The 72,089-nt window shown below is 41.8% G+C and overlaps 1 protein-coding gene across 1 annotated transcript; it reads right to left on the bottom strand.

Annotated features, from left to right (window-relative positions):
- Positions 1-32,717: 32,717 nt before the first annotated feature.
- Positions 32,718-70,335, bottom strand: tent4a (terminal nucleotidyltransferase 4A). Its single transcript, XM_017711394.2, has 13 exons — positions 69,282-70,335; positions 56,242-56,365; positions 55,496-55,542; positions 54,334-54,454; positions 51,820-51,927; positions 44,402-44,530; positions 43,029-43,242; positions 41,889-42,015; positions 40,935-41,041; positions 36,988-37,160; positions 36,196-36,336; positions 34,870-34,923; positions 32,718-33,335 (listed from the first exon to the last, which is right to left on the bottom strand). The coding sequence occupies exons 1-13, from the start codon at positions 70,115-70,117 to the stop codon at positions 33,189-33,191; spliced, it is 2,328 nt and encodes a 775-aa protein (XP_017566883.2). The 5' UTR covers positions 70,118-70,335; the 3' UTR covers positions 32,718-33,188.
- Between the last annotated feature and the right edge of the window lie 1,754 nt (positions 70,336-72,089).

The raw sequence follows: 72,089 nt of genomic DNA, 5'->3' as shown, positions 1-72,089 counted from the left end.
GAAATATGGCAATATAAGTTACATCACATTACACTTTTCTGAGCATACTGTAGATCTTTTGGACATTAGTCCACAATTGTATTCAGAGAACTGTGGGCCAAAACGTCCCCTTTTGCATTCATCCTTTTTTGTTGGGTGACCCATCCACTCTGAAAGACACCTATCGACACTGAATTTGTTCAGACTGCTATTATGTTGGGCAGGACGCTGCTCATCCAGCAATGGAAGTCAGCTTACGCACCATCACTCTCAGACTGGCATAATCTGCTTGCTAAGGTGGCGGCATATAAACGGGTTTCCTTCCCTCTGCTGGGCAGGCTGGAACAGTGTATCAATGGCCCTTAAAAGATCAACTTATGGCTTAGCTGCCCTTTATATACATGCATACATATACACACACCACATGCTTGCCTTTTTCGCCCCATTACTACATAGTCCCTTTAAAAAAATGTGGTTCAATCAACTTTGGGCAAAAGTGAAGTGGGTGTGGAGGGGATTAGCCTTAAGCTGTATACACACCCAAGTGAAAGGACTGAGCTTCTGTTCTGAAGTTGTTTACAAATTCTGGAGGTTGAGATTTTAGTGTTTATCTTGTGCTGTCAGTGTACTTCAAATAGCAAAAAGAACTAAAGCAAATCAAGCTACTGACCACTCTGTCATAATTAAACTTAAAAAGAACTCTGCGTGCATCTGATCACTGCTAGATGCTTGCTTTGTGCAGTGGACCAGTTGCAGTCAGGAGGACGTTTTACATTGGACAAAGAGGTGATTAGGCCCAGTCAGAGGCCTCAGAACAAACAATGTGTTGATTAGGACTAATCACAGTCAGTTGCAGGTCTCAGAACAAATGACATGGTGATTAGGACCATTGACAGTTAGCGGGAGGTCTCAAAACTAACGACATGATGATTAGGACCAATCACAGTCAGGGGGAGGTCTTAAAATAAATGACATGATGAGTAGGACCATTGACAATTAGTGGGAGGTCTCAAAACTAACAACATAGTGATTGGGAACATTGACAGTTAGCGGGAGGTCTCAAAACTAATAACATAGTGACTGGGAACATTGACAGTTAGCGGGAGGTCTCAAAACTAATAACATTGTAATTATGACCAATCACAGTCAGTTGCAGGTCTCAAAACAAATGACATGGTGATTGGGACCACTGACAATTAGCAGGAGGTCTCAAAACTAATAACATTGTGATTAGGACCAATCACAGTCAGAGGGAGGACTCAAAACTAATGACATGGTGATTAGGACCAATCACAGTCAGGGGGAGGTCTTACAACAAATGACATGGTGAGTAGGACCATTGACAGTTAGTGGGAGGTCTCAAAACAAATGACATGGTGATTAGGACCATTGACAATTAGTGGGAGGACTCAAAACTAACAACATTGTGATTAGGACCAATCACAGTCAGGGAAAGGTCTCAAGACAAATGACATGGTGATTAGGACCGTAGTCAGAGAGAAATCTTAGAACATGAGACATGGTAATTAAGATCTTAGAACTCAGAGACATGGTGATCAATCACAGTAAAGGAAAGTTCTCAGCACAAGCGATTCAGTGATTAGGAGTTGTGTTTAGTAAGCTCCAAAGTGCTGTTGTTGTTTGAAGTATACAGTGCTGACTGTAAAGGGTCTGAGCAGCAGATGTGGACAATGGTGTTACAGAATCTGAGCCAAATCACTTTGTGAAACAGATAATTAGAGCTCTGTATTAAACATTTGCAGATATGAAGCATGTCATGAAAGTGTTTTGTAACTCACTCGCTCATGTTTAGCAGGCTGAAAATTCAAGGGGGTGCTATTAACAGTCAACCTGTGTGGCTCCATAATAGCAAAATCACATAAAGTGATGTATCCTTGTTAACACATAAATTATTGAAAATGAAGTTGAATTTTTTTTTGGTCTAAAATAATATGCTAAAGTGAGAATGTGAAGAAAGAAGTTCAGAAAATTAACCTCAAAAAGGAGCTTGCAACTAAATATGAAGCAATAAAATATTTATCATACAATGTACCCAACCTTTTAAAAAAGTACATAATATTACTAATCCAAGGGAGTAAACAAGTAGGTGGCAATTCATATTGTTATATAATGAATTGCTCTACATATAATTAGATGAAAATGAGTCTGCACTGTTATTGAGCAGCCCTCTCAGTCAGCCATTTACCTACTCTATCTCAGCAGCCAGTTTCAGCGCCAGGGTGTTAAACACTATCAGAGATGGACTCTGTTAATTAGGCAACAGTGAGCCTTCTTCAGGTTGATCAGAAGATATGCAGGTTCAGGAGTTGAGGAGGAGACACTGTGACTCCTTTTCATTATTTTTAGAGTCAGCATTGTTTTTGTGATATCACAAAAACTAATGCCAAAGTAACTAAGTTAAAGTCAGAATTTTAACTGCCCACCTGCTCTGTAGAGCAGTAACTCTGTAGAGCTGCCTGTTGTGTTAGCCAGTTCCAGATTCACACCATCGTACTGAATTTCATACAATAATCTCTCATGGTTGATATTAGGTTCTTACAATTTCTATTCCACCTTAAATAGTGCAGCAGTGCAGTTCCATCAGGGTGGAAAAGCTTACAAAACCATCTCTAATGAGTTTGGACTCCATCGATCCACAGTCAGACAAATTGTATACAAATAAAGGAAATTCAAGACCATTGTTAGGCTCCCCAGGAGTGGTCGACTAACAAAGATCACACCAAGAGCAAGGCGTGCAATAGTCAGCAAGGTAAAAAAGGAACCCAGGGTAACTTCTATGCAACTAAAGGCCAGTTTCACAGTGACTAATGGTAATGTTCACCAACAGGAGAACACTGAACATCAATGGTGTGTATGGCAGGGTTTCAAGGAGAAAGCTGCTGTTCTGTTTGCTGAAGATCCAGAAACCTATTGGAACAATGTTTTGTGGATGACCTAAATAGATCTTTTTGGTTAAAAAGAGAAGCAGTTTGTTTGGAGAAAGAAAAACACTGCATTCCAGCATAAAAACATCATCCCATCCGTGAAACATGGTGGTGGTAGTATCGTGGTTTGGGCCTGTTTTGCTGCATCTGGACCAGGACGGCTTGCCATCATTGATGGAACAATAAACTCTGAAGTATACCAGCAAATTCTAAAGTCTAAAATGTCACAACATCAGTCTGAGAGCTGAAACTCAGAAGAACATGGGTCATGCAGCAAGACAACAACCCTATGTACACAAAGAATGTCTAAAGATGAATAAAGTTAATGTTTTGGAATGGCCAAGTCAAAATCCTGACCTTAATTCTATAGAAATGTTGTGGAAGGACCTGAAGCAGCATTTCATGGGAGGAAACCCACCAACATAACAGAGTTGAAGCTGTTTTATATGGAGGAATGGGCTAAAAATCCACCAAACCAAAGTACAGGACTAATAAACAGTTACCAGCAACATTTAGTTGCAGTTATTGCTGCACTACACTACAATAAGATTCAGTTTGCAGTGACGTTAGAAAAACATTCACCAGTTAGCAAAAAAAAAAAAAACAGGGCAAAACTTGAAGAGTCTAAAGTTTCTCTGACCTTCAACATCCATTATTTTATAGACATTTTCTGAGTCTTTATACTTTAAACTCTCATTAAGATCATATGACCCGCGAAAAATATCCTAATTGGACTTAGGATGGAAAACTAAAGGTGGAAAACTAAAACAAGAAAAAATGTTGGACATGGGCATTTTTACAGAATCTAACACCTTGTATATCCTGAATAACTGTATTAATGACCTGTACACAGCTCTATCACAACTTCTGACTACATGAAAGTGGACGTCCTTTATTAATTCATGATAAGCATCTGATAATATGATGACAAGCATAAATGATTTTCAGGAAATGTCAGTGGCACTGCACTACAGTGTTTTACAAATTTTACTACCTTTTAGCATTTTCCACTGTAGCCATATTGAGAAATACAACCCGGTCTAAGCTAATCTGCATATTTCCTGGAAAGTTAATTCCATCTGCAATTAGAGAGGCTCTTTCAGTCCCCATGATAAGGCTTGATTCTATTTCCAATGTAAATGATGTTATCAGCTTTGTTGAGGCAGTGAATCGAGTGACTGTGTATCTGCTCCTTGGCCAGTGTGCCATTCATGCAAACAAGTGATGGTTATTGTGTCCAAGTGCTGTGGTTGATCTCTCAGGTAGAAGTGTGTTAAAACCAACAGTTCCATTCCTTTCACAGCTGCTTCATGCCTGTTTGCAATGTTAATGAAATCAGCCTGGCTTAGGAGGCTGTGGTCAACTTTGAGATTTAAGTGGCTATTTTCGTAAACAAACACAGGAAGACGGGCGTTAGCGGGAGCCCACTGGGGGGTTTGGTGAGGGGGGTCTCATTAGAGAAATCACACTTTTCTCTCTAGGCCTGAAGGTTTGACCAACAGAAATGTCAGTGCGCCTCTGCTGATGCAGATAAGGGGAGAGGGGTCAAGGGTCAAAGCTTCCGGGCCTGCAGAAGCACTAGATAACGGTCAGCAAAAATCAGGCTAAGCAATACCTAGGCTAATATCACAATGCCAATAGCTGTACCTTTCCAAGCCTTTTTGTGCACAGAAAAAGGGCAAATGATTGTGATTTTTCAACAACAGTGTCCTACACTCTTAGCAAAAATGGTTCTATATAGTACCAAAAAGGGTTCTTTAGCTTGTAATAAAAGTGGAATCCTTTTTGATGCCATATAGAACGCTTTTCAAAAAGATTCAATGTAGAACCGTTAACAGCACATTCTCTATCAACCCGAAGAGCCCTTTCATGATGCAAAGAACCATTTAATCATGCAAAGGGTAATTGGAGTGTTCATGGTTCTAGATAGAACCATTTTCTTTACTAAAGAGCCCTTGAGGAACCATCCTGTTTAAGAGTGTAGTTAATCTGATAACAGGTACAGAGTCAAAATACTTCATTTTAGTACAAAAAAAATATTTCTGGACAACATTCTCCATTTACTTACACTCAGGCTGTGATTAATCCAGGTTGAGACACTCAGGCTGTGATTAATCCAGGTTTAGATACTCAGGCTGTGATTAATCCAGGTTTAGATACTCAAACTGTGATTAATCCAGGTTTAGATACTCAGATTGTGATTAATCCAGGTTTAGATACTCGCACTGTGATTAATCCAGGTTGAGACACTCAGACTGTGATTAATCCAGGTTTAGATACTCAGACTGTGATTAATCCAGGTTTAGACACTCAGGCTGTGATTAATCCAGGTTTAGATACTCACACTGTGATTAATCCAGGTTGAGACACTCAGGCTGTGATTAATCCAGGTTGAGACACTCAGACTGTGATTAATCCAGGTTTAGATACTCAGACTGTGATTAATCCAGGTTTAGATACTCAGATTGTGATTAATCCAGGTTTAGATACTCAGACTGTGATTAATCCAGGTTTAGATACTCAGACTGTGATTAATCCAGGTTTAGATACTCAGATTGTGATTAATCCAGGTTTAGATACTCAGACTGTGATTAATCCAGGTTGAGACACTCAGACTGTGATTAATCCGGGTTTATATACTCAGATTGTGATTAATCCAGGTTTAGATACTCAGACTGTGATTAATCCAGGTTGAGACACTCAGGCTGTGATTAATCCAGGTTTAGATACTCAGACTGTGATTAATCCAGGTTGAGACACTCAGGCTGTGATTAATCCAGGTTGAGACACTCAGGCTGTGATTAATCCAGGTTTAGATACTCAGATTGTGATTAATCCAGGTTTATATACTCAGACTGTGATTAATACAGGTTTAGATACTCAGATTGTGATTAATCCAGGTTTAGATACTCAGACTGTGAATAATCCAGGTTTAGATACAGAAAATGAAAAACGAAATAAAAATCAAAACAACTGAAAATTTAGAAACTTTAATAACTCTGATATATACAAAAAGTAAAGCATTCATCCTGATACACATGCTGGGGACCCTCAAAATGTTGGAGCTTGCCCTGGAGCCGAAATCTCACCATCACACCATGAATGTGTTGAATGCGTGTGCGACCAACGTCTAAGACTGCACTTTGGAAGTGTGGAAAACCATCCCTGCAGATTTCTTTTAAAAGTGATTCTGCTGAAAAGAATAGAAACTGTGACAAAGGTAAGGGATGGACACACTAAATCAGGGGTGTCCAATCTTATCCGCAAAGGGCTGGCGTGGCTGCAGGTCTTCATTTCAGCAAAGCAGAGCTGTAAGTAACACTAAAATGAATCTGTTCAAATGACCTGTTAAAGAAAAGGCTCTGTATTGATGCTGTTTTGCCAGGGTCAGTTCTTAAAAGGAAATGTCAGCATCCGAAATATCAATATTTCAGTATTGATCCGACTATCCCCAGCAATCATATATATCATCTACATTTCAGGGTGATCTTACTAAGTGACCCCACCATAGACTACAGCACCAGTGATGTGATGGGCTCTGGCCACATGCACTTACAAATCACTTCAGAAATGCTGATGCGTGGAGTGAGACGGTAAAGACGTCCACATAGAAAAAATGGCCTTTCACACTTTAGCAAGCATACATAACACCTCAGCAGCAAAGATATGCATCTATTCTTTAAACAGGTATAATAAACACGTATATTGTGTAGCACATCGTTTTAAAAAGTGCGCTGGCTTCATTAATCCGTCTCCATTACAGCGGCCTGCTCTAATGGCTCAGACTGCGGCTCTCTCCCAGACCATGATCCCACTGAGTCTGCCCAGTGAAATGGCCTGATGATCTCATTAACTGTGTGGCTCTTTAGAGCTCCACACACACACAGATTCGCACACATCCACACACACTCACAAATGAGTGGCTGCAGCTAGCTGCTGTGTCCAGATGACCTTCATTTTATGTTGTATGAACCTAATCTAATTCAAGTGTTTTAGGTATTATTGTTACTTGGCCTCAGTGATGATGATGATGCGCTGTAGCTCATATACCTGTGTGGCCACAGCTCTGTATATCATAAAGCTGCCCCATGGATGAAACATGGCCTTCAGAGAGAGAGTTTTGCTCTCCAAGAGTTCACTTTCTTTTCTTGCGATCAAATTTCTTCTTTCTTATCTTACTCATTCTTACTAATTTACTGCCACTGCCGTTCTCACTGCAGGTTTGTTCTGGAGAGTTTTTCCTTTGCTTTATGCATGAGAGAGTGCTTAGAGACGGTTGCTAAGCAGTGATTATGATCATTATTTTGCAAACAGTCAATTACGACTTTACAAGTGGGAAGTAGGACCCTCAGTGAGCATTTGGAGGCTGATGTGCTGTTCCATATAGTATGCCAGCTGATTTGACCCTGGTCACATTTTAGCCCTTTTTCTCATATGGTTTGTAGACCTTAAGGCTTATATGGAGCATGTAGTATAATAAGCTAAACTTTAGATAGGCAACCTTTGGTTCCCATGCTAACGACAAACAGTTTGTGCAATGGGTGTAAGGGTAAAGTGCAGTTCCGAGGAACACCAAGAGTTCACTTTGTTATATTTTAGCTTAGAAAGACTTCAGTTGACCTTTGGATGTCTATTTTATCACTAGCTACAAATAAGGGGAGTCATGGGCTGGAGGTTAGGGATCCAGCCTCGTGACCGGAAGGTCGCCGGTTCGATCCCCAGAGCCAACAGCACATGACTGAGGTGTCCTTGAGCAAGACACCTAACCCCCAACTGCTCCCCAGGCACTGCGGATTGGGCTGTCCACTGCCCCCTAGTGTGTGTGTGTTCACTAGTGTGTATGTGGGGTTTAACTTCACGGATGGGTTAAATGCAGAGGTGAAATTTCCCTGTTGTGGGACTAATAAGGGTCACCTAATCTAATTGCACTGCCAGAATCACTTATATTTATAGTTGTTGCTGTTTTGTTTAGTAATAGCTTATCTTGCTGTCTAAAGAGAAACATGTATTTCCAACATGGTAAAATTATAGGAGGGCAAAAGTGTTCAAAGTTCATGGGAAGAGGTGTTGTGGCATTAGAAAACAATTTCATACAAGGCTTTGTTCTGACAGCAGCTATAAGTCCTCCATTTTTATTTTTCTACATTTCATGACGATTGTACCAAAAGTGTGTTTGCAGCATGTTTATGAGTTTGCAAAGTTTTTTTAAATGTACTATGCATACAGTCTTAGTGGCCACGGCATCAAAGAAACAGACTGGACTAGATTTGTGAGCTAGCTGATCAGCTGGCTTCAAGAAATGACTTTGGATAGTTTTTAAGAAATTAAGACAATTTTGCTTCGAAGAGTATGAAGTTCGACTTCTGTCGACTTAAATTTTTATAATAAGTAAAGTTTTCTTGAAATTTCCTCTCTTATAGTGAAGAGTCTCAAAACCTTTATGATGTAAATTGGCTCATTTGTCTATATAAGTAAGATAACTAGCTAAAAGCAAGCTGAGGAATCTCATACATACAATACAGACATACAAATCTAGTCTAGACTGTTAACCTGTGAATAAAAAAAACATGGTTTACTTTTCATTTTCAAGATGTTCATATTGTAGATACAAACTAACATCACTGTCATGTTTGTCATTTCTTCATTTTGTGAAAGTTTATTCTCACCACTTCTCCCTTCTCCTTATTGTCTCCCCCATTATCAGAAATACCTTTCCACCTTTTCTTATCTTAATCATTCTTTTTACTGCCACTGCTGTTCTGACTGCAGGTTTGTTGTGAAGACCTTTTCTTTTGCTTTATGGAAGAGAGTGCTTAGAGACGGTCGCTAAGCAGTGCTTATGATCATTATTTTGCAAACAGTCAATTACGACTTTACAAGTGGGAAGTCGGACCCTCCAATGAGCATGTAAAGAAGGTAACAGTCATAATCTTGGATCGAACACGTCCTCTTAATGTCAGTTTTCAGTCACTATATTGAGCATTAGCGAGATGAATCTGCATCAATATGAGAAGGTCAATGACACAAAATTAAATTTTTTGATTTTTTGCAAAGAATTATCGTCTCTATTTCCCATATGAAGGTCAAGAGCCTGATTCCACAATCACAGTTCAACTGTATTTAATCAAGTCAAGATGAGACTCAATCCTGCGGTGTCTACCAGGCCTGCACTAGAGAGGAAATTGCTCTTGAAGGTGACATGCAAATCCCACAATCCTCTCTTGCCTTTAATTTGCAGAGCTACTGGAGCGGCCTATGTGAAGCGTCTGAGCTCAGACAGGCTGGTCTCAGGCCGCTGCATCCGGAACTAATCCGCACAGAGCTGTCGCAGGGGACTGAGGGAGAAGTGGACATTCTGGCTCTGGCAGAGTTTTTAAGAAAGCACACGGAGGCGAGGACCTCCACTTCTCTGAAAGAAAGAGCTGACAAAGGAGTGTGAAAGGAGAGAATGACGACACAGAAAGAAGAGAAAGGATAAAGGAATGAAAGGCATGAGTTTGGCCGAGTTGGGGGAAAATGGATGGTCAGAAATTGTATTTTGGAGTAACCAAAGAAGGAGAAATTATACGGCGTGTATAAGATTGAGGACACCTTGGCTTCTATTGAAATTTGAATTTTCTGAATGGAACTTTTCAGCTAAAGGGACCTTCTGGCCTAGAATTAGCATTTAAGATGTTATTTGTCCTGCTGTATAATATTGTTGTATAATACTGCTGCCCTCAGCTGCTTTGGCTTGACTGAATTCATGATCTCCGTTTGCGCTGTTTTAAAATGTTCTTCTGTCTGTTCACTTTGTTGTAGAGCACTCTCCCTCATTTATCCTGTTCTAGAGTGTTTTTGTCCGTTCAATCTATTTTAGAGTGTTATGTGCTCATTAAAACTATTCTAGAATCCGCTCTTGCCATTCACAATGTTCTAGAATGCTGTCCCTCATTCACTCTATTCTAGGGTGTCCTACCTCATTCACACTGTTCTGGAATGTTCTCCATCAACTCACACTGTTCTAGAGTGTTTTGTGTCCATTCAAACTGTTTTAGAGTGTTATGTGCTCATTAAAACTATTCTAGAATGTTCTCCTTTCACTCACACTATTCTAGGATGTTCTCCCTCATTACGTTCTTCTAGTATGCTCTCTCTCCGTTCACAACGTTGTAAGGCATTCTCCCTCTTTAACGCATTCCTATAAATCTCTCTCTCCATTCACAATGTTCTAGAATGCTCTCCCTCATACATGATTCCAGGGTGTTCTCCCTCATTCATGTTCTAGAACATGAGAGATGTGCTCTCTGTCTGTTTACAAGAATTCAAGAATGTTCTCCAAGATTAACGCTAATGTTCTCTTTTTCCATTCATAATGTTCTAGAGCACCCCGCTTTATTGACACTGTTCTAGGGTGTTTGCCTTCATTCACAATGTTCTAGAACATTCTCTTTCCACTTATACTGTTCTAAGATGTTCTCCCTCATTCATACTGGTCTATTCAAAACATTCTAGGGAGTTCTCCCACATTACCACTACTCTAGAATGTTCTCTCATTATTCACATTGTTCTAGAATGCTTTCCCTCAGTCACATTGTTCTACAATGTTCTCCTTCGACTCACGCTGTTCCAGAATGCTCTCCCTCAATTGCATTGTTCTAGAATGTTCTCCTTCCACGCACACTGTTCTAGAATCTTCACCTTCCATGCACACTGTTCTAGAATGCTCTCCCTTTACTTTATTACTTAAAGTATTACTCTTTAAGTAATAAAAAAGCAATACAGCTGCAAAGGATTTAGTTACCCTAACCCTTTGGGTATATTTAGCTTTATGCTCCTCCTTAATACGGAGACTAGATTTTACCAAAACAAGAAAACAACAAGAAAAAAGCAGTTTTCTTTTTCAAATTGTTGTTAAAAGCCCATATTGATGCTCTTTAGGTCCAAGCTGCTCAGGCAGTTGGAACAAAATCCTGGAGATGGCTTTTACCTTCTGGATTACCAACCTCCATTGCTGATGAGATCACAACAAAGGGATTAAATGCATGCATTTAAATCCCAGCATAGCGCTGTCACTAATATCTGCAATTCTGTGATGTTGTCTTTGATCCCCCAAATAAACCTGCTTAGTCTTTAATCTGTGAAGCTACTGCAAACCAACAAAGCAAACATGCTCATGTATTAGGCTATCAGCAGGTAGCTTAGTGTCCCCAAACTTTTGACATGCTGCGTATGTGAAAATATTGTGCTCTCTGCTGTCGACGCACGGAAAGAAAAAAAGGTACAACTCTCATTTGGTATTTTTAAACGTGCTGACGTGCAGTGTGGGAAACGTAGTCCTGATTGTTTATTCTCTTTCTTCACATGCGTCGAAAAGGGGATACAGGTTGCAAAACACCTGCTTTAAAAAGGGTGACATGACAGAATGAGGACAAGCTGAAGAAGAAACTACTCAGTGCCTGTGTGCACTAATGAAATGCCTTTGATAATATGTGTACAGTACGAGGCTGGAGAAGCATAAGCTGGAAATCAGAGAATCAGAGTAGAAACTGAAACGAACTTTTAGAAAAGCAGGTTCTCCCACCTGCTGGGTGATTTCGGTTTGAACTTTTGTGAATCATGCTTTAATGCTTTTTATACAACAGTTATTTCCAGCCACACAAGCTGATTGGTTGAGAGACGTTCTAACTGTGCTGTTATTTCACCATAACATCAACACTGTATCATTCCATTGAGGTTCCATTGCTAAGCAACGACTTTGACGCTCAAGCCATTTGAATGTTTTTACTTCTTACTTTGCCACAAATGGAAAAGGGACACTTTTAAGATCACATTTGACCGACAGCCAATTTGGTCCGACTCTGAAGATGAGACGACACTAAATTACTAAACTGTCACCACCACTGAGCAGCTTTTGACAGTTGACAGCTGTGACAGAAGAACCTAAACAACCTGGAATCAGCCAGACCAGAGTGCCTGGCCAACAGGCACTCGCTGAAGGGACGCTACTCCCAGGCCTAGCTCCAGGGGTAGGTACCGATGACCCTCTCCCGGGCAGGGTACACGATCATCTGTGTCCGTTTTTCATGGAGGGTTTTTGGAATGTTTTTTCCGTTTCATATTCTAGGATGTTTCACGTTGTTCTAGAACTCTTTCTATCTTTTCACATGGCTCTAGAATAGTCTCTGTCCATTCACACTCTTCTAGAATGTTCTCACATTTACCCTGTTCTAGAATAAGCCCCTATTACTGTGCTAGAATGATCTCCTGTCATTCACAGCGTTCCAGTTTGTTCTTCTTCCTTCACACTGATCTCTTCTGGAACATTCTCTTCTCATTCACACTGTTCTAGAATGCCCTCCTCGATTCACACATATCTCTTCTGGAACGTTCTCTTTGCATTCACACTGTTGTAGTATGTTCTCCTTGATTCACACTCTTGTGGAATCTCTTCTCTTTAACACTGTTCTAGAACATTCTTCTTTATTCTTTGTTCTCCTCGATTCATACTCACTTCTTCTGGAATGTTCTCTTCTCATTCACACTGTTCTTGAATATCTCCTTATGAGAGAATGGCAAGAGTGTGCAAAACAACATCAGGACAAATAATCAAAAGTGTGGTACATGCCCATCCCCTAGGCCCCGATTGATGGCCGTGGTAGGCAGCAGGACAGCAGAGCCCGATGGCTCTCGCGGCCGTCATCAGGGCCCAGGAGACGGGCCACAATAAGATCACTGTATAATTCCATTTCTGTCATTTTGTAGTTTTGATGCCTTCACTGTTATGCTAAAATGTATAGACAGTAAAAATAGACACTATTATTCTAAATGAAAACACTTTGTGAGTAGGGATCAAACTTATGACTGGTACAAGAAGTGAGTCACAGGTGGTTGGTTAGTGTAGTGGGTAAAATCGCTGCCTTCTACGCTGTATTCCCACCTGGGAAAACACCAATAAGGGTCCTTGGGCAAGACTCCTAACACTGCCTTCACCTCCCTGTGTAACAATAATCATCAAATTATAAGTCGCTCTGGATAAGAGCGTCAGCCAAAATGCCATAAATGTAAATGAGTCACAAAATGATATCTTTACACATTTAAAAATCTACTGGGAAAATAGGGGATTTGTGATTTAATAGACTGGTGTAGTAGTGATAACAAGTGAGCACAAACGTGAGCTTTGTGTTTTCCAGTCATTACCTGAGAGCAGCACTTGTGCTCTCAGTGCGTAAAGCTGTGAGTCTGGCCACCATGGTAACCAGAAAGGAGTCAGTTTTAGCAGAGTGAAAATGAGGCTTTCATCAGAATCTCCAACAAGAAACACATCATATTATCAGAGACGGGATGAAAACTGGAACAATCAATTGGATTTGAAGCAGCACCGTGATGACCACTGCGCTACTTCTGCCAATATGGAAATCTGATATATGACAATGTGAATTTCAAATATGTGACATACACTCACTGGCCACTTTATTAGGTACACCTTGCTAGTAAAAGCTTGGACCCCCTTTTGCCTTCAGAACTGCCTTAATTCTTCGTGGCACACTTTCAACAAGGTGTTGGAAACGTTCCTCAGAGATTTTGGTTGGTTATTTGAGTTCCTGTTGCCTTTCTATCATCTGGAACCAGTCTGCCCATTCTCCTCTGACCTCTCACATCAACAAGGCATTTTCGTCCTCACAACTGACCGCTCACTGGATATTTCCTCTTTTTCGGACCGTTCTCTGTAAACCCTAGAGATGGTTGTGTGTGAAAATCCCAGCAGATCAGCAGTTTCTGAAATACTCAGACCAGCCCGTCTGGCACCAACAACCACGCCACGTTCAAAGTCCCTTAAATCCCCTTTCTTCCCCGTTCTGATGCTCGGTCTGCACTTCAGCAGGTTGTCTTGACCACCTCTACATGCCTAATTGTATTGAGTTGTGGCCGTGTGATTGGCCGATCAGCTATTTGTGTTAACAAGCAACTGAACTTAATAAAGTGGCCGGTGAGTGTAAATTATAATGGTAAAATATATATTTTTGCCTGTGCTCATCAGTGATTAATGCTTTGCCAGTGGTTATTGTTTGATTCAGTAAACGCTCCTTGCCACACAGGTCTACAAGCTATTGTCTGTATAATTAAGTGAGTTAACCTGCAGCGTGTCAGTGGGTGTGGAGTTCTGGAGAGAGCGCAAATAGAGAGGATTTCACCTACACTGTGTGTATGTAGACTGATGCAGAAGGTAATTAATTACACAGACATAACGGTGGAGCTCAGAGAGGAAGTATTAATGAAGCTAAATGTCTGGTTCCTGGCAACAGGTTCCTCTCTGCCTGCACTCCCATCAGCTCTGTCTGATACACAGGCATTAGTGCACTCGAGAAGGCACATAGACCAGCACAAGGAAATTGCAAATGAAGTTAAGAGGCTTCAGAAAGCTACAAGGGCTCATATGTTACATCTTTCTTACATTTATTTTGTACCTGAAGTGCACTTATGATGAGTGTTTTCACGGATCTGAACCACTGATTCATTTCAAAATGATCATTTTCCACTATATCTTTACCCTCAGGCTGTTTTCTGTGCCTTTAAGCCTGATATATGTAAATGACCTTGTTCTGAATGGATATCATATATTGTGCCTCCTTCAAAAGGCAGTCCGGGCTGAGATACAAACACTGAAGTCCCCAGGGATGGCAGGAAAAACAAACTTCAGTCACTCATTTTGGATGTTTGGATTCTTTGGAAGGTTGGTAATGATCCATCTGCTTCCTGGCAGCCGGGAACAGCACATTTAATCTTTTCCCCAATCTTTTGCTCCAGTAGCTCTTTGTCTGCAGGAGCACCTCATACTTTGACTTTGATGCCCATTATTGAATTATACTTTTTTTGATACATTAATTGAATAAACAAACCATGACTTAACCACCAGAAATGGCTTTACATGCACTAAATAATCCAACAAGTGCAGAAAATCAGTAATCCAATCAATGTGTTTACATGCACTTGAGTAATCCAATAATGGGCAAACTCTCGTTCTACGTGTCAGACAGTAATCAGGTTTCTGCTTTGCAACCAGCTAATAAACTCACAGAAGGAGACTGGACGTTAACGCAATGTAAAACTCAAATGTAATGCCTTTTTTTTCCAAAAACATCGCACCTGAAAATATGAACATATACACAGACTGAGAAATCCGAAAGAAATCAGAATAAGAGTTCACGTGCTCTGAGAAATCTGATTACTGAGCTAAAATCAGTAATCAGAGGCTTCTTTATCAAATCTCTTAATCTTACCTTACTCCGATCTCAGAAATCAGAGTATGCTGTTCATATGACCATTTGAATAATCTGAAAAATATCCATCCATCCATCCATCCATCCATCCATCCATCCATCCATTTTCTAAGCCGCTTCTCCGTCAGGGTCGCGGGGGCTGCTGGAGCCTATCCCAGCAGTCATCGGGCGGAAGGCAGGATACACCCTGGACAGGTCGCCAGTCCATCGCAGGGCCAGAAAATCAGAAACCTACAGAAATCCAATTATGATCAGACTACTGAGTGCATGTAAATGCACTCACTTTGAGCTGAGAGTGGCTATATTTGATGGCTTTCATTCCAAAACACATTACAGACCATTTTAAGGAATTTTCTTATTTGTCATGATATAAAATCAAATAACAGAATAAAAGAAATCAACGTGTGTTATTATATGTCAGCTTCACTTTATGGCCAAAAGTATGTGGACACATAATCATCACACCTATATCAGCACATTGGACCAGCACTTTCAAAACCATGGGCATTAACATGGAATTGTTTCAGTCCAGAGATCTGTGGAGCTCCGACACTTGGCATTGCATATACTGTTCTTAGGCTTGTGTACAGCTGCTCAGCCATAGAAACCCATTTCATGAGGCTCCTGAGACCCAGTTCTTGTGCTGATGATACTTCCAAAGCTAGTTTGGATCTCACGGTGAGTTATGCAACAGAGGACAGGTGATTTTTCCATCAGCACTCGATGCATGGTCCACAATTTAGTAGCTGAATTGTTGTTGCTGCTAGAAGCTTGCATTTAAAAAACTAATAGAACTTACAGTTGACCAGGGCAGGACACAAATTTTACAAACTAACTTGTGGCAAGGGTGACATCCTATAACAGTGCCACGTTTAAGGCCTCTGAGCTTTTCAGTACAACTCATTCCCACTCATTCTTCTGCCAGTGCCTGTCTATGGGGACTGTATAGCTGTGTGCTTGATTTTATACACCTGTTAGGTGTGTAGAGTGTGACTTAAACACCTGAACTCAAAAGAAGGGGTGCCAACACATTTTTGGCATTCTAGTGTATCTAGTATAATAAACTGGTTTCATCAAATGGAGGTAGAGCATTTTGGAATGAACCTTAATTTACTGACTGCAATTGGTAGCAGACTTATCAAGAACCACTGTGGTTAATAGCATGCACACTTAAAAGAGCTAATCAACAGTCTAGGTTTTAGAACGAGCAGGCTTATTTTCTCATGAATGCTTATGAGACTGACTTACGAAGTGAAGTTTGGTATTGAATGACGCAGAATTTCAACAGTAATTCAGTAAGAGTACTGAATTCCTAGTAAGAACACCTGAATTGGCAGTCTGGACTGCGATAGGCTGAACGGGTGGTCATATGTTAAACCGTTCAGGGTTGTGATGAATTCAAAACGTGCTATTATTGCAGCTTAGTTTCCAAGTTTGGTCTATAGAGACAATGTGTGAAATTTAGCACTGCAACTGGGCAAACAGCAACCTATATTTCAGGGACTTGGATGGAAAAAAAATACAGTACAATTCTGTCTGTTGACAAACTCCCATTCTCTCTATAACTCCTACATTCTTAATACTGAACTGGGGTAACATAGCGGTACTAGCGAGTGGCAACCTTAATGGTCAAGAAAACAGCCAACTTGTTATTTTCAAAAACAGCCTGTTTATTTTAATCTAAAAATAATATTCCATTGAAAAAGACAAATTAACATAGGATATATCACGTCAGTTTACTCTTATGGTGATTTACCCAGCATGGTTGCTGGAGATGCAGCAGATGTGACAAATTGCCTCGAGTTGGTATAAAATGAACCCTTCTTCTGTCCACATTGACAACAACAGCGTAAGAATCCCTGGAAAAATATAATCCCACTTTGAGCCCCCTTAATTGTGAGAGAAGCTCATTAGCTGTAATAGTTCCCAGAAAGAATTAAGCGAATTTCTGATTCTCTCTTTTTCCTCTCCTTCAGCTCATCCCTCCTAATCCTGCTGCTGAGGCTATTTTCTCCCTCAGACACCTCCATACAGCCTCTCCTACAGCCTCTCCAAAGGGCAGCAGACTTCAGCTTCATTCTCTCTCTCTCCATCGCTCTCTCATTTCCTTTCTCTCCGTCCCTTTCTTTTAGTCTCTTTCCTCTTTCTCGTTTATCCCTCACTCTTTTATCTTTCTCTCTCCGTCTCTTTCTCTCTCATTTCTTTTCTCTCCATCTTTCTTTTAGTCTTTCTTTTTCCTCTATCTTGTTTATCTTTTATTTCTCTCCCTCTCTCTTTCTATTTCTTTTTTCCCTATTTTCTCTCCTCCTACAGTTTTCATTTTCTTATTTCCATCTCTTTCATTCACTCTCTCATGTTCCTCTTGGTCCTCTCTCTCTCTCTCTCTCTCTCTCTCTCTCTTTGTTCATTTCATTGTGTCTTTATATCATTATCTAATTATGCTAGCACACTCCTATAGAGAGAGAGAGAGAGAGAGAATTCCCATCAGTCCCATCCATATCACACTCTCAGAAGCAAAGGTAGTAAACTGTCACTGGGGCGGTCCCCCTCTAGTCACTGGGGTGGTTCCCTCAGGGGTACATCTCAGTACCTTCCGTCAGGGAACATAATTGCTCCCTAATCCATTTGAAATGATATTTCTCAGTTGTCCTGACTCCCCGTCTCATCTCCAGGCTTTATTTTATTGCTCTGTTTTAAAACATTCGGTTATGCATTTAAGGTTCACAACTGGACCTTAAAACTAATGTTGTATCTCAGGTCCGTGGATCTGAGATTATGTTGTTTATACCTTGATGAACAAAAGCTATACCTGCACAGAACCTTTATTTCTAACAAAGTATGATCATTTTTATAGGTGTGCTGCATCAAGTTCTAGAAATCATTGAGTTTGGGGTTAAATGTCCAGGTCTGTCCAGGAACATCCCCAATGTGAATGGGCAGATAAGCTGCGATAACCTGAACAGAGGGAATAAAGGTAAACGTGCCCATGATTGTGACATCACAACCATGATGAGTTCAAACTAGGCTGCAGCTTATATTGCATAAAGAATATGAAGCCAGTATATTTAAACTTTAGCAATTTTTACAAAGCATACCTTATTTACTTTGACAAAAAGAATGAATGAGAATTACATTTCTATGATGTTGACCCTTTAACCCCTTAAAATCCCAGGCTTTTTACATACTAAGGCGTATTATTCAGTATTCAGGTAATAGAAGTGTGTAATAAAACTTTGGGCCTGCTGACGGCCCTAACCCATTTAAAGGGTTAAATACATACCTATATTTCAGGGCCATGGATGGAGAAATTAATCTATAAAACTATCTATTGACTAAATCTCTATAGCTCTGACATTTCTAATAATGTGGCAACTGGACCACAAAGCCACACTAAATCATATAACTGATGGAAAGTAGTGACAACAGAGAGAAGAGAATCTGAGAGCCTTAAAAGTCCTGGTTGGAGATTAAAGAGAACGAGAGTGACCAAGAAAAAATAGCTGTGTATCGGCAGTTGCCATCCTCTGTGTGGTGAACTATGGAGTTATGGCGCTCTCCAGTGGTGGAGCACAGACCAGTGTGCACTTGCTATTCTAAGATGTTCTAAGATGCTGGTCTAAGATGGTCTTTGCTGGTCTGGTGCTGCTTTAGCTGGTCACCCCAGCATGGTCACTCTGGTTGACCAGCATACCAGCATCAAAACACAAAACATGCTGGATTTAGTATGGAGCTTATCACCTTCCACTGCTGCTGACCAGCATCCAAATCACAACATATAGTCGCTGTTGTCACTATTGGCCCCTTCCATTCTTCCATGTGCTTTTGTTTACTTGTACTTTTGTTTTTGTTTTGATTCTCCCTGTCCTGCCCCCTTGTTTCCAGACCCTGTCCTTGATTGTTTTCACCTGTGTTTACCACCTATGTCTTGTTTGCCTGTTGTATTTGAAGCCCTGAGTTTTCCCTAGTCCCTTGCTGGCCTTTGTTTGGTATGGTAGTGTTTGGTATTGTTTGGTGTTGTATCTTCTAGTCCCTGTTATAGTTCCTACTCTTTGTCTTCGTGTTAAGCTTGTGTTCCTTTGTCATGTCTGTACCCCGATCTCTCCACGTTGGCTCATTGACCCTGGATGGTCTTGACCCTGAATATGGATTTGCCCATAGTAAATCTTACTTATCTCAGCGTATGCGTCTGCCTCCTCATCGCTCCGAAACGTTACAGCTGTCCAAAGAAAAATGCATGCATGTCCATTTTTATTATTTTTACTTTTCTACGTTACTTGAAAACAGCTGTTCTTTATATTGTGTGGAAATTTCACGATGAATGGACCAATAGAAATGCTCCATAACTGCTTAGAGAAAAATCTCTCTCCATTGACTTACATTAAAAGTTATGAATATTTTGTCCTCTCCTGTAAAGCTATTATTTTGGAGATACTTGTTTTTGTTTGGACAGGGACAATATATTGGTGTTTCTGGTGACCAGCAATGCTGGTCTATGCTGGTTTTTCTAGCAGAGTAGCACAGCCGTTCTAATAAAAACAGTTCATGACAATCTCACTGCCTATCAAAAGGGACATGTTGACTTTTGAAAGGTGTTTTTTTGGCTTATGGCCTTAAATTTCAGGTTTATTACTCATTTTCCTAAGGCTTCTTAATTAATAACTACATAACAATAGCAAAACAATATGTAGTTGTATTCTGTGTTTTCCTGATGGGTTGATGTTACAGTGTAAAGGACTCGAATGGTTTAACAAGTGTTTTTCTAATGTAATGTTGGATGATGGAGCAGCAAATAAGTACATACAGTGGATACATACTATCTGGAGGATTGCTCTTATTAGGTAACATGTGGAGGGTCTACATTGGTGTCCCACAAGGCTCGGTGCTGGGTCTTCTTCTCTTTTCTCTTTATACCAGCTCTCTTGATGATGTAATATTATCTCATCTCTTACCACTGTTATGCTGATGACACTCAACTAATGTTTTCTTTCTCACCCTGTGACACACCAGTTTCCAGTCGCATCTCAGCATGACTGCCTGACATCTCTTCATGGATGACAGCTCACCACCTGAAGCTCAGTCCTAGCAAGACTGAGCTGCTACTCATCCCTGCAAATACAGGTCATCATCATGATCTTGCCATCTCACTTGAGAACTCATGGATTGCTCCGTCAGTAGAGGTAAAAAGTCTTGGTGTGATTCTGGATGGCCAGTTATCTCACATTGTGAACCTAACTCGGTCATGAAGATTTCTCCTGTACAACATCTGGAAGATCTGACTCTTTCTTACCTGAGAGGTCACCCAAGTGCTAGTGTAGTCTTTTGTCATCTCAAGGCTTGACTACTGCAACTCACTCTTGGATGGTCTTCACATGCAGGACATCAAGCCTCTGCAGCTCATCCAGAATGCAGCAGCACAGCTTGTTTTCAATCTACCCAAGTTCAGTGACTTAACCCCACTGCTGTATCAGATTTAAAACCCTAATGCTTGCCTACAAAGCCAAAATTGGACCAACCCCTATCTACTTGATGGCAATGGTGAAATCTCGAACTGTACCACGAGCCCTTTCGAGCTTCGAGTACAGCTCAGCTTCACCCTCCATCCTTCAAGGTGTGTGGATGACTAGCATCAAGACTGTTCTGTACTGGTACCCAAGTGGTGGAACAAACTCCCACTGGCTGTCCATACATCAGAGTCTCTTGCTGTCTTCAAACACAGACTGAAGACACATCTCTTTACACAGAACTTGAATCAGCACTGAATTAAGTATTGATTGTACTGTATTGTACTGCACTTATGTATTATATTTTATTGTTTCTAGCAGTATCTGAGCTCAGGACTGGGTTTCTCTCTAACCTATTGGTAACTAGCAAATATACTTTTTCTAGATAGACAAAGCACTTCTTGTAAGTCTCTCTGGATAAGAGCGTCTGCTAAATGCTGTAGCTGTAAATGTAAGTATGCGATGTGTGATTTCCTAGCAGAAGCATAGCTGTCTGTCTGCTTTCTGTATTGTTTAGCTAGTAAGGAAATTGCAAACAGCCTACCCTCAAATCCAAACCCAATTCCAAAAAAGTAGACAGTAGAAAAAATAATCGCTGTTTTTAGAAAAAAAAAAAAACAAAACAAAAAAAAAACACTATCTCCAAAATGGTAACTTTTCAGGAGAATGGAAAAAAAAGCCTTTATTTTTAATGTGTCAGTGGAACCAGATTTTTTCCCAAAGTCATTTTGAGTAATCTTTTAGTCCATTCATCAAAAATTTATACAAAATGGAAAGGGCACCCTGCTTTTTCAAATTATGTCAAAAACTGAAAAAATGGAGATACAAGGTTTTCTTCCAACAACAGCAGTATAAATAAAAACAGACAGCAATAATTTCCTTTTTTTGACCTGTATTCAGTTGAAAACAGTACAAAGACAAAATATTTTATGTTTTAAGTAATTAACTTTGTTTTTTTGTATATACACTGTTCAAAAAAATAAAGGGAACACTTAAATAACACAATATAACTCCAAGTAAATCAAACTTCTGTGAAATCAAACTGTCCACTTAGGAAGCAACACTGATTGACAATCAATTTCACAGCTGTTGTGCAAATGGAACAGACAACAGGTGGAAAATATTGGCAATTAGCAAGACGCACTCAATAAAGGAGTGGTTCTGCAGGTGGGGACCACAGATCACTTCTCAGTACCTTTCTGCTTTCTGGCTGATGATTTGGTCACTTTTGAATGTTGGTGGTGCTTTCACACTCGTGGTAGCAGGAGACGGACTCTACAACCCACACAAGTGACTCAGGTAGTGCAGCTCATCCAGGATGGCATATCAATGTGAGCTGTGGCAAGAAGGTTTGCTGTGTCTGTCAGCGTAGTGTCCAGAGGCTGGAGGCGCTACCAGGAGACAGGCCAGTACACCAGGAGACGTGGAGGAGGCCTTAGGAGGGCAACAACCCAGCAGCAGGACCGCTACCTCTGCCTTTTTGCAAGGAGGAACAGGAGGAGCACTGCCAGAGCCCTGCAAAATGACCTCCAGCAGGCCACAAATGTGCATGTGTCTGCACAAACCATTAGAAACCAACTCCATGAGGATGATATGAGGGCCACAGATGGGGGTTGTGCTCACAGCCTAACACCGTGCAGGACGCTTGGCACTTGCCAAATTCGCCACTGGCACCCTGTGATCTTCACAGATGAAAGCAGGTTCACACTGAGCACATGTGAAAGACGTGACAGAGTCTGGAGACGCCGTGGAGAGCGATCGGCCCCTTAGTCCCAGTGAAAGGAACTCTTAATGCTTCAGCACCAAGAGAGTTTGGACAATTTCATGCTCCCAACTTTGTGGGAACAGTTTGGGGACGGCTCCTTCCTGTTCCAACATGAATGCGCACCAATGCACAAAGCAGGTCCATAAAGACATGGATGAGCGAGTTTGGTGTAGAAGAACTTGACTGGCCTGCACAGAGTCCTGACCTCAACCCGATAGAACACCCTTGGGATGAGTTAGAGCGGAGACAGGCCTTCTCGTCCAACATCAGTGTCTGACCTCACAAATGGGCTTCTGGAAGAACGGTCAAAAATTCCCATAAACACACTCCTAAACCTTGTGGAAAGCCTTCCCAGAAGAGTTGAAGCTGTTATAGCTGCAAAGGGTGGGCCGACATCATATTAGACCCTACGTATTAAGAATGGGATGTCACTCAAGTTTACATGCATGTGAAGGCAGACGAGTGAATGTCTGTAACCTTTGTTAAAACTACATACAAAAAAAAATACAATAAATAATTGTTGGCCATATTCATAAATTTCAACAATATATTTGCATTTACATTTACAGCATTTAGCAGACACTCTTATCCAGAGCGACTTACAAGAAGTGCTTTGTCTAACTAGAGACAGTATCTTTGCTATTTACCAATAGGTTAAAGAGAAAGACGGTCCTGAGCTCAGATACTGCTAGAAACAAAAAGTCACTGTAGATACCGAGAGAAAAAGGAACAGAGTTGACCACAGAAACTCTGTGCCTACAATACAATACAATAAACTATAGTACACAGTGCAATGCAATAAAATATAATATATAAGTGGAGCACAATATACTGCAAACAATATTTATTTCAATGCTCATTTAAGTGCTGTGTAAAGAGACGTGTCTTCAGTCTGCGTTTGAAGACAGCAAGAGACTCTGCTGTTCGGACAGCCAGTGGGAGTTCATTCCATCACCTGGGTCCCAGTACAGAGAACAATCTCGACGCTTGTCTTCCACGCACCTTGAAGGATGGCGGGTCAAGGCAAGCTGTACTTGAAGCTCGAAGGGCTCGTGGTACAGTTCGAGATTTCACCATTGCCATCAAGTAGGAAGGGGCTGGTCCATTTTTGGCTTTATAGGCAAGCATTAGGGTTTTAAATCTGATGTGGTAGCTACAGGAAGCCAGTGAAGGAGCGCAGCAATGGGGTGACGTGGCTGAACTTGGGTAGATTGAAGACGAGCCGTGCTGCTGCATTCTGGATGAGTTGCAGAGGCTTGATGGCCTGCATGGGAAGACCAGCCAAGAGCGAGTTGCAGTAGTCGATTTGATAAATACATTTGAAATGTTTTTTTCCATATGGGATGTTCCAAAAAATGATAACAGGGGCATATTAACACTGTGTTACATCAGCTTTCCTTTTAATAATGTTCAGCAATCACTTGGGAGCTGAGGACACTGATTGTTGAATTTGTGAATGTATACATTTTCCCATTGTTGCTCGATATAACACCTCAGCTGCTCAGCATCCTGGGTCTCCGTTTTCATACATATTGTGCTTCATAATGTCCCTCAGGTTTATAATGGAGGACAGTTCTGACTGCAGGTAGGCCAGTCTAGAACCTGCACTGTCTTACTATGAGCCACACTGTTGTAACTTGCAGAACGCAGCTTGGTGATTTCTTGCTGAAACAAGCTGTGACATCTCTGAAAATCACACCATCTAGATGAAATGTTGCTCCAAAATGTACACCTAAGCTTTAATGGTACCTTCACAGATGTGCAGGTTACTAGTGGTGGACAGTAACGAAGTAAATGTAATTTGTATCTGTACTTTACTGAAGTTTCTCCATTACTGGGCAACTTTTTCCCTTTCACTCCACTACATTTCAGAGTCTAATATCTGACTTTTTCCTCCGCTACATTTCGAGAAATCTGTCGTTCCTTTTGGTTTCCGCGTGTATAAAAATGGAAAGAAAGAAGCGCAAAGCCAGAGCATCAATCAGGGCCCAGCGGTCACTTTGTTTTGAGCTTGTTTTGACCTGTTGGTCATACCGACCCAGTGCAGCACATGGTTCAGCATCAGTCTATTCAACATAAATGATGAACTAACCTAACTTTGTGTAAATAGAGCTCAATATAGAAATATGTCCACATATGCAGTCGAGACTGACGCGGCTTTTTTCTGAATTTCTACAAACACCATTTCAATTTTATAGTAAATTAGTTTGGGCTGGTTTATGTTTATGAACAGAGGCCTACAGATCAACATAGTAAAGGAGCTCATCTGTGATCCTGAGTTTAAAGCTTTTTTATTAAACTTAAACTTGGAACTAAGTTGTAAATAAATCTGAAACTGAAACTTTGCTTGTGTGTAAAAAGTGATTTCAGAGCCACTCGGTTCTCCCTGATGGAAACTGTTTACCTTCAGTGTTTTGTGCTTGTGATCATTTTAATAGACGTCAGCGTCACTAATTAATGACGTTCTATTAAAAGACTGGTTTACCAAGAGAGACGCTGGAGGACTTTCACCTGAAATAAGTTCATGAAGCCAGTCTGGTTATAAAAATGATAACAGGACATCAGAGCCAGAATTACTCTTTTAGTACTTTTACTTTATACTTAAGTACATTTGAAGGTAAATACTTTAGTACTTTTACTCAAGTGGAGGTCTAAAGGGAGGAACTTCTACTTTTACTGGAGTAATATTTTACCTTGGGTGTCTCCATCAAGTTACATGATTTGTGTACTTCGTCCACCTCTGCAGGTTACTCACTAACACACCCCCATAGCTTGACAGATCCCGGCTTTTGAACATTGAGTTGGTCACAATCAGGAAGGTCTGTTTCCTCTTTGACCTGGAGAACACAATGCCCATTATTTCCAGTTTGAAAGGTGGACTCATCAGACCACAGCACATTTCCTCTTTGCATCTGTCCATCTCAGATAAGCTTGATGGATATGGATACCATAGATGGTTAAACCTCTAAATTCCTTCCACTTGTGCATACAGACACATTGTTCTAATACTGCTCCATTATTTACTCAGTTTCTCACAAAGTGCTGCACTTGGGTATAAATGCTCTTTTTATCCCCAATCATGATGACATCACCTTTCACCTGTTCACCTGTTTAGCGGTGGAAAGTTCCAAAACAAGTGTTTTTGATCATTCCACAAATTTCCCAGCATGCTGAAAAAAGAGACCTTTTTGGAATGTGTTGCAGGAATCAAATTTGGAATTAGTGTATATTTACAAAAATCAATAAAAGTAATCCATATTTAAGGTATTTAAATAGTGGTCAGTGCCATCACTTCACAATAAGAAGGGCCTGGGTTCGATTCCCTGGCTGGACAACCAGGGTTCTCCCTGTGTCTGTGTGGGTTTCCTCCCACAGTCCAAAGACATGCAGTCAGGCTAACTGGACAAGCTAAATAGCCCCCCAGGTGTGTATGTGTATGTCTGTCTGCACTGTGATGGACTGGCAATCTGTCTAGGGTGTTTCTAGAATTCTCCCCAGTAACCACTGGGGTAGGCTCCAGCAACCCCCTGCAACCCAGGAGGATAAGCAGCTTAGATAATGTGAGTTTGGGTACTAAATACATCTTTGCATCTTTTGCTGTTTTCAATTAAATAACTGCAAAAGACAGTTTACACACCACTATTTGTTTTTATTTGCAGTTTACCTACTGTCCAAATTTTTGGAATTGGATTTGTATCTGCTTGTAGTTTTTCAAATGTTCATCCCACCTTCAAGATTCATCACCAGAAGGGGATTGGTCTTCATTGCATTTCCACCCCTGTGCTGCAATAGTCCAATGCTCCTTTCTAAACTTTAAGTCAGAATTGCTCACAGTGGTTGTGATGGGAACCAGACGTCTGAAGAGCCAAATGCCTCTAAAAGCTCCCTCACAGAAAACTATTATATGAAATGGATCGATACAGGCTGCCTGATGCCTGACACACTGTCTTATGATAGTTTTGTGATAAAGTTTAGATGCATTTTAATCCATTTATTGTAATCTATTTATGTTGGCGAGGTACATAAAGTCAGTCATAGTCAGTGCATTTCTCTAAAATGAAAAATTTCAAATGAAACCACTCTGAACGATTTTGTTTACACCTCAATGATGTAATTATCCAGAAATGTTGAAAAAAATCAGTGGAGTTCCCCTTAAAGACTGAGATTCTGCTGTTGGAGTTTAAGACGTGTGGCACTTAAGAACTGACAATCAGCCAGTAAAACACTTTAGTTAAAACCATTAAAACTCTACTATTAACATCTGAAATCTAAACATAACTGATATCAGTCGATGTCATTTTATCAGAATAGTTAGCCATTACGGTTTGTTAAAAACTGATAAATAACCCATAACCCATAAACCCATGAAGAAAATGTGTCCAAACTTTTGAATTTCCACAAGACACAGTACAGTGTCACACAAATGGCCAGTTTTGAGACTTTTATTTAAAAAATAAAATAGAAAAAAAAGTACATAGAAATATTGACGAGAAATAAAACGACAAAACAAAAACAAACGTCCCTCTAAATGACCTCTCGGATGCTGGGCGGCCACTGTGAGGACTGTCTGTGTTGAGAAGTTCAGGAGTGCTTTTTGGCCACTGCGAAAAGTACAGACATCAGCAAAAAAGGTACATTTAAAATCACTCACTGACATCTAACAGGAGCGAGTCACACTGAGCTAAAAGTACACGGCCGCGAGGCCAAGCCCACCAACACCCACCAGTCCGACAATCTCCTGGCAGAAAGCAGGACCCTCATTGTGAGCAGCTCAGTGTCTGACCACTCGCAAAGACGCTGGTTCTACCTAAAAGCGGCCGTCGTGGTTATATTAGCTGTATTGCATCGATAGGTGGGCAAGTCAAGAGTTCTAAGGACCCTCCAGCTTAGACTAGGAGAGTGTACAGTCTCTGTGTGAGAGATACAACCTCAGAAAAGCACTTTACAGACTAGGTTTTGTGACGGCAAAAGTCATTCCAAACACAGGAGGCATTCAAAGTCTGTTTCTTTTTTGTTTTGTTGGCAGTCGCCACAAACATAGTTTCATCGTTACTGTATTGAGAGAGAGAGAGAGAGAGAGAGAGAGAGAGAGAGAGAGAGAGAGAGAGAGAGAGAGAGAGAGAGAGAGAGAGAGAGAGAATGATTGAGGGATAGTAAAGGAGAGAAGGAGAGAGAAATATGGAGAGAAAGGAAAGGAGAGAGGAGAGATAGGACAGAAAGAGAAAGAGAGGACAGAAAGAGGAGAGAAAAAGAACGAGAAATAGGAGATTAAGAGAAAAAGAGAGGAGAGAGGAGAGAGAGACAGAAAGAGAAAGAGAGGACAGAAAGAGACAGAGGAGAGAGAGGAGAGAAAGAGGAGAAAGAGAGAGAGGAGAAAGCGAGAGAGAGATTAAGAGAGAAAGAGAGAGGAAAAGAGTGTAAGAGAGAAAGAGAGAGGAGAAAGAGTGTAAGAGAGAAAGAGAGGAGAAAGAGTGTAAGAGAGAGAGGAGAAAGAGTGTAAGAGAGAAAGAGAGAGGAGAAAGAGAGTGTAAGAGAAAGAGAGGAGAAAGAGTGTAAGAGAGAGAGAGGAGAGAGTGTAAGAGAGAAAGAGAGGAGAAAGAGATTGTAAGAGAGAAAGAGAGAGGAGAAAGAGTGTAAGAGAGAAAGAGAGAGGAGAAAGAGAGTGTAAGAGAGAAAGAGAGAGGAGAAAGAGAGTGTAAGAGAGAAAGAGAGGAGAAAGAGAGTGTAAGAGAGAAAAAGAGAGGAGAAAGAGAGTGTAAGAGAGAAAGAGAGGAGAAAGAGAGTGTAAGAGAGAAAAAGAGAGGAGAAAGAGTGTAAGAGAGAAAGAGAGAGGAGAAAGAGTGTAAGAGAGAAAGAGAGAGGAGAAAGAGTGTAAGAGAGAAAGAGAGAGGAGAAAGAGTGTAAGAGAGAAAGAGAGAGGAGAAAGAGTGTAAGAGAGAAAGAGAGAGGAGAAAGAGAGTGTAAGAGAGAAAGAGAGAGGAGAAAGAGAGTGTAAGAGAGAAAGAGAGAGGAGAAAGAGTGTAAGAGAGAGAGAGAGAGAGAGAGGAGAAAGAGAGTGTAAGAGAAAGAGAGAGAAGAGAGTGTAAGAGAGAAAGAGAGAGGAGAAAGAGTGTAAGAGAGAAAGAGAGAGGAGAAAGAGTGTAAGAGAGAAAGAGAGAGGAGAAAGAGTGTAAGAGAGAAAGAGAGAGGAGAAAGAGTGTAAGAGAGAAAGAGAGAGGAGAAAGAGAGTGTAAGAGAGAAAGAGAGAGGAGAAAGAGAGTGTAAGAGAGAAAGAGAGGAGAAAGAGTGTAAGAGAGAAAGAGAGAGGAGAAAGAGTGAGTGTAAGAGAGAAAGAGAGAGGAGAAAGAGTGAGTGTAAGAGAGAAAGAGAGAGGAGAAAGAGAGTGTAAGAGAGAAAGAGAGAGGAGAAAGAGTGTAAGAGAGAAAGAGAGGAGAAAGAGTGAGTGTAAGAGAGAAAGAGAGGAAAAAGAGAGTGCAAGAGAGAAAGAGAGAGGAGAAAGAGTGAGTGTAAGAGAGAAAGAGAGAGGAGAAAGAGAGTGTAAGAGAGAAAGAGAGAGGAGAAAGAGAGTGTAAGAGAGAAAGAGAGAGGAGAAAGAGAGTGTAAGAGAGAAAGAGCCCACCACAACAGTCCAGGTCAAAGGAGCAGGTGGTGCTAAAGAGTCCAAATACTTTTTTTCCCACTTTAATTTTTTTTTCTTTTTTTAAAAACAGACTGTTCTTACATACAGGAACTGTTCACATGTACCTTGATTAGCCAGCTGAATGAGAGCGAGCGCGTCCGCGTTCCGCTCGCGTTCCGGTCCTCGCTGGCTTTCAGCAGGCGCCGTCACGAGAGACAAATGAAGAGAGGCTCAAGAGGAACTCCACTTTGCATAGTAACAATAACCTGTATGCCTGTGACGCTCAGAGTAACAGCAATACAGTTTAGTGTGCCATATACAGACGGAAATACAATACAGTACAGGAATTCTGACAAAAATAAAAACAATAAAAATAAGAGGCAAGGCAATACAATAAGTACCTGGAAATGCACATTAAAGATTCCAGAAAGGAATCATAGTAAGTTTCCCTTTCTCATCTTCGCTGTTTGATTTGATGCCCAGTCACAGCTCTGGGGGCTTGTTTCTCAAATCCAGATTAAATGGGACTGTGAAGGGGAATTCCAGCACATTTTCTAAATTCCAGCATAATTATATTGTTCAGATATAAACAGCCATTCCGAGTGGTTTGGTGTGAAATGCTCTGTTTTAGAGAAACTCTCAAAATTAGACTGTTCACAGTGGGATAGGAACCAGAAAAGCTCCATCACGAGAAAGTTATCATGGACATCAATAGTTAAGAATACACTGCCTGATGTTACTTCACAACAGTTCTGAGATAAACGTCTGGCCTAACCTGCATGATGAGGAGTTTAATGCCTCTAAAAGCTCCCTCACAGAAAGTTATCACATGAAATGGACAGACATACGCTGCTGTATGTTTGGATACATTGTCTTATGATAGTTTTGTGATAAGGTTTTGGCTTAAATGCATTTCAATCCATTTCATTTAATCCATTCGTGTTGGAGAGGTACATGCAGGGAGGCAAACAGTCCCCAAAGAAAACTTAACTTTCAGATTTACAACTACTTTACCATCACCAACATTACATATAAATCCCAAAAGACACGAGTAGGTTTCACTGGTCATGTTGGATAGAGGCTATTTTTGTGTTGCAGACATCACAACCTTTGGATTCTATCACCACCACTGTGAAGAAAACAGTAAGAAGTCAGTAAGTTTCTCTTCACTCAAAGTACTTTGAATGACCGTTTACATCCCAACGAGTGGATTATGCAGAAATTCTGAAAAATCAGTGGACTTCCCCTTCGCCATTGGCACTTCAGCCCAAGATGAGGCTTAATCCATGTGTGTAAAACAGCCCAAAGAATTTGAGTTGGACACTTTGCATAAAAGTTGCACTGTTTAAGAAGCCACTCAGCTTTAACTGCATGTTCAGGCTCCCTGCATCCCTCATTATGTACTTACAGCGATCTAAAAGGGAATAACACACACACTAGAACTGGGTCTATCACAGAGGCTTGAACGATGGAAAACAGGCTTCTTTGGCTGCCACAGCACAGCTCTAAATTAAGCCAAGACTTTCCAGCCAAGCTATAGGTAAGACAGATATAATATTAGGGTTCTGATGAGATACAACCACCCCCTCTCACTCACACACATACAAACACAGAAAGAAACAAGTTATTAAAAAAAAAAAAAAAAAAAACACACAAAAAAATAATGAAATAAAACAAAAAACAGGAAAGACAGCCGAGTGCTGAGAAGGACAATCTAGGATAAATGTCGCCACCTGCAGGCAGAGCGATAAAATCATTCCACAGAATGAACAAACACACATACACACCACACATGTGCGCGCACCCCAGTCATCTGAGGCTACGCAAATAAAGCTCAGCGTGTGGATCCTTTGTAAATGGGGAAAGGAATGACAGAGACCATAAAGTCATAACAAAATGAAAAAAAAATCTACAAAAAAATCAAAATAAAAATAAACAAAAAAAAAAACACATAAATATACTTCTTATTTAAAGTGGAAAAAAAGTCATTTAGAAATTATTGCACAAATAACGCACTCTGAGTCACCCACTCATACGTTTGTGCTCACATGCACACTAAAGGCCTTTACACACTGAGCGCGATTTAATGACGCATCAACAAATCAATTAGACCGTGTGCATAACCGTGATATCTTGCATGCTGAACACTGTTTATTGGAAGGTGAATGTGTGACATTATTTTATTCGCCATCTGTTTGACTGTTGTGAACTTTCGCAGGTGATATGAACTCACAAGCCAATCACTGTAGGCTCTACTGTTGGCATGGCGACAACCAGGCTGACGATCAGCTGGGTCTCAGGACTAGAACTTGTAATAAACGCAAAAAAGGATTATTTTCCACCTTTGTAAGGTTCCACAATGGTATGATCTCCCAACATTGGCTCCATTTTCATCCTTTGTAGGATGAAATGTAAAAATTGGAAATAAGACAGAAACACCATGGCTCAACACAAGTTCCTACTTTTGACTTGGTGCTTTAACACCTTTAGTGGGTGGTGGTGAGGAATGTTTGTTAACATCACCTTTAGAGGGCAGCATTGAGCAACGTTTGTTTATTTGATGTTAACACCTTTAGAGGGTGTCAGTGACTAATGTTATTTATCTGATGGTTGTTAACACCTTTAGAGGGCGGGAGTGCATGTTTGTTTATTTGAGCTCTTACTGTTTCTTTTGCCAGTTGGGAGTAATGCAGTATTCACAGCTGATCAGCCAATATTGCACTAAAAAAGCTGCACACAGTGCACAAAAAAGACAATCATTCAGCTCAATTATTTAAATGGAAATTAATCCATCCATCCATCCATCCATTTTCTAAGCCGCTTCTCCGTCAGGGTCGCGGGGGGATGCTGGAGCCTATCCCAGCAGTCTTCGGGCGGAAGGCAGGATACACCCTGGACAGGTCGCCAGTCCATCGCAGGGCAGACAGACAGACAGACACAGACACTCACACATTCACACCCAAGGGTAATTTAGCATGTCCAATTGGCCTGACTGCATGTCTTTGGACTGTGGGAGGAAACCGGAGAACCCGGAGGAAACCCACGCAGACACGGGGAGAACATGCAAACTCCACACAGAGAGGACCCAGGTCACCCGGCCGGGGAATCGAACCCAGGCCCTCCTTGCTGTGAGGCGACAGCGCTACCCACCACGCCACCGTGCCGCCAAAATGGAAATTAAGTGTTGGCTAAAATTTATGATGGTGACAGGCCCAATTCGTCCTCTGCTTTTGTCACGGACTGTGTTGGCACAGAGTTTGAGTTAATGAGATCTCTGTGTGAACCTTCAAAGTTTCAGTTCCTGAACGAGGCAGGGAAACTCTGTGCTTCTGTCACTTTCCCAAAAGTCACTGTTTGAAATGTTTATGAGGAGCGAAGGAGATTTTAGCACTTTGAGACATTCTACCCATCATTTTATTTGTTGTTTAGCTCCTTGAACAACGTGGCAAAACTCCAATAAAATCGTCATGTCCAGTGTGTTTTTTATGTGGGGGGGGGGGAGGAAAAAAAAAAGTGTCCAACTATTTCATCTTTGTGTGTTGTTTACTTGTGACGCACTAAGTGTGTAATGGCCTCATCACCAAGAAGACACGCTCACCTTCTAAAATACAACTCCAAACCCCTGAAGAAATGATGCAATAGCCATAATCCAGCACATCCCATCTATAGATGGGGTCCTTTAAGGCCAAAACAAAACCATTAAAACAAGATTAAAAAGTGAAATCACACAGAAAAGGTTTACAAATACAACAACAAAAACAAACATACAAACAAAAAACTAATTTTCCTTGTGAACGGACATTACAGGGTTAATGATGTTTCTGTTTCTGAAGCATCCTTAAGGGCATCGTCCAGGTAAGAAAACCGAAAAAAAGAAAAAGAAAGAAACCATGCAGAGATTGTGTGGTAGAGTGAAAGTAGCACCACCATGACCACAGCTACTGCAGTGAGCTGGGGCAGGAACCGCTGGTCTCTCCGTCCACACCCCACCAGCAGGGGCGAAGGCCGTTGAGTTCGCATTATTTTAAAGACGGGACAGGGATGAATAGGAGGAGGAGGAGGAGGGTGATGATGAGAAGAGGGTGAGAGAGGGGCTGGAGGTAGGGGGTGCTGTGGTGTTTATCTGCTGACACTGGCCGGCAAACTGTCCCTCTTCCTGCGGCGGGCCGGGTTACGGTTGTACTGCATGTGGCTGCGGTTGGCCAGGACTGGGCTGTGCACCACTGCAGGGTTGTGGAAGCCCTTCAGGGGGAACTTGGGACCTGCCTGAAAGACAGACAGACAAACAGACAGACGAGAAGAATATAAGGTGTCAAGTTGACCAAGTTTTTTTTGTCAATAATGGGATTGCATGCATGCGTCATGATGGAGACAGGAATCGGCTACATCAATTCTGAGATCCTACGCTTCACTCAAAGGGATCAGAGAAAATGTTCTATAAAGCTGTCTAATCAATACACACATCTCTGCTCAGAAACCCTGACAATATACTGAATACAAATAAACATCACACTGTGAACTGATGTGTGAGGGGGTTCCCTTAATCTTTTCCAAAAGTCTCCTAGATGACGTCAAGTATTTACCATCCAATATTTTAAACATTTTGGAAAAAAAAAAAACATATTGTAGCATAAGAAAGTCAAACTGAATCAAAGTGATGTGAAATTTATGATTTCATAATGCACCCATTATTTTCCTGAAGAATCATCCTGAAATCAAACTGCTGTGAGGTCAGAAATTGTATTGGTTTTGACAATAACATGCAAAAAACAAGAATCTGAGCAATGAAAATAATAACTAATAGTGATAAAATAAGTAATAATAATAAATAAGAACTAACAGCGATGAAACAATCAATAATAATAATAATAATAATAATAATGATGAAGTGCTGGAGTACAAATATAAAATTAAATAAAACAATGAGAGTGTATGAAAACAATTAATTGAAATAATAACACAATCTGTTATACATTATTAATATAAATTATTTGCCTTGTTCTTTAACCAAAGCAGTAGCTCTTGTAGCCAGTTGTAAATTTTTGTTGCCACTCCAAAATAAGAACGCAATGCAAAAAGTTTGAACACCCAGTCAAATGACATGTTTTGTTGATTTCCTAAGAGAAAGTAAGTGAACACATCTACAGAGAACACACAAAATCGTGGCAGTTTTAGTGCACAATTTCATTTTAGTGCACAATTTAGATTTGTTTGCTGAGTTTAGCACACAGAAAAAAACACGGACACAAAAGATGTGCCTTAACTTTTGCACAGGACACATTTTATTTATTTTAAAAAATGTTTTATGATTTTAGGCGTCAAATTTAGCTTAAAAAAAAAGTAATTTAAAAAGTAATTTAATAATTTAGGTGACCCTTAGTCCCACAACAGATAAATTTACTAACGAACTCACACACACTAAGGGGCAGTGATCACACTTGCGTGGAGAGGTGGGCTGCCCTATCCACGGTGCCTGGGGAGCAGTTGGGAGTTATGTGCTTTGCTCAAGGGCACTTCAGTCATGTACAGTCAGCTCAGGGGATCGAACCAGTGACCTTTCGTCACAAGCCTGGTTCCCTAACCTCTAGCCCATGTGCATAAAGATGTCAAGAAGTGTGTTCTCAGTAGAAGACGTGTTAATGTTAACTTACTGTCAGTGTAAAGATCTAAAATCAGCATAACTTTTAGATTCAACTGCATCTAGCAAGAAAAAAAATGGTAGCACAGCATGGAGGAGTTGGGGCTCGGCATTGGTGGGACTGTTATCTTGTGGAAGCAAGACAGTAAGAACTTTACATACCTGTCTGCCAGGTAAAACGTGGACAGGAAGACTCCCTGCCATCGACACTCTCCCCTAGGAGGGAGCAGACAGAGTTAAACACCTTCCGTTTACATACCAACAATATCCACAAGGGCTTACCAGCAAAGGAGTTCAACCACATTCATCTTTAGCGCATCCGCTTTCAAATCATGTGCCAGAGCCTGACTGCAATCCATGCACATGCAACTGAGCAGTAATATGAATTGACCTATACTGATGTGGGAGCAACAGCTCAAGATGATGTGGGTTTGTATGGACCAGTAATCACGAATCCTCTTCCTGGGGATCTACTTCCCTGCAGAGTTCAGTTCCAACCTGCGTCTAACATGCTGGCCCTCCCATCACACAATGCCAACGCATCTGATCCAGTCCTTCAAGGACGTCTGAAGACGTTAATTACCTGCAGCCGGTGTGGCAGACTGCAGCTGGATCTAGACTCTACAGGAAGGAAGATTCCCAGGACCAGGGTTGGTGACCACTGGTACAGACAAACAGTACAGGCAAAAAAGAGGAGAAAAACAGCTGCTACTATCTTTACCACTGTGCTTAAGAGCCTTTCATGACTAATTACAGAAGGTAACAAGTAGCACAACTATCCGAGAACAAGAAAGCATAAGCTCTTATTCAATAGATATACAGTGTCTCCTACAACGACTAGTGCATTTGTAATCCGCAAAGATTTGAAAACAAAACACTGCAGTCAAAAATTTCAGTGAATAATTTAAATGCACGTATTAACCTGCATATAACCAGATTTTCTCAGTAATCTGATCAATGCATTTACATGCACTGGAGTAATCTGATAATAGGGAAACTCCAGGTCTACATGAGTTGGGCAGTAATCATATTTCTGTTTTGCAACCAGTAAATAAACTCATTTAAGAAGATATGATGTAAACGTAATGTAAAACTCAAATGTCACAACGCAGCCTTTTCTTTTAAAAAATATTTGAAGAATATTATGGAATATTTAAATTCTGCATTTCGTCAAGCATGTATTTGGTTTCAGCGCAGCTCCAGAAGTGTTTTTCTGTGTCTTGCAGCAACAATGCTTGCTTATTTCTGGTACTGCCATCTGTTTTCATACATGCGCATCTAATTACGGAGCTCAAATCCAGCTCTTTTCATCAGATTTCTAGATCTTACTCCAATCCAAGAAATAGGAGTATCTGGTTACCAATCAATTACCAATAATCTGGTAACTGCATGAATCCAAGTATGGCCAGTTTACTGAGCACATGTGAACACACTCTGTGACGTTACTGCAGCGTGATATTTGTTTATCCCCTGTCTGTCTGCGCTCACCTGGTTGGTCGGGGGCATTGAGAGCGGAGTGCTGATGTTAGCTTTGCCCATCTGCAGGTCAGCAGGCAGCGCGCCAAGGGCCAGAGTCTGCAGAGGATAGGACGTCACTACTGGAGCTGCACAGGGCGTACAGTCTGAGTCCTGCAGAGAGAGAGAGAGAGAGAGAGAGAGAGAGAGAGAGAGAGAGAGAGAGAGAGAGAGAGAGTGAGAGTGAGAGAGAGAGAGAGAGAGAGAGAGAGAGAGAGAGAGAGAGAGAGCGCGCGAGAGCGAGAGCGAGAGAGCGAGAGAGAGAGAGAGAGAGCGAGCAGCGAGCAAGCAAAAGAAAGGAAAAATGAAAGGCCATAGAAAAAGTGCAGGAAAGAAAGTGAGCAAATGGAAGAGAGCAAAAGAGAGAGACAGGGAGAGAGAGACAATGAGAGGCAGAGAGAATGACAGAGAGCGAGAGAGACAGAAAAGGAGACAGGTAAAAATAAGGAATGCTGTTGTAAGGTCAGAATGAGTAAACATTTATATATTCATAACACAGGATAAACTCAGTTGGCCTGTTAAATTCTGTGAGCTACATTCCTGGTTGATCGACTGCGTTTGGACTCAGGGGGTAATTCTGTACTTCTGATTTCTGATTTCTGGTCAAATTGTGACTTTAAGGCAAAAGTGAGGACCGTCCAACAGTAACATCCCTAACATCTTCTCCTGTTGGACAGGCTTGACTTTGACCTTCAGTGATCTGGCTAAATTGAGAAATCCTGCTAGGTGAAATCTCTCTGAGAAGAGGAGCAGCTCAAGGCTTACGATATCACTGCCGGACAGCGAGGAGGCAGAGGAGTGCTGTTGGGGGCTGGATAGAGACATGGGTGAGTCGGCACTGTTCGGAGAGACAGAGTCCCTCTGGGGCGGCTCCTCCACACCCACACCCAGCAGAGCGCTGGGGTCCGCCTGATCCACACAGTCTTTATGAGCCGGACCTGCATAAACACGCACAAAGGGAGAATAAAAGAATGCCATTAGTACTGGTCTAATTAAGCCCGTAAATGAACTAATTTAGCCCGTTTTTACTCAGATGTAGTCGATCAGCCAAGACATGACTGGAGTCCAAAATTTGCTTCTTTACATCTGAAGGCTAACAAACACCCAGAACTTGGTTACATCCCCAAAACGTCCCTCAGTCTGCTCAACTGCATCCAGGTCTCCATTAAGGTCAAATTTCTCAGTGTCATTAGGGACACAGTAAGACTCGCTGTGAACAAAATTAACAAACCAGCAGGCAGACAATCCAGACAACAGGGTCTGTATTCACAGACCACCAGAGTGCTGATCTAGAATCAGAGTTTGTGACAATGACAGTCATAAATACAGAGGAATCTGATCCAAGATCAGTCCTGCTTTGTTAATACCAGCCCTAGTTGTGTCTGAAATGGCTGCCCATAGTGGAGTTTTGCTCATTTAAATAGTCCATATTAAGTCTAACTGTGCTCTAAACCAGGGGTCCTCAACCTTTTCTATCCCAAGGAACACCTGTTTATAAATACAAAGAACAGTGGCCCAAAGGAAAACGTAAATCCACTTTTTAAATATCATTTTCTTCTTTTCTTAAGTGCCAAACAAGGTCAGAATGTCCATTTGTTACAATTACATGTCCCAAAATTTGCATTTATATCAAAATGCATATTTGCAGAGATGTTAAAAAAGGGAAAAAAAGCAAGAAAATAGAAATGATGTGGACTGTGATTTATACCTGCAGTATATTGCATTTTCACTGAAAATACTTCACTGCCTTTGGTCTTGAGATTTCTCTTTAGTGTTGAGGGTATTTGTGGTTAATCTGAAAGAGCCAAACCTCAGTCCACTCACCAGGTTTTAGGATTAGCGTCGTCACCATCAACAACACTAATAAACCATACTCTGTATCTGGTACTCTGTATCTGTTTTTTGTCATCGCTTCATCAATTTGAGTTTAATCGCTCAAGTCGCTGATGCTCAGCCAACGTGTTTCGATCTATGAGCCAAAATCAAACTTATATGTTCTCTATTATTTTATTTTACAGCAGCACGCTCAAGAAACAAGAGCAAACGGCAGTAAAGAGTGAAACGTTAAAACATGCAGGTTACGCTGACGGTACAGCACTGACGTGCTGCTAGAAGAGGAATGCAAGCTCTGTTGATGAATTCCTTTGCAGCTAGGATTCACTTGGAAGCAGCTCAGCTGTCTAGTTACAGACCTGAATACGGATGGAGTTTTCACAGATGTCAAAATGGAGCGAAATAGAGAAAAAGTCCAGTATGTCCCCACCAAACAATTTGGGTGTGAAAGCGCTCTGAGAAACCTCTGGCTCACTAACTGTCAGTCGTGGGCTGGAGGTCAGGGAACCAGCCCTTTGACCGGAAGGTTGCTGGTTCGATCTCCTTGGCTGACAGTCCATGACTGAAGTGCCCTTGAGCAAGGCACCTAACCCCCAACTGCTCCCCGGGCGCCATGGATAGGGCTGCCCACTGCTCCGGGCAAGTGTGCTCACTGCCCCCTAGTGTGTGTGTTCACTACTGTGCATGTTTGTGGGTGTTTCACTGCACGGATGGGTTAAATGCAGAGGTCTAATTTTACGGTGTGCAAACACAGAGACTAATTGTATTGTATTGTCTGCATCATGAGGCTGCATGTTGTCTCAAACTGTTGACGTGCAACGTTGGTATTGGAAGGTATATTGGTTATAATTTGAATACATTTGCTTCTTGACTCTTAACTACTGAGTTAATCTTTTTTTCCACTTCAACGTTATCTGCCCTCTACGAGCTATTGCCTCCCCTGAGGTCATTACTGTGGACCACTACTGGGTGATTCCGCAGATCACAGGTAGAGAATCCCTGCTCTAAACCACACAGGTCTGTGTGACCTTAAAGAAGATCTGGTTGCAGTTTAAATTGACTGAGGGACGTTTAGGGATGCATTTTCACATAAATGATTTGGGTGACTATTGAGTTCTAGTGTTTGTTAGCAACGCAAGACTCATAGCTCCACTTCTAAACTACATAAGAAAAAACTAGGCTCCAAATATCTCTTGGCTGATTGACTACATCTGGGCTAAGTGGAAAATCTGGCATATTAGATGTTTTGAGTAACTACTCCTTTAAGGCTGTGTAATATCTAGGAAACTTTAGCCTTATACGACTAACTAGAGGGACACTAATAGAGTCCAAATATTCCACAACCATTTTAAAGCTACCATGTTCGTGTACCGTAGTTGATTATTCACAGTTGGTGTTTCCTACTTTTGACCATTTTACTTTCCTAGCATATTGTTAGAAAAACACATACACATTACCTAAACCGCTATTTTATCTGGGTTTGGGGCAGCAGCCACTGGATGGATCCCAGAAGCTAAGCAGTGTTGGGCCTGGTTAGTGCCTAGATGGGAGACTGCCTGGGAATACCAGGTGCCGTAAGGTGCTTACAGACAAACCACTCAGAGAACACCTGATGGGTAGAAACTGTATTTATGGATGAAGTCTGTAACACACACACCCACACCCTCACACACACCCCCACACACACCCCCACACACATCTATTTTAAGAAGGGGTGATAATACACTGACCACTTGGGAGAGTTCCTTTGGTCACTGTTCAAAAGGCTATACATGCCATTACAGAACTAATGTTTTGCCCTAATAAAAGTCATCCATCATATTTAAGCTCATTGACGAGGAGAAAAGGGACTGTGTAGTGGACGGACTGCTGAGTGAGCGACAGACACTTTCCCCATCACAGACACAGAGACATTCTGCAGGTTCAATTAGATTTCTAGCCGTGATCAGCATTTTAACTCACTGCTGGGATGCTACAGAAGAGACTATGCAGAGATGCAGGCTGTGGAGTGAGAGACCTACAGACAGGGTTAAAATGGGAGCAGAACAACCAGGAAAAAGCATTTCAGCACTCTACGTAAACTGTCTCTCCAGTGTATTTAACAATATCTAAACAGTGTTGACCTCAACAAAATACATTTAACTCTGGGTTGTGGGGGCTGCTGGAGCCGATCCCAGCGGTTAATGGGCGGAAGGCAGGTAACAGCCTGGACAGGTCCATCACAGAGCAGACACACTGACGTATACATTCTCACACACACACACACACACACACACACACACACACACACACACACACACACACACACACACACACACACACACACCTGGTGGAATTTAGCCTGTCCAACTGGCCTGACCGCATGTCTTTGGACTGTGTATGGAAACCCACAGAGACACAGGGAGAACATGCAAACTCCACACAGAAAGAACCCTGGTCAACCGACCAGGAATCGAACCCAGGCCCCTCTTCAGTGCTACCCACTGCATCTCAGTGCCACCCATGACAATAATAATAATAATAATAATAATAATAATAATAAATTGATTAAACGATGCTGGTTGAGCTCACTGTAACCAACTGTGCTGGCGAGCTGTTTCACTTAACCAAACATTTAAGGACATGCATGGTCATCTTCAATAGATCACAGTCAGATTATATGAAAATGGAGCTGGATAGCTGGTTAACTTGCTAGGCTACCACACCTTAATCTACCACTTGTGGCTTGATCATCAGCCAAGTCAATATTTTAGCCTAGAGTAGCTAACCAGGCTAACTTCACTGAACTTAGGAAGAGCTCCACACCATCCAAACACCTTTTTAATCCTCATCTACAGCTCGTCACACTCCTGGGCAGAGAAGGGATACAGGCAGCTTACCGCCATTCCTCTCTGAACGGGAAACGTGCTTGCTGCCCCACTTCTGAACGATCCACTCCCTGTAGTCGATCACTTCTTGGGTGACCTTAATGATGCGCCCCAATGTGCTGTAGCAAGAGAGCAAAGAGCAGACCAGTTTAGACCAGACAAGTTCTTTATTGTGCCGATTTTATTGTAATATACATAACGGTGATAATATGGCAGATACTCATATTTCTGCTTTTGTTATTTTAGAGATTTCCAGTGCACACTTTACATTTACACTTAATAAATATGAAATAAAAAACGATCATCAGCATAAACTAATATGTTTAAAAGGACTCAGACCACAGATTACTTGTTTTTGCCAATTAGAGCCTCTATGGCTGAGGTAACTAATAGGCAGAACACGGTCCGAGTGCGGACGCAAATGCTGTCCTAAGCCAACCTGGACCTATAACTGATAAACTATGGAGAGTTATTTAATTTCAACAGGGTGGTCCTATTTTAATCTGCACAGCTTTTCTAGCCTTCATGGTACCACTTTAGCGGCCCAGGAGACTCATTGTGCATTAGGATGAGCACTGAGACTCGAGTGAGTGACGAACATGTAGGACAGGGATGAAGAGAGGAACAGCAGTCAGAGAAGAAAGTGAGTCAGAGGGAAGTTATTCCACACAGCATTCTCTAAAAAGAGAAAACTGACCATAAATGTTGTTGAAATATTTATTACCAAATTGTACTTTATTTGATTTGACATTCAGTAGTTGACTAAGATGTTGATGTACCTACTAGGCTACTTCAGTAAACAGTATATGGCACTAAGTCATGATGCAAGTTAGACATTATGATGTTCTGGACTTTTACTTGAGGAAAATCACAAAAACACTTGTCCTCAACACTCCTTTCCTCACTATCATGAAACTTTAAAAAGGATGCAAAGCAAAAAGGTGTGTGTGTGCATGTATGTCCTACCTGTCGCTGTCTTTGTTGGGATAGGAGTTTGCAAGTGGTGACACTGCATGGCCGAGGACGATATAGGCATAGTCAAAAACCTGCTTCACCTGCATGGCTCCATACGAGCTCCTGCCCACATCATTACCTGACACATCAATCCGGAAAAAAGGCAATTAATAACACAATTATCTTATCTTATAATTGTGTCATTCTACAGAAACGTCCATTTTTGTGTCCCTAGTGTTTACAGATATATTACACTTAAATAAAAAAAATGTTAGGGTTACAATTTATTTACATTTTAAAGTAAAACAGTAAATTATTTGAACAATTACACCGTCTTCAGCGTCAATTTAGCAATATTGGTTTTCAAATCAATTATCTAGAAATCCAGGCACCACTGAAGAGCTCATCCTCACAGTCATGTGTGAAGGGTGAGGCCATATTTTGAGGTAAAAAAACATGTTTTTCTGCAATTTTAACCACAATAATCTATACATGACTATGAAACATACATTAACTGATAAAGAAAACGTCACAAATAAATATGATAAAATACATCATGAAAGTTGCGGTCCCAATGTGCCGTGTCACTGGTGTTACTGCATAAGAAAAAATCTCATATTTTGAAATAAAAATCACATTGATGACAATCACTCGACTTCCTTTCACCCGCTTTCTGAAGATCTATGAAGAAAAGCACATGGTAAGTCCACGGCGTCTTTTCAGTTATCAGACATTTTCTCATTTAACTCACGATTTCATGAAGCTTTTAGCTGAAGTCACTGGTATGACCTCCTTTATTCTTAGGTAATTGTGAAAAAATAGAATACAAATGGATTAAATGACATATTTTACTGGAAATTCCATGACTGACAACACGAGGTTTGAATCCGTGTAGCAGCCGTTTTGCAAAATGCAAAAAAATTTTTCATTAAAAATGTCTCTGGTGTTACCCTTTATGTGCAACACCAATGAGGACTGGTAACACCAGTGACACCTGTGGGCAGATAGAAGGGTGGACGTTTCTGTAGAATGACCCCTTAACAACAAACTTGCAAGTTTTACTACAATTCACTGTGAACCAACTACAGTTTAACATCTGTCAGTTCATTTGCTGATGACGAGTCATGAGTAGGTTGAGGAGCGAATGAGCACCTGCAAGCAGAGGGTCCTCTATGCAGAGCATAGAGGGCCTGTAGCCGTTGCCCATGGCCTTCATGATGTCCTCTTTAGCCATGTACGCTCCGCCGTTCTTTATCCTGATGCCCGTTTTCAGGTAGTTGAAATGCCTGCCGTACAGCTCGAAGAACTCGATGAGCAGAACGCCCAGGTTTGTGTTCGGAGTCCGGGCATCGAATCGTGGGTGTAACTATAAGACAAGAACGAGCAACAGTCACGATAAAGAACATAAAGCCTCTTCTCACTCAGCTACTGACCCATACAGTACAGATCAAAGAGATAAATACAATAAAATGATCCAATTACCCCAAGTGTGGTCATTTGGCTACATTTTTAGTGTCTAAAGCTTGTTTTTTACTTTTGTACTTGAGCCATGAGGCCAATTTAACTAACAAGGATTAGAACAATACATTTTATCCTTTAGCACTTTAGCACTGTGCAAACTGCATGTTCCATCATTACATATTCCTTAAGCAATGCAAAGTGGAAAAGATAAACCATAAACCAAATTTGTTCTCATTTTTTTTTTTAAACATTATTACATTTTCAACACAGTGTTCACTGCCCAGTCCATACAGTCCATAAGCTGCAAATAACTGCCCATTGTGAATTCTTTATTCCTGTGATCACAAGAACCAACTAATTTACCCACATCCACAGAGCTCATTTATCTTATCACTGCGGTCAGAAGCAGAACCTTGTATCTCCAGATTTTTTTTTTGTACATTTTGTATTTTTATAAAACAGAATTTAAAAATTGCCAGCTGCCCTTTCCAATGCAAATCACTTAAAAATTGAGTTCTATTAACTTCATTTCAAATTCAAGAATATTTTCCTACTCCTGTACAGTTACTATTTTTGCCGATAAGAGGTTTCATTTGATCACAGCATTAAGTAAGTCTTAAAGGCACAGTAACAACAATGTGTACAACTCCTAAGGGATGAAGAGGTTAGAAGATGGTCATACAAAATAATTCTGACTATTTTTGGTACATAAAATCACACAAATATAACCAGACCTCAAGGGGGCAAAAAGCAGGATACAAATATGGCTCTTTGGATATGAAACAAACAAACAAACCAAACAATCTCAAATACACATGTTTTATGTCGCATCAGATCTATAAACATGGACAAAACGCATGTTGCATATCTGGAATTGTAACATTCTGTTTTGATAGTACATCAAACGGTATTAGCAACATAAACATTTTTGAGATTATTTAATAACTTAATGCAATTTGAGAAAAGTTGGTACAATGAAAATAAAGAAACTTCAGACACCAAACATGGAAAGGGGAAATTGTAAATAAATTGTAGTTTAGATCACTTAGGCTGTTGTTGCTCACTTGCAGAAAGCTGATGACCATCAGGATGAGGCTGTAGGAACTGATGCCTCCAGTAAAGACTTCATTCAGGTCTCTCTGTAGGAGGAACTGCTTCAGAACGAAGATCAAGTAAGGCAGCACGGTATACTTCTGCAAAGAAGGAGGGAAAAAAAAAAAAAAAATGGAGGAGCTTTAGACAACCCACTCCAGCAGCAGGAGGGACAGGTCAACTGTATGAGAAACAAAGATACGGGACTGAGATCAGAAAAGGAAGGTAAAGAAAGCCTCATTTCACATGGGACTTCTCCATCTGTTCAGTCGCAGAGCAGCAACAACGTTCTGGCTCAGACTCCAGAAAGAAAGAGCACTAAAAACTGAAAACCAGCCCAGCAAAACACGAGCATAACACATGCACAGCCTCATCATGTAAAGTCCTTACTAGGGTGGGAGATATATATAATATGTGCCACAATAACACACTGTCATATATATATCCGGCGACCTGTCCAGGGTGTATCCTGCCTTCCGCCCGAAGACTGCTGGGATAGGCTCGAGCACCCCCCCGCGACCCTGACGGAGAAGCGGATTAGAAAATGGATGGATGGATGGATGGATGGATGGATGGATGGATATATATATATATATGTGTGTGTGTGTGTGTGTGTGTGTGTGTGTGTGTGTGTGTGTGTGTGTGTGTGTGTGTGTGTGTGTTCAATTGCTGTACCAGTTTGCTACCAGTCAATGTAATATCATGTCTAGCATTACAGAGCGAAGCAGTGCCCTTCACAAATACTGGCACCCTTGGCAAACATGAGCAAAACAGGCCGTAAAAACAGTCCCTACTGCTTAACCGTTTGATCTTTCATTCAAAACATTAATATCTAAAAAATCTAGCCTTTGTTTTATGTACAATAACCAAAAAAAAAAACCTAATACATTTTTCCCTCAAATCTATGTATAAAGCCCAGAGAGTTAACCAAGTTTTCTAAGAATTGATAAATCAGTCAGATTAAAACAAGACTGTACAGCAGGGCTGAAAATTATTCGACATCAATAATTCTGAAATGCTGAAGTAATAATCTTCAAACATGTCAGATTTCAAACTGACAGAAGTCCCCACACAGCTCATCTAGTCAAGCAGCTGAAGAAAATGCAGAATGGTTGCTTAGCGGTTACTATGATATCCCAGGTGGCTGCTAGGCTGTTAATAGGCAGTTGCCATGTTGTTGCTAAATTACTGCTAGGCAGTTGCCAACACGTAGCTAACACGTTAGCTACGTGTTGTCAAAAATGAACTGGAGTCGATGTGATGAATGAGGGATGAAAAAACTATACATAGAGGAGTGTGGGTCAGTGTGGCTGTGGATTACAGTTTGGGAACCTGCTCTGAGTGATTACATGTACTTTGGCGGCTGTCAGGGTAAAGAAAGATTTGGACTTTGTTGGGGACGAAAATGAATGGGACACTATGGGAGGAAAGAAGGATGAAAAACGACACAGAGGAGTGCAGGTCAGTATGGCTGTGGATTAGAGCTTGAGGACCCTCCCCGAGTGAGTACATGTAGTATGGTGGCTGTCAGACAAAGAAAAGCATATGCCTTATTTGTGCGTGAAAATGAATGGGACTCTATGGGAGGAATGAAGGATGAAAAAACAACACATAGAGGAGTGTGGGTCAGTAAGGCTTTGCAGCAGAGGTCCTACCCTTAGTAAGTACATGCATTTTGGTGGTTGTCAGACAAAGAAGTGATGGAGTTTGGGTGGTGATTTTCTTATCTCGAAAACTGCTACACGGCAAAAATCAGGCAGAAAAATAATAATAAAAGACAAGAGGAATGAATCTGATAACATAGTTACTCATTGCTCCTCACATGAATAATCAACTATCAAAACATTTTTGCAGCCCTACGGCTCATTAAAGTACTTAACAGGGCTTCTAAACTTCATGTGTAAAATATGCCCACTATTAGGTTTACTATTTCATTAAGGTTTATTAAAAAAATAAGCTTGTGCACAAGATGACGGGTCCTCTTCAGCATTTGCTTTGAGTAGCTCATGCCTTAGCTTTAGCATTAGCTCACATGAAGAGGTAGCTTAAACTTCCTCATTAGACAGGGCAAACTACTGCTTTATCACCCGGTGACTGACAGATTTCCCTGCTCTGATTAATATAAACACGATTTGCGAAATCCTTGTAATTTTGTGGCTTTAAATTGGCTCACATTTATATTCTGTCAGTTCTTAAACATCTCACGTCTGCACTGAATATCTTGCAAAGCCGGTTTATTTTTGAATAATTAAACATTTGCATTCACATGTTCCCACAAAAGGATACTGTACAGAGACGGTCATGGGCACAGTAACATTCACGACGTGAGCAGATGGAGGCGGCCAACCAGAGAAGAAATCAGTAAAACATAACAGTCGTGAGTTTTATTTTCAAATAAAACCACAAAACCTGAGAACGTGGGCATTTTATACACAGAAAAACATGTAAACAGATTCTGGTAGACAAGAGTTACTGGGTTGTTGCACGGCTACTCTAACCTTGAGGGGAGAATATGGACAGCACTAAATGAAATAAAGCAGTAATAAAGAGCCACACTAGGCTGTAGTTTTGTATCTTGCCTATTTAGCAGAGCTAACAGAAAATTAACTGCTACACTAGGCTGAACTATAAGAAAATAGCAGGGGTGCAACCAACCCTCTAAGCTAGACATTTAAATGATCTACATGTTGGCAATGTGTGTGTGCTCACATTCTAAGACGGTCACACTCCCAGGGAGAAGAAAGCACAGCAACAATGTGAAGAGACAAACACTACAACATCCAGGGACAAAGAATTAACAGCAAGAACCACTATAACAGTAAAAGCCAAAGCTAGAACAGTCAAAAAAGCCAAATGCTTATATGCATTCACACACACACACACACACACACACACACACACACACACACTATATTGTTAAAAGTATTCACTAGTCTGTCTTCACACGCATATGAAATTGAGTGAGATCCAATTCTTAATCCATAGGGTCTAATATGATGTCGGCCCACCCTTTGCAGCTATAACAGCTTTATCTCTTCTGGGCAGGCTTTCCGCAAGGTTCAGGAGTGTGTTTATGAGAATTTTTGGCCGTTCTTCCAGAAGTGCATTTGTAAGGTCAGACACTGATGTTGGATGAGAAGGCCTGGCTCACAGTCTCCGCTCTAATTCATCCCAAAGGTGTTCTATCAGGTTGAGGTCAGGACTCTGCAGGCCAGTCAAGCTCCTCCACACCAAACTCTCTCATCCATGTCTTTATGGACCTGCTTTGTGCACTGGTGCGCAGTCATATTGGAACAAGAAGGGGCCGTCTCCAAACTCTTCCCAAAAAGCTGGGAGCATGAAATTGTCCAAAATCTTTCGGTCTGCTGAAGATACAACTTCCGGCAGCGCTGGCGACTAGCTCTCTGCTAATGTGCAGTTTGTTTGTTTTTTGAATAATTTGTATGTTTCACCTACTTTTTGTCCACAATGTGCAAGTCTAACATTGTGTACGATCGGCATACATTACTGGACATTGGAAAACGGTGTACGGACTTAACATTCAGCCTGCTGTTGCTCGACCCCATGCCGCCTACTGTTCGCTCCAGAGCCCCAGAGACGAACGCTGCTTTGCCTCCGACCGGAAGATGTCATCAACAGGCATGCGAACATAAACACAAGTGGGGCAACCGCGGGGGCGTGCAGGCTAGGCTAGCTAAGCTAACTCTGATTCCACTCCCCAGGCTACTTCTAGCAAATGTCCGGTCACTGGAAAACAAGCTGGACCAACTGAAACTCAGGCTCATGTCAGATCGCCAAACCAGGAACTGTTGTATTTTTGTTTTTACTGAAACCTGGCTTCACAGCAGCATATCGGACTCAGCTATCATGCTTCATGGGCTGCCAGCGCACCGCACAGACTGCATGGCCGATTCCCTCAAAACAAGGGGAGGGGGGCTGTGTATGTTTGTGAACGACCGATGGTGCACCAACTAAACTGTTGTTGGACACTTCTGCTCACCTGATCTGGAGTACATGGTGGTGAGATGCAGACCCTATTATCTCCCTCGTGAATTTAACGTGGTTATCGTTGTGACTGCGTACATGCAGCCGCAAAGCGATGCTAAGCTAGCACTAACTACGCTAGCTAATGCTATCAGCAAGCAGCAGTCTCGACACCCAGAAGCTGCACTAATTGTCAAGGGGGACTTCAATCAAACCGATCTCAGAACAGTGCTTTCCAAGCTCCATCAGCACGTCTCCTGCCCAACATGAGGAGAAAACACACTGGATCACGTCTACACGAATGTGGAAGAGGCATACAGCACCACCCTGCTGCCTCCGTTCGGTAAGCGTGATCACATCTCTCTGCTGATGAAGCCCACATACCGGCTGGTGCTGAAATTAAAGCGACAGTGAGAACAGTGCGTGTGTGGCCTGACGGAGCGGAGTCAGTCTTACAGGACTGCTTTCAGTGTACTGACTGGGACTGCAGCAACCACAGAGTCTCTGGTTGATGTAAATGATTATGCAACATTTGTCACTGGATTCATCAAGAAGTGTGTAGATGACGTGACTCAAATTAGACGTATCCGCACACTTCCAAACCAAAAATCATTAATGAACGGTGAAGTCTGTGGTCTGCTGAAAGAGCATGATGCAGCCTTTAAATCTTGCAACAGCAAGGAGCTCAAAGCTGCCAGACACAACCTAAAGGCTGGCATCAGGGCTGCAAAGCACAAGTACAGCACACAAATTGCAGACCACTTCAACATTATGCGGACCCCGGATGGATGTGGCAAGGGATTCAAGCAATTGCGGACGACAAGAACAAAGTCAGTGCTCCATTAACCACAGATGCCTCCCTCCCTGCTAAGCTGAATAACTTTTATGCACGCTTTGAGACCATTGCTGAGTCTCAACATGCTAACACTGCCCTGCCCCTCTCCACAGAGGAGCCCCCACCTGCACCACTCACACTGACTACTCAAGAGGTCAGGAGAGCACTGACACGGGTCTCTACTCGGAAAGCAGCAGGCCCTAATGGCATTCCAGGGAGGGTCCTGAAAACGTGTGCCAATCAGCTGGCTGCCACCTGCACAGACATTTTCAACATCACCCTGGCACAGTCTGTTGCTCCTGCCTGCTTCAAAGCCACAACCATCATCCCCATCCCAAAGAAAACCATCTCAAGCATGAACAACTACTGCCCCATTGCTCTCACACCCATAGTCATGAAGTGTTGCGAGAGACTGATCCTCACTCACATAAAAGGAGTCTTCCTAGCACCCTGAACTCTCATCAATTTGCCTACTAGGCAAACAGATCTACTGAGGACACCTTTAACACCATCATCCCCTCCAGACTCGTCTCCAAGCTCAACACAACCTAATAAATCACAACCTGTGCAGCTGGATTATGGACTTCCTCACCTGCAGACCCCAGTGTGTTAGGATGGGTGAACACACCTCCCCCTCCCTCACACTCAGCACAGGTTGTCCACAAGGCTGTGTCCTCTCACCTATGCTCTACACACTGTACACCTACGACTGCACTCCAAAACACAGCTCCAACACTTTCATTAAATTTGCGGATGACACCACAATCATAAGCAATATCACCGACAAGGATGAAGGATCGTACAGAAAGGAAGTCAAGCTCCTCACAGAGTGGTGTGCCGCCAACAACCTCTCCCTCAACGTCAGCAAAACCAAAGAACAGATTGCTGACTTCAGGAGGGGAAGTAGAGAGCACGCACCACTGAGCATCGAGGGGGCGATGGTGGAAAGGGTGAACAGCTTCAAGTTTCTTGGTGTCTACATATCTGAGGATCTCACCTGGTCACTCAACACACCCCACATCGTCAGGAAAAGCCAACAACGCCTTCACTTCCTCAGAAGGTTAAAAAAAGTCAACCTGCCACAACAGCTCCTCTGCAACTTCTACAGAGCCACAGTGGAGAGCATCTTGACCAGCTGCATCACCGTCTGGTACGGCAGCACCACTGCTGCTGAACGCAAGGCCCTGCAGAGGATGGGCAAAACTGCTCAACACATCACCGCAGCTGTCCTCCCACCCATAGAGGACATATATGACAACCGATGTGAGAGGAAAGCCATCAACATATCCTCGGACCCCACACATCCCAGCCACCCCTTGTTCCAACCTCTGCCACATCCGAGCCAGAACCACCAGGCTCAAGAACAGTTTTTATCCCCAAGCTGTCAAACTGGTCACACCGGCAGCATCGACCTGAGCTTAACAACAACACTACAGTCTGTTACCGATCAGCCTGATCACCCAGTACACTACACACTGAGCTCCACCACCTCAGAGGACTGCATGCTGTGCATTTATATTTATACTGTAACTGTTTATTTAAGATACCTGAACATTATGCTGCTACTCTCTACCTGCACTGCACACTTTACATACAGATCACTATTTACATCTCTATTTGCACCACTAGTACTTCTGCATTTACTGTACTGTACTGCAATTCACCATGCACACACAATCCACCCGGAATAGTGTTATGGAGAAATTACAATAACAAATACCACACACACACACACACACACACACACACACGTAAAACTTCTTTTCTTCTCATTCCTTCCCAAATGCTTTCTTTTTCCAAATTGAATAATAATTAAAAAAAAACTTTTCTTTTTCAAATGTGGTTCCTGTTTTTTTTTTTTTTTTTAAATAAAGCTGCTACCATTTTGCTGGTGTCTATTCCAACTTGTCAGCAAACCTCAGAAATCCAAATATCGCAATAATATTGCATATTGTAAAAATAACTTCAAAAGATCTCTGCTCCTGATATTTATCACCTACTGATCTGTAACAAGGATGCTGGAATTCTTATTCATATTCCAATCCACCCACTAGAGAAATGCTAGCAATCAGTCATCCTACTACGTGCCTCAAAAACAGACCCCTCTGCTGAGATCCTTGCATTCACTGAACACAGCCTTATATGTTCACACTCATTCAGGAGCAGGCGAAGGTCTGTGAAGGTGACTGACTGTCAAAAGCGACTGTATGACGTTTCGCAGGCATGTGCAGGAAAAAGAAACGTGTCAAGAATATGATGATATTCGACCCCTTCCACCACCAAAAGGTCACACCACATTCTTCTGGCCTTAGTCAAGCAATCCAGGGTGCTACATGCCCAACGCTAGCTCGTTAAGCATCTGGCAAAACTAGGTCACAAACTACTACAGGCATTCAAATTGCCTACTGAGCATATTTCTACTACGTCAGGAAATCCTGCTCACCACCACTGTGATTAAAACAGCTCCCAAAAAGGTTTTCCAGTAATGGCTATTCCCACAGGGAAGTCTTCATTCCTCATAACTGGTCTTAATCAGTCATTGTGTCCTTCCAATTAGTAACGCAGCTTTACCTTCACATAATCTTTGATGAAGCGGGCAGCTTTGACCCCAGTCTCCACATTGAAACTGATGTCCACTTTGACCTCTGTTTCCTGGTCTGTCAGTTTGATAATCGGTACCTTGAAAAGAAAAAACAGAATTTTAAATGAGGAGAATCTGTAAATCTGAAAAATACCATGGTTAGCAAAAACAGAAAAAAAGTCTTTCAAAAGCACAAAACCAATTAAAAGTCAAAGTTCTCTAATCGAATAACTCCAACATTCCAACATGCACATGTTTCACTAGGGCTGCACAGACGGGGATTCTTGACCAATGCTGATGTGACATTTTTCATGTACATAATAAGAGTAAGATAAGAGTAAATCCACCTGGAACAGTGTTATGGAAAAATAACAATAACAACATTTATATAGTACTTTTCATGCCGGTGGCAGCTCAAATAAATGAAGATAAAGCTTCATAGCAATACAAGAAATTATAAGTATTCATTTAGAATAATATAGGAAAATGACACAGATTAAAATGAAAGAAACACCACGAGACAGAGTTTCAATGAAATGCGAAGATAAAGAGATACATTTTTAGATGATTCATAAAAGTGAGCACTGAGCTTGACTGTCTAATAAAAGATGAATTGAGCTCCACAGTTTAGAAGCAGAATATCTGAACGAGTCTCTCCATGTTTTCTGTATTTTACTGAAAGTCTAAGCAGAAGGTCAGTATCTGCAGATCTAAGATCAGGTGCTGGAACATAAACAGACAAGACACTCTGGGATGAAAATGGTACTTTAAGGTCATTTAGAGCTTGAAAAACTACAACCCCAATTCCAAAAAAGTTGTCAAATGTAAATAAAAACAATGTAATGATTTGCAAATTAATGGACCAATATTTTATTCACAACAGAACATATCAGATGTCGAAAGTGAGGCATTCAAAACTTGGCAGCACTGCATTTCAAACAAGTTGGGACAGGGACAACAAAAGGCTAGAAAAGTAAGTGATACTACTAAAAAACGGTGGAGGAGCAATGTGCAACTAACTCGCATGACTGGGTATAAAAAAAGCATTTTAGAGAGTTAGAGCCTCTCAGAAGTTCACCAACCTGTCAAAAACGAACAATTTCAGAGAAATGTTCAACATAAAATTGCGAAGACTTTGAATGTCCCACCATCTACAATGCATAATGTCATCAAAAGATTCAGGGAATCTGGAGAAATCCCTGTACAGGGGACAAGGGACAGGGCCAACCACAGAACCTCAGCCAAAGGTTTTATTATTACACCTCTTCAAATTTATAGGCCACATTTAAGCCAATTAACCATCTATTAATTCACATGAACAATCGACTAGCAAAATATGTGGGTTTCTTTGTAGTTATACTGTACAGTGCTCATTACAGTGCTGTACAATGATTAAAAAAACTTGTAACCATAAATATTAATGCTGCGTACTCATATGCATGCTATTATTTAGATTATTTCATTAACACATTTCATTTTGTTCAGTAATAAAAAAAGTGTCATATTACCATTATTGACAGATATCACATGCAAATTTTTGCCATTTATTCTTTACAGCAATCATTACCTCAAACAATAACCTGTACTCATCATCTGTCATTATCAGTCATGACAGCATACGACATCTACTATGACATGTTTATAGCGCGGTTCTGTCAATGTTACGCAGTTCAAGTAAAGTATTAGCAATATTTCGTGAATTGTATTTAACAACCACAAGCGGTAGAAATTTTAATAGACTACATTTGCATATTCAGTGGAGCTTCCAGCCAATGAGGATCAGGCTCTGTGGTCATCAAACTGTCCTTCAGCTCCCACAGCTCTTGTAGAGGAACTGCAATACATGACTCTGAAACCTGCAGCTGCTTCATTCTCACAAGATTATGATGGCCTACGTCCCACACGGCGCGCAAAATGATTTCAATTGTCTTTTGCTATTAACCCGTTTCACCCTGAGATGCACTACAGTCCCCAGCATGCACTGCAACATAGTGTGCTTTCCAACCCCCTTCCTCCAAAACAATCCATGATGTCTGGTGTCTAGTTCAAACAAAACTTTAAAAAAAACTACCCAAAACTTATTATTATTTAATTATTATTACTTAAATTATTCTGAATAAGTATTCAGTGTCCATTTTGCTTAAAATGTTAAGTAAAAATAAAATAAAAATGCAGCTGGCCCACGGATTCGCTGACAATTTTTCATCTTTAAATTTTTTTTACCCAAATTTCTCCCCAATTTTAGTCGTCGCCAATTCCACCCGCTACTTAGGACCACCCCAATCAAACGATACTACCAACGCTAGGAGGGTGAAGGCTAGCACAGGTTTCCTCCGAGTCTGGCGGAGATTTTTTAATATGGCCCTTTTAGTGGTTGAGCTTGACATCCCTGGCCATTTCAATACGATTCCCAAATCACTGCATCACTACATTTCACACCTAATTAAATGGCAGGCAGAGGGGTGTGGAGGTGGCATATGCTGGTGCCACCGTAAGTCTCTCACCGTAGCTTTGTCAAGTACTTTGATGGAGTACGGCTCTGCCACGTTATTCTTTCGGAGGGCCTGCTCCAACTGCTGTAAGGGGGGTCTCTCCCATTTCCCAAACACCACCAAGTCGATGTCGCTACAAAATAAACAACAAATACTAATTAGGCATTTCATAGCTATTACATAATAATAAAGAATGAAATAATAATAATAACATCAACAACAACAACAACAACAACAACAACAACAACAGTAATAGTAAAACAAATATTAGCATATTCAAATCAGGGGTCAAGGATCCACAAGCGGGCAAAGATAAATAAATAAATAAAATAAATCAATAACAGCCCTTCCTTCAAAAATCTGGAAATTGATTAGTTTTCACCAGGGGATGTGAGCAGATGTCAGTGGGGCATCACCTCCCCCCTCACACAAATGAAAAACAGACAAAAAAAAAAAACCTGCAAACCGCCTGACATTAAAAAGGCATCCTGTACACAGCTTGAGTAATGATCACCTTATAGGCACTGTAGTTGTGATTTCTGGCGATATTCATATCAGTTTTGTTGATTTTCCAAAATAATAAAGTAACACACCCTCTACAGCACATTTTAATACACAATTACTGTTTATTAGCTGAATTTAACATACTGGGAAAAAAATGCCTGTGCAAAAGTTATAGCTGATTTTATGCTCCTCCCAACCCCTAATATTTTAAAGTCAGCATAATAAATAAACTATAATAAAATACACGCTTAAAATGATTGTTCTTCAAAGGTTCTTTGGTTAGGAAAGTTTTATACTGAACCATAAACACTCAAAGAACGCTCTGCATGATTAAAGGGTTTTTTCCATTGTGAAAGGGTTTTTCAGATTGATGGAGAATGTGATGGTTTTATATAGAACCTTTTCAAAAAGTGTTCATCTATTGCAACAAACCTGACGTAACAACAGCAGAACCTTTTTTTTTAATGATTCTTGCATTAAGGCAGCTTTGCCTACTAATCACAGATACGTTTAAGGACTGCAAAGCAGTTTTACAGATTGAAAAATGGGCTGATGTGATTGCCGAACAACAACACGTCATTATGAAGCCTATTTGACAAGCGTAGCTCTAGATCCTTTGTGCAGGTGTCACTTGAAAGAATCTAAGAAGAATCTGAGAACCCCAACTCACCTGGTCGGGAGGTACAGTCCAGTGCTAAAGCTGCCAAATATCTGAACCTGAAAAAAGAGAGAGAGAGAGAGAGAGAGAGAGAGAGAGAGAGAGAGAGAGAGAGAGAGAGAGAGAGAGAGGGAAATACAGCCAATCTGAGAAAGAAAATGTGGCGACACTTTACTTTATTGCACTGTTCATAAGGCTACATGACACAGGCATAAGCTTGTCATCATACCTGACATAAACCTACATAAATATTCATAAATGCTTTCAATAGGCATCATTCGCTATAAAGGTCATATTTGCCAATTTTTGAAAAGTCAAGCTAAAGTAGCCTTTATAACAGCCTTTATAACAGATGATGCCTGTTGGAATATGCATTTATAAACAGTTATGTAGGGTTACGTCAGTTGCCATTGCAAGCTTACGTAGGTGTCATGTAGTCTTATGAACAGCAGGCTACAGTAAAGTGTTCCTGAAAATTCTAATAAATTAGGGTTGGCATGCTGCTGTTTTCAAGCAGCAACCACTGCATTTTGCATTTCAGCAAACTCTGCAGGATCAGTTAGTTCCATTACCTTAGTGAGACCAATTAACATGCTCTTTAGCTGTATTTAGAAATCTCAGTCTGTGCAACTTTAACATCTGCGATGCACAAGCCTGCCCATCTGGCCCTACACAAATCGCTCTCTGCAGCTTCATAGTGCATGTGTGAGCGTCTGTGTGTGTGCGCACTTGTATACAATAATGGTCCATTCACTTACGTCAGCACTTGGCCACTGCTCTTTGATGACGGACTCTATTCGGTCAACCACCTCTTGCCTCATAGTGGCCTCCTCAGGACGAGGGGACATGAAGTTGTAGAAGTCTATGATCTCCTCATGCAGCCTCGGATAAAGAAGACAGAAGAAAAATATATATTTACTTATTATTTTTAGACCAGGGCACTGATGGGTTACTGCCCGGTTTACAGAATTAGGGAAAGTCGGAAAACAGCCACCGTGGGTTTAACGTTAAATACTTTAACACTCACTAACAACTGCAAATAACCAGGCACACGCCAGGAAATGCAGAAAAACCTAACACTCTACTGTTGGAAATCAGCTATACACAGTACCAGACTAAGAACTGAGGAGCCAGTAAGCATGGATGTGAGGGAAAGTTCTAGAACAGTCTGAATTTAGGGTGAACATTCTGCATGAACTGGGGCATCCGAACTTTAGCCAAAGTGCAAGGTTTGTGGTGGGCTGAAGTCCAGAAATATAAAACACACTTTAAAATCTCCTTTTATAACATTAGACTAAAATTTCTGAATTGAAAACATTCTAGAAGAGTATGACTGTAGAATAACACTGTAGGACAATAGGTCTCATTCACCAACTGTTCTGAAGAAGACTTTTTTTTTTCTTAAAACCCACTTCATACAGATTTTGACTTTCACTCATGTTTCCTTATTTGGGATTAGGTAAGAACAGAATCTACACACACTCAAGAGCACAAAGGTGCGACCAATTCTGTGCTTTAAGAACACGTCATTAATCTGATGTAGACCTTTTCTTAGAACCTTTCTCAAGAACACATTTAAGAACATACGGATATTGAAGAATAAGGCCATATACTGTTTGTGTGTCTGTTTCGTTAATATATGCTGACTCTTAATTTGATGCCTGCAACATGTTCCAATAAGGTTGGGCCTTTCTACATTAATACAACAGTGTGAACCCAGGGGGAAAACATTCTAGAACAGTGTTTCTGATGGAGGGCATTCTAGAACAGTGTGAGTAGGGGACAACATTCTAGAACGTTGCTTCCAACTCACACTGTTCTAGTGTGCGTGAGGGAGAACATTTTCCATCCATCCATCCATCCATCATCTTCCGCTTCTCCAGACCTCCCTTTCCCCAGCCACTTCCACTAGCTCTCCAAGGGGCAGATTCCGAGGCGCTCCCAGGCCAGCTGGGCGATATAGTAACGCCAGTGTGTCCTGGGTCTTCCCCGGGGTCTCCTCCCAGGTGGAATTGCCTGCGACACCTCCCGAGGGAGGCGTCCAGGAGGCATCCTAACAAGATGCCCGAACCACCTCAGCTGTCTCCTCTCGACATGAAGAAGCAGCGGCTCTACTCCGAGTCCCTCCCGGATGACCGAACTTCTCACCCTATCTCTAAAGGAGAGTCCAGCCACCCTGAGGAGGAAACTCATTTCGGCCGATTGTATTCGCGATCTTATTCTTTCGGTCATTACCCAAAGCTCATGACCATAGGTGAAGGTGGGAAGCGAGAGCCTTGCCTTATGGCTCAGCCTTTTCTTTACCACAACAGACCGGTAAAGAGCCCGCATCACTGCTGACCCAGCACCAATCCGCCTGGGAGAACATTTTACAACAATGAATGTAGGACACAGCATTCTAGAAAAGTGTGTGTTAGAAACAGTACTCTCCAACGGTGTGAGTGGGGAACAGCATTCTAGAACAGTGTGATGAGGAAGAACATTCAACAAGAATGTGAGTGCAGGTGACAACAGCAAAGAACAGCAAATGCAGAGGACAACATTTTTGGGGCAATCGTGGGCTGGAGGTTAGGGAACTGGCCCTGTGACCGGAAGGTTGCTGGTTCGATCCCCAGCACTGACAGTCCATGACTGAGGTGTCCTTGAGCAAGACTCCTAACCCCCAATTGCTCCCCGGGCGCCGTGGATAGGGCTGCCCACCGCTCCAGGCAAGTGTGCTCACTGCCCCCTAGTGTGTGTGTGCTCACTAGCATGTATGTGGTGTTTCACTTTATGGATGGGTTAAATGTGGAGGTGGAATTTCCCTGTTTGTGGGATTAAAAAAGTATCACTTAGAACAGTGTGAGTGGAGGCAGAACATTCTAGAACAGTGTGAATTGAGGCAGAACATTCTAGAACAGTGTGAGTGGAGGCAGAACATTCTAGAGTAGTGTGAGTGGAGGCAGAACATTCTAGAATAGTGTAAATGCAGAGGGCAACATTCTAGAACAGTGTGAATGGAGGCAGAACCAATATAGTAATAAGCTACATCATCATTTATAGGATACTTTCTATTAGGAGGTGTCTGTCCCAAAGCCTAACCCCTGAATTACTTTGTTTAAAATAATTCACACTGTTCTAGAATGTTCTGCCTCCATTCACACCATTTTGTTTAAAATAATTCTTACATCATTCTTTCAGAGCGCTGCTACCATAAAAAATATGACTGGACTGCTCCATTATATTATTATTTTTATTAGTTTACATTTTTATGAATTTAATGGATTTTTTTTTTTTAATCAGTCTCAAGACCAGAGCAGTTCATCGTCAGGTCCTGGATACCATGCGTAAAATACCCTTAACAGACATAAAAACTAAAAACATACAAGCAAACTGCTTGGCAACATGAATATCGCTCTATTATGTGCATTACATCATTCATCTTCCAAATATATAACTAAAATATCTGAAAAACAATATCACAGTATATCTGCACAGATGATGCATCACCCAGGGAAACTGTATGAATTATTGACTGTTGCAAAAATGTTTACTGTAGATCACAAGCAGGAAATCATGGAGAACACTGATAGGACTGTGCTATCAAAGCACCATCTACAATAACATCTAGATATTAGACATAGAGGTACCAGACTTGTGGGTACCAACCTGGAGTGATCACTACTACGCCCTGGAAAACAAACACACATTACAGCCCCACAGATGGCTTAATTAGAGTCTGAAAAAGTGCAAGTGCAAACAAGCCACACATCACTAGAGAGACACAAGAAAGCAGTTATTAATCAAGGCTCTTAACTAGACAGCCCCAAACTACTGCTCTGTCTGGTCGGCAAGCTGCTCACTATGAGAACACAAAAGGACACGAGGCAAATGAGAAGAAAGGCATAACACACAATCAGCAACACTTTCCTGCACAAGCCTTTACATATCTGACAGAGCACATCTGCTGAAATAGCTGGACAGACAGCTGGTTCTTATTGAACGGTCACAAAACGGGCAACTCGGCCTGTAACACAATTTTTCCCCCTTTCATTTTTACATTTCACCAAAAAAGCTTAAAAAGTGCCTCTGAGTGGCAGGTAGTGTTGATACATCTGGCATGGAATACATTTTTCCATACGTTTCAGTGTGAAAGGACAGGATTCCCTGTTGAATGGCCCACACCCAACACTGCTCTTTATCTTACTGTTTACATTTCTGACATCAGTCAATTGATCTTTCATTTTAACACGACTTCTTTTTCCTCCGACCTCTCATCATCCTTTACAATTAAAAGGCTGTTTTTCTTACCATGTCTTTAACAAATGATGTAGAGCTTAAAACAAATAAAATCATCTCTGCATCTGCGCACATACTCGCACACTGGGCACTGTAGTAAGAGAACAATGAGTGTGTTTACATGCTCTCAATAATCTGATCATAATCAGATTTCTGCAGCTATCTGATTATTCAAATGGTCAGGTAAACAGCACTCTGATTTCTTAGAGCAGAGTAAGGACTAGAAATCTGACAAAGAGGCTGCATTTTAGCTCAGTAATCCGATTTCTCAGTGCATCTGAACTCTTACTCTGATTTCTCGGTCTGGGCATGTGCAAAAACAGGCGGCCGTACCGGAAACAAGCGAGCAGCGTCGCCGCGAGACGCAGCAAAACACTTTGGAGCGACACTGAAACCAAAAACATCCTTCGCTTTGTTAAGCATTTCAATAGTCTTCATCTTTTAGCATGAAGTTTGAGCTGTACGTTACATCTACGTCACGTCGTCTTCTCTTGAGTTTATTGGCTGGTTGCAAAGCAGAAGTCCGTTTACTGACTCATGCAGACCTGGAGTTTCCCCGTTATCTGATACTCAAGTGCATGTAAAAACGTTGATCAGATTACTGACAAAATCTGATTTTCTGTTATTGGATTATTAAGTGCATGTAAAACACACCCAATGATACAATACACTGTGAGACAATACTGCACTTCAGAATATCACACAACATGACAAACAACATTTAGGCCAGTTTTAGGCCAGTTCTCCATAAGGAGCATGAGAACTTGCCATAATCAGGTTTGCATAAGCTAATCTCTCCTCCTGTTCACCTGAAAAGGGTCTCATTCAGTTACACTAACTTACATGCTGAATAGTACTTTGGTGTCAACACAAATGCTTGTGTTTTTCTCTCAAATGATCCAGAAAAGATGATCCAGATCTCAACAACTCCTGGTCATGTACCACAATTGATGAAGGTCTAGATTAACATTAGATGGTACTCACTGTACAGTCTAGACTGCCTTACCCTCCAGTACCCCTGGAAGGCAGATTCAAAACGCTGGCACAACAGAAGACTGAACTGTCGATCCTCATTCCTGAGCCTAGATCTCTACTCATGATGAATGTTCAAAGTTTAATTAGTTCGATTTGCAGCTTTTAATATGATTTGTATTAAAAATACAGCAGCCGCTTTAATTTAAAGTCAGAATAAAGCCAGTTAAATACTGTTTCCCTCTACACAAGCAGGCTCAAGTTTAGTGCTAAAGAGAACAGCTTTGCTCAGAAACAGCAGGCAGAAGAAAATAAGCGCTGCTCGCTTTGAAGTTCCTTCTGCACGGATGTTTGATGTGCCTGAAAAGGATGGAAAAGCAGAACATGTCCACACCGAGGGATGAAGAAACATGCGTGCATGTTTGTTTTGTAACCTAGTGAATTGTACACACAATGGGATTCAGCTGATTTGCTTGTGTTTACTGGTCAGGATCAACATGGCAAGGTCTCAAATGTTCCTCTCTTTAGTTTTACAGTTTTCAGCTGGCAATGTGAGTGAGTGGGTTAACATGCTCTCAATAATCTGATCAAAATCGGATTCCTGCAGTCATCTGATTATTCAAATGGTCAGGTAAACACCATACTTTGATTAATTAGATCAGAATAAGGCCTAGAAATCTGAAAAAGAGGCTGGATTGTACCTCAGGAATCAGATTTCTCATTGCATGTGAGCTCTTACTCTGATTTCTTTCGGCGGCACTGGAAATAAGTCAGCAGCGTCGCCGTGAGACGCAGCAAAATACTTTTGGACCGATGTGGACACCAACTACATGCTTGACGAAATGATCATCTAGATGATGCATGTTCACAGTTTTAGATGAAGTGTTGCGGTGTTTCAAAAAGAAAAGCTGCATCTTGAAGTTTGAGTTTTATATTATGTTTACGCCACGTCTTCTTGGCGGGTTGCAAAGCAGAAATCTGATTACTGCCTGACTGATTTTCCGCAGCTATCGGATTATTAAATGCATGTAAACGCACTCGGTGTCTCACTTAGAAAAGCTATGTGCAGGGCTTCGTGTGGACTAGTAGCTCCAACCCCAGTTACAGAACACACTGATCGATGTCGTGTAAAGCTGAATTTGAATGAGCTGCCACATTTTACATTTGATCATCTCCTGTCCACGAAGTATCGAATGTTCAAGAAATCCTCAATACAACATTGTCAACAATTCCACACCCTAAATCAAGTCTATTTGAGGTTGGTTAGTGTAGTGGTGAACACCTCTGCCTTCTACACTGTAGACTGGGGTTCAATCCCCACTTGGGCAAACACCCTACACTATACCAATAAGAGTCCTTGGGCAAGACTCCTAACACCGCCTTGGCCTACCTGTGTAAAATGATCAAATTGTAAGTCGCTCTGGATAAGAGCGTCAGCCAAATGCCATAAATGTAAATGTAAATGTATGTAAATTGCCTATATCATATATCCTCCCTTCTGTGAAATAAAAGAGCTTGATGTAGTGCATAAGCACTGCTAAATCTTCAGAATGTACCATTTATTCAACTGGGACGTACGTGGAAACTAGGCTGTGATGTCACAAAAACCAACACATTTCCATACATCCACCTATTTAGCCTACAACAGTTTAAAAGTTACAGGGAGATTCATTCGAAAGAGGCCCTGAATATTCTGTAATAACTCTCGCTAGGACGAAGCAATCTGAACCAAACAAAGTGCAATGTGCTCCTCAGTATATGGAGCTTGGAACAAGCCGGGATGCCCCTGTGTCGGAGCGCTGAGGTAGGAGCCGGACGGCAGTTACAGAATATTTGGGGCCTCTTTCAAGTGAATCTCCCTGTATAAGCAGTGTTCCAGCCCTGTCTGCTTGCCATATATAAAAGTAGCCTGTTTAACTCAGACTGATAAACAAAGGCTGGAAAATAGTCGTGTAAAAATGTTCTTGTTTCTGTTTCTTAAGCCCTTATATTTCACTGCACCAGTGAAAAACCTACAAGGAAAATAAGATATAGGTCCTTTTTTAAAACGGCTTACTCCACTTCTAAGCCACTCTGAGTGTTTATTTTTGCCACAGTATTGTTTTGGTATCAAGCATATCAATAAGCATGGTACTGGTATTGAAGTCTACTATTGTGACACCCCCTACTGCTCGCAGAGGTCAATTCAAGAGGTGGGCGATATGGCAAAAATTTAATATCACGATACCTTAAGAAATTTTCATGATACACAATTTTTATTTTTTCACACATCTGATCAGTTGGAACAGAGTAAGAAGAGCCTGTAGAGCTACATTTTAAAAATTACTATCTAAAACTGTGAACATGATATTCATTTATTATTTTGTACACCGTGTTGAACTAAATCCAGTTAAACTGGACTAATTTTGCTCTCTCTGTAATGAAACATCCAGTTTTTCAGCATTGGACAAGTACCGACGATATGCCTGATCACCCACCCACCCAAATCATTGAGTTCAGGTGTTCCAATCACGTCCATGGCCACAGGTGTATAAAACCAAGCACCTAGGCCTGCAGACTAGTGCTGCAACAAATGACTAATTTGATAGTCGAATAACCGATTGATTACTGAAACGAATAATCGATTATTCGAATTATGAATCGCTACATTACCAAATAACTTATGTAGCTTTTAGCTTTTAAATTTAATTTTTAAACTTGAGGTTTATCAATGAAGACGAAGATGAATATCATTCAGGATTTCACTGTTTTAATGAACTTTCCTGCTAAAAGATAAAAAATTTCATATTAAAATTTCGATATATTTTTCCTGTCATTTTATAACCAGGGATGTGTAAAGAAGCAGCAATAAAATAACACAACTAAATCAGTTTTTCTTGAATGAAATACATTTTAAAATCTAAAATTGACATGTAAACAGTGCAGCCTGTGCTCTGTGGATTCTCCTGTCTGTCTACACGTTACCGCAACTAAACTCTATAATCACAGGTCTTTAGTGAACGTCAGCATCTCTGCATGTTCTCGTGAGGGACTCTCTGTCCTCTGAGAGCAGATACTCCGCTCAGCAGAGAAGACGAGCTCTGGTGGAGCGGACGGGAAAGCGTCGAAAGTTTGTGGCAAACTTCTCTATGAACTGTTCAAACTGAACGATTCCGTGGAAACGCTTCATTTCATTAGAGTTAATCCTCTATCCAGCTACCTAAACTGTTAGCGAATGGTGCAAAGTGCTGTTAGTAACCGCTCTCCTGTGTCCGAATTTGAACACACCGGCGGCCTCGACGCTAAGACGACGATGCAGTGTTTAAAACTGTAAGCGCTGTCTGTAAAGTGAACAAGGTCGTTGAGAATAATAGTTACTCCTCTGCTCCATCTCCATTAACGATTCAAGAGAACCTGCATCTCAGAATAGAAAATGTTACAGCTCGGCTCAGAACCATCGCCGCGTCCCAAGCCACACACTTCTGTACTTCACACACTACTCTAATGAGTGCACTGCTAATGGCATATAATCTTCTTCACCCAGTGAGCCGACGAGTTTCCTCTTCAGATGCTCCATCATGGAGGATGTGCTCCATGCCAGCTGAGCTCGGCTTTACAAGCAGCACAACTGACAATCTTTTTCTGAGTTAGTTTTTGAGGATTGTGCTTTTGAGGCTGCCATCACGCTGTTGTTAACTCTCCAGTGAGCGGTAATATGAAAATGTTCCTAATGAGCGCGAGAAAGACGTGTAACGACGTCACCAAATAGTTGGCAACTAATTTGGTTGTTGATTTTAGTCGACCAAGTCGATTAATCGTTGCACCTCTAATGCAGACTGCTTCTACAGACATTAGTGAAAGAATGGGTGGCTCTCAGGAGCTCAGTGAATTCCAGCGTGGTACCGTGATCGGATGCCACCTGTGCAACAAGTCCAGTCGTGAAATTTCCTCACTACTATATATTCCACAGTCAACTGTCAGTGGTTTTAGTGGAAACGACTGGGAATGACAGCAACTCAGCCACGAAGTGGTCGACCATGTAAAATGACAGAGCGGGGTCAGCGGATGCTGAGGGGCATAGTGCGCAGCAACTTTCTGCAGAGTCAATCACTACAGACCTCCGAACCTCATGTGGCCTTCAGATCAGCTCAAGAACAGCGTAGAGAGCTTCATGGAATGGGTTTCCATGGCCAAGCAGCTGCATCCAAGCCTTTCGTCACCAAATGCAATGCAAAGCGTGGAATGCAGTGGTGTAAAGCGCCGCCACTGGACTCTAGAGCAGTGGAGACGTGTTCTCTGGAGTGACGAACCACACTTCTCTATCTGGCAATCCGATGGATGAATCTGGGTTTGGCGGTTGCCAAGAGAACGTTACTTGTCTGATTGCATTGTGCCAAGTGTAAAGTTTGGTGGAGGGGGGGGGATTACAGTGTGGGGTTGTTTTTCAGGAGTTGGGCTCGGCCCCTTAGTTCCAGTGAAAGGAACTCTTAATGCTTCAGCACCAAGAGATTTTGGACAATTTCATGCTCCCAACTTTGTGGAAACAGTTTGGGGACGGCCCCTTCCTGTTCCAACATGAAGCAGGTCCATAAAGACATGGATGAGCGAGTTTGGTGTGGAAGAACTTGACTGGCCTGCACAGAGTCCTGACCTCAAACCGATAGAACACCTTTGGGATGAATTAGAGTAGAGACTGTGAGCCAGGCCTTCTCGTCCAACATCAACACCTCACAAATGTGCTTCTGGAAGAACGGTCAAAAATTCCCATAAACACACTCCTAACCCTTGTGGAAAGCCTTCCCAGAAGAGCTGAATCTGTTATAGCTGCAAAGGGTGGGCCGAGATCATATTAAACCCTATGGATTACGAATGGGATGTCACTCATTACGCGTGTGTAGGCAGACGACAGGCTGTGCATATTCAGAAAATCATATTGCACTGCGACACATTTTATCCCAATAGCAATATATATTCGCTGCGTTCCAATTCAGGGGCTGTAGCCTTCAAAAGCTGCATTTGAAGACCAATTGTATCACAGCGGCATGACTAGGCTGTCCCATTTCAAAGGCTCCTTCATATGTGACTGAGAAACGAAGGATGCAGTGAGTGGAAGGATCCAGTGGGTCCTTTGCCAGCTAACATATCCCAAGGTTCACTGTGTGGCGGCGTCAATTCAAGAACACGGCAGCGTCAGCAGAGGAGGCACCTTTAAAAGTAAGCATTGGGTTTAAACTGAGGTGAATATCTAATGATACACATGTTAAAAAAGCCAATGTGGCCTGAAGCTAAACTTACGCTAATGTTTCATTAGGAGCAGACAGAGAGAATTATCTCCACCTCTAATAACTAAAAAAAAATAAACAAAAGCAAAAAAAAAAAACCCCACCAAAATCAAGGTTTTTGGCTCCGTCTGTATAGAACTTTAAAAGAACTTGCGGGGAACAGCAGTGCTGCGACACAAACAGGAAACCAATGTAGAGCATCTCATTTCGGTTCAGTCTTCGTGGGTCTGCGCAGCTATCGAAGGACATGGATGCAGCCCTTGAATTGGGACACAGCTATTGTCATACTGCCCAGCCCCAATATCACCATGGACTGTATTCCAATGAGCCTTCGCCACCTACTGAGCATGTAGTCACCAAAACTGTCCAGCTGTGCAGGAGTTCATTACACGTCAAATCTATGAACTAATATTTAGCAGCTGACCAAGAAAACACTACCTTAATACCAGCATTGCACAACCCCATTAGAGGCAGAACAAGATCAGGCTCTGAACAATACGCTCTGGACCTGGGATTGGAGCTGCTGGTCTACATGAAGCACTTCCCATGACTTATGACTGTAAGCCTTCTAGCTGAGACACTGACAGTGCCAGCTAAACTGCCAATTGTAAGAACACAGAGAGGAAGTAAACATCCACTGGCTTTAAATACAGCTTAAAATAAAGTAGTGCTGAACCGGCCAATCCCTTCATAAACATAGCTGTGGTCACTGAACATTTGCCGTAACTGTCTAAGAGTTAAACTGTAGGAATCTTAATCCTATGACGAGTGGGGTGCCAGACGTGGAATATCCTCAACACATTTCCTCATAGGAAAAGCTGCAAACAAGCTAATGTCAGGTCCTGCAACATGCTATAACATGCACTGGTTACAAAGGATGTGTTTAAGTGAGCTTAATGGACTCCAGTCTTGCATATTCAACAACAAGAATTTGCACGGAACATTATTTTTCAGGACGACTTCTAAGGACAGTCCCACAGCCTGGACTGAATTAAGACAGCCAGCTGCTCTTCACTGAAAATCATTTTTAGTCTAAGGCCAGGCTTAATCTGTATCTGGGAAAAGGGGGCTTACTGTCCAACTGTTGGGGGGGGTAAGAAAAAAAAAAAAAACAAAACAAAAAAAAACAAAAAAAACGACAGATCACCAACATCCTTTTCCACCAACACCATTTTCATCACTTCTTATCTGAATGCTGAGGCAACTGACTGTCCAGGTTGGGACAGTATACATGTGATGTCTAGTAGACGTAGCCAAGCCTGCTGCACTTGGATGAGGATGACTGAAATCCCTTCAGAAAAATAAAAGAGTTATCTAAAAATATGTGATCTTGGAAGAAAAACCCCTAAAATGTTGGCCACCTAGCATAGTGTTAGTGAAAAAATAAGCCCTAAAGGGTTTTGAGGAATTACAGCTGGCCTGAGAGAGCCTTCATCGGAAAGACTGCAATAACAAAACCAGGCAGGCAGGTTGTATGGCCTGCAAAATGTCCTCCTACACACGGAGGAATGCACTCAGAATGGACAGGTGACCAATAAGGGTGTAGCAATTACAATACAGAACAGAATAATTGACAAAACGAACCTTCAGAACCAGAGATGGCACTGATCTGCTAACAGGCATCAGAATGAGATCAGCAGAAACTAGTATGGTAGTAGTTATCGGCATATCGGTTAAAGGGCTCACAGCCTTCATTTGTATTGTTATTTTCCCCTGAGGTCCCCGTATAGCATCTAATACATACACACACACATACATATATATATATATATATATATATATATATATATATATATATATATACATATACATATACATATACATACATATATATATATATATATATATATATATATATATATATATATATACATAACCATATACATATTTAAACAAGCTCTGTTCTGATTGGCTGCCCTGTGTTGTACCTCATTCAATATGCACTCAGAGCTGAAACACTCCTTATAACTTCAATATGAGTGGGCGGGGCTAAACTTTCTTTGAATCACAGAAACGGTGAATTGAAAGCAGGCTGTTTCTGTAGCATAGCTTCCAAATACGAAACCCGAGGAAAGTGTTTTCAAAGTTACCCACAACCTCAAACTCCTTCATTTAAAGAAAGTAAGGAAAGGTTTAATACTTGTACCGTGGTAGTTTGAGTAGACTGAGCATGACGGGCCTACTTTTAGGCACTCGTGTTAAGTGAAGTGCTGCAATGCAATGTCTCGATTTAAAGCTTTAGTAGTTTTAAAGACAGAAATAGCAGGTTGGCATCAACTGTTACTCAAGGTTTCAGCATCTGCGTTGGAAGAAGGCATATCGGGTTACCTTTATTTGATACTGTTCACCGAAACTGTATCGCCGACATTGACCTCATTTTCTTTGGAGCATCTTTCATTTGCTGCCTTTCATGGGAACCATTATAAACGATCTAGGCATCTGGGTGCATCGTAGAAGAGTAAAGTACAAAAAAAGGCATAGAAAGTATATAAAGGGGAGTTTTTAAATTAAACAGATATTTTTCCTAAGCAAAACCGCTATATGTAAAGTATACTGGTTTTCAACCAGTAGGCTGTGGCCCCCTGGTGGGCCGTCGTGGTGTTATCAGTCGGCTTTGTTTTTCTTTATTTTATCACAAAACTTGGTCACATATACAGACATTTAACCAGACATATATTAAATATTCAAACAGTGCTGTGATGATTTTTTCCACCTCAGACGTGATCTGCCTGTGAAGACGCATGACTGACATAACGGTGATATCTTGCTGTTTAGGTTTATGTTTCAATGTGGGGTCAACGTAACACTTTCGTTCATGGATAAACGGCTACGGAGAAAAGGCTTGAGATATTTTTGGTGTTTATTAGGTCGTATGATTATTCAATCTAGTGAAATTTGATATTTATAAGGCTTGCATTTGACACAATCGAGGCAGTCAGGCTAAATACCTTTGTGGAAGCTTTTGTGATGGTTATGCGAGTCGAGAACCGGAGGTACAATATAATTAAAAGCTCTGTACAATGAACACACGATTAATGACCTCACCCGAAAAACTGTACTGAACCTGAAAACATGCATTGTGACGGTCCTAGTGACCGGGTGACCCGACGCTCCAAAAACAGGTAACCAGCCCTCACCTGTGGCCCCCCGGCTCCAGCCGGCCTGCTGAGCTACTACTTTTAGAGGGCACTGACACTTTACAGGCACTGACACTAATGCGTAGCTAGAGATCAGCTCCCCAGCATGTTACACCAACCCAATACAGCAAAGATCAATGAGATAATCACCCGTTGACTCCCGGGCTGTACGTCCGGGTCTTCCAAGGCGTGCCGGAGCTCACACTGTTGCCGTTAGTCCAACTGGAGAGCAAGTAGTTGATGCCGTACGTGCTGGCCTTGTTGTCACTTTTCCTCCGCCCAGGGTGATGGTGGAGGTGGTTGCTGAAGCCGGCGGGCTGTAACGAGTGGCGCTTCATGCAGTCCTGCCGCTGCTCCTGCTGGGGGTACCTCGGATGAGGGGGAAGAAGGGGAGGAGGGGGAGGATGATGATGGTAGTGATGGTGCTGGTTGACGTTGACATTGTTCAAGACGTTCTCGGCAAAGTTCAGCAAGAAGCGGGCGCCTCCGGTGTTCTGGTTCATGTTTCCAGACAGGAGGCCAGCGGTGGTCAGTTCATTAGTCCTTATGGTGGAAGGGCTGTCCGTGCCAGTTCGGGCAGAAGGAGAAGATGCTGTGGCGGCGTTGTCCTCCCCGCCTCCGCCAGTCCTGCTCAGCGACTGGATATCGCGGTTAATATCGGTCGGTAATATCGCCACACCGGTAACCGCGGCGCCGCTTCGAGCATCGGCGTTGCTCTGGTGGTGCTGATGGAGGCTAACGCTGGGTGCGGGGTCGATGACATTAACGTTAATGTTACACGCGTCTCTGGCCGGCGCCGCTGCTGCGTGTTTGCCGTGGCTGTGGTGATGAAGGTGGTGGTGATGATGATGATGGTGGTGGTGATGGTGATGGTGGTGGTGGCTGCCGGAGCTGGACCGTCCCTGAGAGGTTTCCCACACATGCATCCACAGCGCGTTGGCAGGTCCCTTCTGCTCCGGCTGAATCCAGGCGACCCTCGGATCCATCCAAACTTCACCTTCCTCCTCCTCGCCGACCCCCGCAGAGCGAATCCACCGGCGAGCCGCCGCTCAGCCCCGAGACCGACCCGACACAACCGGCCAGCCGCCCGCGAGCATCAACCGCGCCGGTAGGAATAAACAGCGGAGAAACGGGAAAACGACACCGCGAGACTAAAACCGCACCGGAGCGCTGAAGCCCTGCTAACGCTGCTAGCCTGGGCTACGGACACCCCAATATGGCGAACACAGCGAGCCAACGCGCAGGCGCAGGATTTAAACACACACACACACACACACACACACACACACACACACGCACGCGTTTACATTCCTATATTTGTGGGGTGTTTCCCTCACGAGGACCCGCCAGACGTCCCCACAGCGTCCAACCGCCGCTGTTTTTCACGAAGCTGAAGTTAGCTTCGTATTCGAATATTCCCGTTCCACCTTAAATGGTGTAACGGCTGCACCATTTAAGGTGGAACGGCAAAATCTGAACAAGAAGCTGGCGAATAGGAAGCCGAGTTTAGTTTTTCAAGCAGGGTTTCTTAGTTACCCAGGTATACTGTCACGAAGCTGACATAAGTTAGCTTCCTATTTGCCACCTTCTTGTTCGAATTTTCCGGTTCCACCTTAAACAGAGCAACTGTTACATTCTGGGTTAGGCGAGGCGCCAGAATATGCTGCACCACTTAAGGTGAAACGGGACAATTCGAACAAGACGCTGGCAAATAGGAAGCCAAGCTCAGCCTCGTGCGATTTTCCAAGCAGGATTTCTCAGTTATCCAGATGTATTAAGCCCAAAGATGAAGGCTGTCCAGCAGGAATGTCACTCAGCTATTCTCCTACTGGACAGACCGGGCAGGGCGGCAGTTATCTGGCTAAGCTGAGAAATCTCTCTGAACGTGCTTTGTGAAATCGCACCCCGTGTTTGCACCGCTGCACGCAGCTTCACATTAAAGGAGAGTTACACCCACTTTTCAAATTTCCATCTGCTTAATTAAATGGTTAAGATGTAAACAAAGTCATCCCAAGGAGTTTGATGTGTACCGCCCTGATCTAGAGAAACCTCTTAAAATAGGACTTTCGGTGGTGATGGGAACCAGACGTCTGAAGTTTAATGCCTCTAAAAACTCACACAGAAGCTATTTTTTTTCTTTTTTCTTCATTTTTCCTATATATCACTTTCCCGCTCACTGACATCACAAAAACCATGAATTCTCAACTGGCTGGTTTGCAGATCAGTTTATAGACTAGGAACGTTAATGGCACGCTTTGAAACTTTAACAGTGTTTTTATGTTACGTCAAACTCTCAAAATGAAGACGAGTTTAAGAGACCCTTATTAGTCCCACAGCGGGGAAATTTCACCTCTGCATTTAACCCAACCATGAAGTGAAACACCACATACACACTAGTGAACAGAGCAGTGGGCAACCGTATCCACAGCACGCGGGGAGCAGTTGGGGGTTGGGTGTCTTGCTCAAGGACACCTTAGTCACATACTGTCAGCGCTGAGGATTGAACCGACGACCTTCCAGTCACAGGGCCCTAACCTCCAGCCCATGACACGGACCGTTTAAACTAAATGGTTATGAATGCGCAGCCTGATGCCTGACAGTGGTTTTGAAATAAGGTTTTGGCCCTTAAAACCAGCATTTTTAAAAAAATCAATTCATGGTACATGTAAGGAGCTGTAAAGCAAAGACCTCAGAGGACACCTGTATATAAAACCTCAGAGGACACCTGCAGATTCACTGGTGGTTTGAAAGTAAATAAAGTGTTATAGACAGTGTGACGCCTGGTTCCTATCAGAATGACTGTAAAGTAATCAGAGTTGGTGAGTTTCTCTTAATGAACGGTTTCACACCAAACCACTCAGAGAGACTTGGTTTTCAAATGATTGAATTGTATAGAAATTATGAAGATTTGGTGGAATTCTCAGTGTAACTATCCAGTAAGTAGGAGCTCACTTTTCA

The sequence above is a fragment of the Pygocentrus nattereri genome, chromosome 27, assembly GCF_015220715.1.
Source record: "Pygocentrus nattereri isolate fPygNat1 chromosome 27, fPygNat1.pri, whole genome shotgun sequence".
Classification (NCBI taxonomy): domain Eukaryota; kingdom Metazoa; phylum Chordata; class Actinopteri; order Characiformes; family Serrasalmidae; genus Pygocentrus; species Pygocentrus nattereri.
Note: the sequence above shows the minus strand (reverse complement) of the source record. Positions and strands in the feature narration are given on the sequence as shown.

Bases quoted from the DNA above. Each gene is read 5' to 3' on its own strand.
- tent4a (XM_017711394.2), bottom strand. From the start codon at position 70,117: ATGGATCCGAGGGTCGCCTGGATTCAGCCGGAGCAGAAGGGACCTGCC. The intron at 37,161-40,934 runs GTAAGCTGCCTG...GTGTTTATGCAG, and splicing joins CCGTTCAGAGAGGAATGGCG to GTCCGGCTCATAAAGACTGT. The intron at 33,336-34,869 runs GTATGTAAAGTT...TCTGTCTTTCAG, and splicing joins ACGTTTTACCTGGCAGACAG to GCAGGTCCCAAGTTCCCCCT.